At 44.1% G+C, this 72,089-nt stretch overlaps 1 protein-coding gene across 1 annotated transcript; it reads right to left on the bottom strand.

Annotated features, from left to right (window-relative positions):
• Window positions 1–18,762: 18,762 nt before the first annotated feature.
• Window positions 18,763–69,405, bottom strand: LOC311225251 (nardilysin-like). Its single transcript, XM_084310467.1, is given in 34 exon segments — window positions 18,763–19,024; window positions 23,295–23,384; window positions 23,860–23,976; window positions 24,445–24,535; window positions 25,127–25,210; window positions 26,899–26,951; window positions 27,258–27,305; window positions 28,450–28,569; window positions 28,571–28,589; window positions 28,755–28,786; window positions 30,532–30,641; window positions 30,644–30,693; window positions 30,874–31,001; window positions 31,535–31,685; window positions 32,770–32,821; window positions 32,977–33,096; window positions 36,900–36,983; window positions 39,020–39,143; window positions 39,998–40,102; window positions 43,312–43,366; window positions 43,480–43,538; window positions 46,011–46,131; window positions 46,710–46,787; window positions 46,963–47,032; window positions 47,241–47,314; window positions 49,883–49,940; window positions 51,802–51,924; window positions 52,540–52,635; window positions 54,603–54,676; window positions 57,752–57,905; window positions 60,924–61,005; window positions 61,688–61,940; window positions 68,382–68,600; window positions 68,784–69,405. Coding segments are annotated over 33 exon segments (3,303 nt in total). The 5' UTR covers window positions 68,594–68,600; window positions 68,784–69,405; the 3' UTR covers window positions 18,763–18,808.
• Between the last annotated feature and the right edge of the window lie 2,684 nt (window positions 69,406–72,089).

Raw genomic sequence — 72,089 nt, 5'->3', positions numbered from 1 at the left:
CACGTTTTGTTTTATTAGTCGCATAAGTACATGTATACATTACAGTGAAATGCTTGGTTCTGTATGAGCCCCTGGGAATGTGCTCCATACACATTGTTCTAGTGTTATGGTCTTCATTCACTGGGGTGGGAAGAGGAGCCCTCCATTCAATGCAATGTTAAAACCTTGCTATGAAGAAACACAGCCGAGAAACAACTATTGTAATGACTGTAATGACCCGTGATTACACTCAGATAGATTGTTTTCAGTGGCTATAATTTCCATGCTTTGCTCATTGACATATGATTTTGTCATCCGCTCCTTGGCACGCGTTCATACTGAACTAAGACAACACTCCAGGGTTATTCAAACAGATGAATCGTGTGCTTACAAAATGTATTTTCACTTGTCATTTAATGTTTTTATTTATCATTTAGATACTTAAATTTATGTTTTTGAATTAGATTCTCAACAGTCATGACATGCGCAGTTCTCTGGAGCACATCTTCATTCCCACACCATGCCTTTTCCATTTAACCCTTTCACTACCACACTACAACGGGTTAACCTTTCACTACCACACTACAAAGGGTTAACCTTTCACTACCACACTACAAAGGGTTAACCTTTCACTACCACACTACAACGGGGTTAACCTTTCACTACCACACTACAAAGGGTTAACCTTTCTATACCACACTAGAACAGGTTAACCTTTCACTACCACACCACAAAGGGTTAACATTTCACTACCACACTACAAAGGGTTAACCTTTCACTATCACACTACAAAGGGTTAACCTTTCAATACCACATTACAAAGGGTTAACCTTTCACTACCACACTACAAAGGGTTAACGCTACCACACTACAGAAGATTAACCTTTCATTACCACACTACAGGCGGTTAACAGTCTGTAGTGTGGCAGTGAAAGGGTTAAGATGAGTCCAGATTCATTTAGCGTATTCTTCACTGTGTTCACTCAAGTCAAGTCAAGAGTTTTATTTGTCACGGCATACAAGTATACAATGAAATGCGGGGGGTCTTGCCCGCAACGATTGTGCATAATACAATAAGAATAATATAATAAGAATCCAATAGAACGACATTGTGCAATAATACAAGTAATCAAAGTAGGGCATATCGGTATATGTACATTCGTTTTTACAGAGCATGGTAGGACATGCTAGGTCCTGTGATAGTGCAATACACTGTTAGCTACGGATGAGGCACTGGGTCTTTATGTACACTGCTATACAATGCTATATTATACAATCTCAAGTTATACTATACTATTCTTAAAGTGACCTTTCCTTTTGTAAAGTGACCATAAGTGTGAGCGTGTGCAGCATGAGTGTGTATGTGCTCATGTTAAAGTGGCTGCTAGTGTGTGAGCGTGTACAGTGTGTGTTGTGTGTGTGCTCATGTGTGCTTGTGTGTGGAGAGTTCAGTGTTCAAGGCTCTGATGGCCTGGGGCAGGGGTCAGCAACCTTTACCATCAAAAGAGCCACTTTTCCCCCGTCCCACAAAATAAAATGCTCAGGGAGCCGCACAACCTATATACACTAACACAGTGTATAACGTTTTATATATCCCCAAGCATACCCCACATTTAGCATAAAACGCCTGACAATTGCATACCCAAAGTAATTTGCAATTTATTATACTTTATACTTATAGCACACAGTTTGTTGCATTAATGGGATTATAAAGCAACAAAAAGAAAATGTTTGACTTTTTAATTGCTGTTTTTACCTGTTATAACAAAGGAAAACCTCATACTCTTGATGAGAGAAAATAAGAGAAGAGAGAAGAGAAGAGAAGAGAAGAGAAGAAAAGAGAAGAAGAGAAGAGAAGTGAAGAGAAAAAAAGAAAAGAGAAGAAGAGAAGAGAAGAGAAGAGAAGAGAAGAGAAGAGAAGAGAAGAGAAGGAGAAGAGAATAGAAGAGAAGAGAAAAGAGAGAATAAGAGAAGAAAAGAGAAGAGAAGGAGGAAATAGAAGAAAAGAGAAGAGAGAATAGAGAAGAAAAGAGAAGAGAAGAGAGAATAAGAGAAGAAAACAAAAAAGAAGAGAAGAGAAGAAAAGAGAAGAGGAGAGAAGAAGAGAGAAGAGAAGAAAAGAGAAGAGAAAAGAAGAGAAGAGAAGAAAAGAAAAGAAAAGAAAAGAAGAAAGGAGAAGAGAAGAGAAGAGAAGAGAAGAGAAGAGAAGAGAAGAGAAGAGAAGAGAAGAGAAGAGAGGCTGGCACGTATAGAAGGGAAAGCGAGAAAGAGAGAAAGAGAGGAGGGTGTATGGAAGGAGAGAGAGAGGGTGGCAGAACCTGAGTGGATCCCTCATATATCCATTCTTAAATAATGACATGAATATTTCGGTGAGGTGGGTGGCCTCTACCCCTTTAATTTAAATGTTCTAACCAAGAAGCTGTTACTGTAATACAATTGCAGTAGTAATACCTGATTCCATAGGAGACAATAAGATTGGGAGATGACAGGAGAATAAAAAAGAGAAGAGAAGAAGGAAAGAGAAGAGAAGATGAGAGAAAATAAGAGAAGAGAGAAGAGAAGAGAAGAGAAGAGAAGAGAAGAGAAGAGAAGAAAAGAGAAGAAGAGAAGAGAAGTGAAGAGAAAAAAAGAAAAGAGAAGAAGAGAAGAGAAGAGAAGAGAAGAGAAGAGGAGAGAAGAGAAGAGAAGAGAAGAGAAGAGAAGAGAAGAGAAGAGAAGAGAAGAGAAGAGAAGAGAAGAGAAGAGAAGAGAAGGAGAAGAGAATAGAAGAGAAGAGAAAAGAGAGAATAAGAGAAGAAAAGAGAAGAGAAGGAGGAAATAGAAGAAAAGAGAAGAGAGAATAGAGAAGAAAAGAGAAGAGAAGAGAGAATAAGAGAAGAAAACAAAAAAGAAGAGAAGAGAAGAAAAGAGAAGAGGAGAGAAGAAGAGAGAAGAGAAGAAAAGAGAAGAGAAAAGAAGAGAAGAGAAGAAAAGAAAAGAAAAGAAAAGAAAAGAAAAGAAAAGAAAAGAAGAAAGGAGAAGAGAAGAGAAGAGAAGAGAAGTGAAGAGAAGAGAGGCTGGCACGTATAGAAGGGAAAGCGAGAAAGAGAGAAAGAGAGGAGGGTGTATGGAAGGAGAGAGAGAGGGTGGCAGAACCTGAGTGGATCCCTCATATATCCATTCTTAAATAATGACATGAATATTTCGGTGAGGTGGCCTCTACCTTTGCGCTGGGAATCATGGTGAGCCTGCAATTTTAAAGCCCGGGGGCTTCAATTATTCAAATATCATTCCTTCTTACAATATTTTTCCATCACAGGGCAATTTAGCCAGGTAGTAAAGCTGCGACTCTGAAAGCACTCACCCCGGCGTGTGAGGGGAGGTACACGGCCACATCTGGGACAAAGACGCTGGCCGAGGAGGACTGTACACATCGACAAGCAGGAGGAGAGCCAAGGGGGCGAAGTGAGGGCTATACATTCACATGTGGGGAATTCAAACCTACCTTCCCCTGTAAGACTGACAATGCATTACGCAACTCTCTTGATTCCCCGTAGATACCTGTTAACTCCTGTAGCTATGCCGGTATGCGAATAGGAATTCTGTGCTTTGAAATGTGTTTCTTTCTCTCTCTCTCTCTGTCTCATTCAATTCACTTCCGTTCCATTCAGTTCAATTCAATTAAATTCAATTCAATTAACTTCCATTTCATTCCATTCAGTTCAATTCACTTCACTTCACTTCACTTCCATTCCATTCAGTTCAATTCAGTTAAATTCAGTGTCCTAATTGGCATGAAGAATGACAATGAGATTGCTGCCAAAGTGGAGGTGGATAATGATAGAATTCTGCGTAAAGTAATTTCGCATCAAATTAGAATGTAATGATCAGGTCTCTCTCTCTCTCTCTCTCTCTCTCTCTCTCTGTGTGTGGTGCTGTTTACAACAACACGGTTTCCCTCCTGGGAGTTGATCAAGTGTGTCTAAGTGTGTCTGACTCTTAACCACCTAACTTGCACGGACTGCAACATATAACATATGATGTACAGTATATATCATGCCAGTTTGGGTATCTTGTGTATATACTGCACCTATATAATTATACTGTTTACTTTACTTTACACATAGTATTCATATTCTAATTCTTTATTGCCCATATTTATTGTGACGTATAATAGAACTGGGCATACAGATCCTCATCTGCACCTTTGATTACACCATTTACCTTCTCATATTCTATTCAGAGTTAATTATATTGTTTACACTGTTTATTTGATTTGATTCTCATATTCTTTTATATATTCAGATCTCATTTTATTGCCTATATTTATGTCTTTCTACTATTCTACTATTACCCTGCCCATACCTGTACCTCCCCTCCCCCCTCCTCCTCTTTGAACTGCTGCGGTCAATACCGGAGTCTCATGGCCAGTACAGAGAGACTCAGAAGGAGCTTCTATCCCCAGGCCATCAGGATGCTCAAATGTATCAGTACTAAATACCTATATGTCCCTATGCCATAAATGTCATGTATGTTGTGTATGTCATAAATGTCTATATGAATTGAAAATGGGGGACCCTGATGTAAACAAGACAAACGTCTTTCTCAGGTCTGCATCCCCTTAACAATTGTGTGTATTGAGCCGTACTGTATTGTACCCATTCTGCAATCTGTTAAATAAAGTTTTCATTAATTAATTCATTCATTCATTCATTCATTCATGCTCAACGACAATAACACTATCTAACAACCATCAAATGCACTCACAGCACACACATCCACACGTACACACTCACTTTAAATAAACAACTCACTGTAGCACCCATTTTACTCACTTTAGACACTTTAACACACTTTATATTTATTGGTAAAGAGATTTGCACATACCTCATTCATACCTCATTGCAACTTACCCTAAGTTGTACCCCATCCCATTTCTACATTGTAGCCTACTGTATACTGTATGGTATTGAAACTCAGTTACTTTGTTTTCTACTCTGTATTGTTGATGAACACTTTTGTTTACACTTTGTTTACATACTTCTGACTTTCTATTTTATACTTTATCTATTTTTTATTTTTATCTAGCACACTCTCGGGAGCAAAACGGAAAAAAGCATTTCATATAAAAGTATTCTGAATTTTTGTATGACAACTAATAAAGAAACTTGAAACTTGAAACTCCATGCTGCTATGACACCCAAATGTCCCCAAGGGGATCAATAAAGGAATATCTTATCTTATCTTAAGTTCTGTGTTATCTCCTCGAGTGGATCTATTTGTTTTATATTGTTCTGAATGATGACCACATGGTGTTCATAATCGCTGCACTGACAAGGGTTAAACACTTCTTCATTCTAAATCTTTTTCCTGTGAAAAAGCCGCTAATATTTAGTCAATTAGTCTATAATGATATTATTGAGAACGAGTGCTCTATCATTAGTAAGTATGTACGTTTAAATGTACATTTAGAATGGATTGGATTTCATAATTGAACATAATATCCCAAGGGATATTAGACGGCAACTCCCACACATTATTTGATTCATGAGAATTATGTGTGTGAGCAAATTCACAAACTTCCAAATAACATGGAAAAAAATAAAACAGTCAAAGAACATATCGCTGCTGTCGGGACAAAACCTCATAACTCCAAAAACCCAACTTTTCAGCAGATGAAAAAAACTAACACAGATTTGAGGGTGAATAGAGTTAGGAGGTTTAGACAGATGATCGGTTTAATGCTTTCCCATTGTTTAAACTTTGTAAAACCCACACACACATATGGAGGATGATCTACGGAGTTGATTTATATAATAAAAAAAATTTCAAAAAATGGAGTTATGAGGTTTTGTCCCGACAGCAGCGATATTCAAGATTCAAGATTCAAGAGATTTATTTGTCACATACATACACAAGACATATAGTGAAATGAAGGTGGCCATGCCCGCCTTGATTGTTCAAAAATACAAATAATAATAGAATAAAATAGAATGGATAATAAAATAGACATGATAAAAAGTATTAAGATAAAATACAATACAATGCTAAGCTTCCGAATGAAAAGGTAATGAGTCCTATATACACTACTATACAATGGGCATACTATACATTACACAGTTATACTATATATAACTATCCTATACTAGCTATACCAACTATACTATACAAAAAACGGTCTCTCTGTTCTTGCTGCATGTATGCGGAGGCGCTTGCCTGACCGCAGCAGCTTGAACAGGCTATTGTTGGGGTGGTGGGGGTCCTTTATTATTCTGCAGGCTCTGGATTTGCACCTCCTATTGTATAAGTCCTGCAGGGGTGGTAGTGCAATACCTGTAGTACACTCTGCTGAGCGGACCACTCTCTGTAGAGCCTTCCTGTCCTGGGCAGTGCAGTGCAGTTTCCAAACCAGGCAGTGATGTTCCCAGTCAGGATGCTCTCTACAGCCCCGGAGTAGAAGGCGTGGAGTATCTTCCCCGATACTCTGTACTTCCTTAATTGTCTCAGGTGATAGAGGCGCTGCTTTGCCTTTTTTACCACAGTGTCTGTGTGTGTTGTCCATGTCTATTATTCATTCATTAATTATTTTCAAAACCTGCAGTGAGGAGGAAACCTGAGCTGCAGATCAGAGATCAGATCATCCTCCACATATCCTAATATTTACATAATGATTCATCTGAACTGGACTGGTAATAGACAGATAGACAGACACACACACAGAGCTGTTATTATTAAAACCTCTTAAGCTGCATGTGGGCATATGCTAGATGTGGATCTAGTGGCTCGGTGTGCATATTTTGTAATACAATATACTGTATATACTGTATCGAATTGAAGGCTTATTTGTTGCCTGTCGTTAGCGACAAAATCCGTTCAGCGGTTCTCGAGTTACATGCCGGTATTTGAGGCTTGTGCAAAGTACACGGTATTGCGCAAAATACCACTCCCGACTCTTGGGGCTCTAGTTCTGTCAATCATTTGACGATCTCGAAAATTATTGTGGATGGTTGTAGCCAATGTGTGTGGCTTTCCAATGATACCCCACGTGGGGATGTATGAATCTAAAAAACTAAAAAAAACTAACGAGGAAAAACAGGAAGAGAAAAACAGCCGAATGAATTGAAGTCTATGAGAGAACTGAGTTTTTCTTTTGTACACAGTTTACCAAAATCACTCCTAATCACTCATTTCTGAATGGATCTTTGATCTACTTTTTCTCCCCATTTTTCTATTTTTCTCCCGTCCCCAATTTCATATTGTCCAATTCTACCCTCCCCTGTCTCAAACGCTGTTAGGCCATGCCTCCCACAAGCCGGCTGCAATGTGGACGAAGCCTTGCATCACGTGTCCCCTCCGGTACTCGAGGAGGCAGCCGTCGCATCTTTTCACCTGCACAGCGCGATCTCTCAGTGGCGAGGAGTAACGCGTGGGAGGGACACGCCGCCCTCGTCGCTTCCTGATTCTACTGCGCAGGCGCACCAACCGACCTGTAGGAGTCGCTGTCCACACCGTCCGATCCCCACCCACCAGCTTCCCACCGCCTAATACTGCCAATTGTATTAGTATGAACGACCAGCCAAGCTGGTAGCAACGCCGAGAGCTGGGCTCGAACCCAGCATCTCCTGCATTGGTGGCGAGCGCCTTGCCCACTGTGCCACCTAGCCGCCGCTTTCTGAGTGGATCTTTATGATTTTTGGACATGTACTACATAAGGCTTCAGGCCTTGGGGTCCGTCTGGATTTGTAAGCCATACCACCTTCTGGGGAAATACTACCTCTGGACTACTAACTACTACAGAAAAACTTGAGTAACACGTTTTTCTACAACTCAAGTTCAGACCTATGCTACTCTATTTCATTAGCACTAAAAGTGAATTTTATTTCTGGAATCAGAAACTTCAGAATGTCATCTTTTAAAAGAGACCAGGCTCATGCATGTGCTATAAGTATAAAGTATGTTGTTTTGGTTTGAAAAAAAGTAGGGATGCACCGAAATTTTGGCCACCCAAGTTTTCGGCCGAAAATGGCAAAAAATTGCCTTTCGGCTTTTGGTCGAAAGAGTTTTTTCACCGAAAATATATCACCGAAACAGAAACAACCTGTAACCTAACGCGTGTTGTTGTGATGATGTCGTGCTATCGGGAGTCGCACTGTTTCTATGTAAACTATGCGCGCAACGCGTCCAATAAATGCGTCTTTAACATGCTTTTATATCCTTATTTACTATATGCCCGTCGCGGTTAATCACTGAGTGATCTAATATGCATATTATTCAGAGCGAGAGGGGGGGGGGATTGTGTTTCTCACATTGACGCTGTCTGTCTGTCGCGCGTCTACTGTGCCAAAGTCAAGAGAGCGCATTCATCTGGGGACTAGAAATGTGCGCTCAGTAGAGCACAGATGTCCGCTGCGGCAGCCAGAGAAAAGATGGAATTAATGTACTGTATGCATTCAGAAGTGCTGAATAAATGTTTTTTTTTAATAGTGATTATTTATTATTTAAGTTAAGTTTAGCCATAATCATATATTTTTCCATAATCATAATGTTCCACAACATTGGTAAAAAAAATTCTATTCTATGAATCATTTTTGGCCTTTCGGCATTCGGTTTTCGGCCAACTGTTTTCTATTTTCGGTATCGGTTTTGGCCAAGAATTTCCCATTCGGTGCATCCCTAAAAAAAGGTATGCAGTCCTCAAAAACTAAAACTAAAATGGCCAATTTTGGGGGCGCAGGTTAACCGGTTAATGTTGTGTAAAGGTGTCCTATTCTCCCATGTGGATTGGGCCGCAAGGTGGTATAACGTTAGAATCAAGCATTAATTAATTAATTCACACACACACACACACACACACACACACACACACACACACACACACACACACACACACACACACACACACACACACACACACACACACACACACACACACACACACACACACACACACACACACACACACTACATATTTAATTGAAACCACCCATCAAATCACATTTGCACGTTGGACTCAAATAACACCTTGCTTTCAGAACACCAGGCATCTTCTCCACCACACTGTCTGGCTACCTATTACAACAGAGATAGGACAAGATCACACTGTCTGGCTACCTATTACAACAGAGATATAACAAGATCACACTGTCTGGCTACCTATTACAACAGAGATAGGACAAGATCACACTGTCTGGCTACCTATTACAACAGAGATATAACAAGATCACACTGTCTGGCTACCTATTATTATAACAGAGAAAGAACTAAATCACACTATCTGGCTACCTATTACAGCAGAGAGAGAACAAAATCACACTGTCTGGCTACCTATTACAACAGAGAGAGAACAAAATCACACTGTCTGGCTACCTATTACAACAGAGAAAGAACAAAATCACACTGTCTGGCTACCTATTACAACAGAGAAAGAACAAAACACACACGGTCTGGCTACCTATTACAACAGAGATATAACAAAACACATACTGTCTGGCTACCTATTACAACAGAGATAGGACAAGATCACACTGTCTGGCTACCTATTACAACAGCGAGAGAACAAAACACATACTGTCTGGCTACCTATTACAACAGAGATATAACAAAACACATACTGTCTGGCTACCTATTACAACAGAGATATAACAAAACACATACTGTCTGGCTACCTATTACAACAGAGATATAACAAAACACATACTGTCTGGCTACCTATTACAACAGCGAGAGGAGAGGACACCATCAGGGAAACTGCATGGCTACCTATTACAGCAGAGAGAGAGGACACAATCAGGGAAACTGCATGGCTACCTATTACAGCAGAGAGAGAGGACACAATCAGGGAAACTGCATGGCTACCTATTACAGCAGAGAGAGAGGACACAATCAGGGAAACTGCATGGCTACCTATTACAGCAGAGAGAGAGGACACAATCAGGGAAACTGCATGGCTACCTATTACAGCAGAGAGAGAGGACACAATCAGGGAAACTGCATGGCTACCTATTACAGCAGAGAGAGAGGACACAATCAGGGAAACTGCATGGCTACCTATTACAGCAGAGAGAGAGGACACAATCATGGAAACTGCATGGCTACCTATTACAGCAGAGAGAGAGGACACAATCAGGGAAACTGCATGGCTACCTATTACAGCAGAGAGAGAGGACACAATCAAGGAAACTGCATGGCTACCTATTACAGCAGAGAGAGAGGACACAATCATGGAAACTGCATGGCTACCTATTACAGCAGAGAGAGAGGACACAATCAGGGAAACTGCATGGCTACCTATTACAGCAGAGAGAGAGGACACCATCAGGGAAACTGCATGGCTACCTATTACAGCAGAGAGAGAGGACACAATCAGGGAAACTGCATGGCTACCTATTACAGCAGAGAGAGGAGAGGACACCATCAGGGAAACTGTCTGGCTACCTATTACAGCAGAGATATAACAAGATCATACTGTCTGGCTACCTATTACAGCAGAGATATAACAAGATCATACTGTCTGGCTACCTATTACAGCAGAGAGAGGAGAGGACACCATCATGGAAACTGCATGGCTACCTATTACAGCAGAGAGAGAGGACACAATCAGGGAAACTGCATGGCTACCTATTACAGCAGAGAGAGGAGAGGACACCATCATGGAAACTGCATGGCTACCTATTACAGCAGAGAGAGAGGACACAATCAGGGAAACTGCATGGCTACCTATTACAGCAGAGAGAGAGGACACAATCATGGAAACTGCATGGCTACCTATTACAGCAGAGAGAGAGGACACAATCAGGGAAACTGCATGGCTACCTATTACAGCAGAGAGAGAGGACACAATCAGGGAAACTGCATGGCTACCTATTACAGCAGAGAGAGGAGAGGACACCATCAGGGAAACTGTCTGGCTACCTATTACAGCAGAGATATAACAAGATCATACTGTCTGGCTACCTATTACAGCAGAGATATAACAAGATCATACTGTCTGGCTACCTATTACAGCAGAGATATAACAAGATCATACTGTCTGGCTACCTATTACAGCAGAGATATAACAAGATCATACTGTCTGGCTACCTATTACAGCAGAGAGAGGACACAATCAAAGAAACTGCACTCAAAACTTAATGAAACCTCTGCTGCAGTTACAACAGGTAAGATTATATAAATGACTCAAAATGCCATATTTAGGCACCGAGCTGCTGTAGTGGTCTTCCCCACACACACACACACGCACACGCACACGCACACACACACACACACAGGTATCATCACTCCAAGACAGAAGGGAAGACACACACAAACACAAGCACTCAGTTGTGTGTGTGTGTGTGTGTGTGTGTGTGTGTGTGTGTGTGTGTTTGTGGGACTATAACTCACAAAATGCACGTAAGCACGCAGGCATCAGTGAGCACACACATACACACACACACACACACACACACACACACACATACATACACACACACACACTCACACACTCAAGCACATGCATGTAGTACATGCACGCAAACGCACACACCTGTAGAAATCACCATCTGGGGGACAGCATCCTGGTATCCCGGAGTGGACAGCACTGCAAAGCCCCCTGGGAAGGGAGTCATGACATGAATTATTTCTGTGTCAGAAGATGCTCACAGGTTCTATACATCATGATGTCACGTCACACCTACGATACAAAATGAGCTGTTTGTTTTGATTGTCGGGAAGGGCACATGGGGTCAGGGGACGCCATCATTTATCAGTCAGTGGGTCAGTTATATAGTTAGTCAGCCAGTCAGTCAGGTATATAGTTGGTCAGCCAGTTATATTAGTCAACTAGACAGTCAGTCTAGTGACTGTTAGACAGTCAGTCAATTATACACTATACTGACTAAGACAATTATACACTATAAGCACTCAACTGCTCTCTCACTCAAGTGTGTGTAAGGAAGAGAGAGAGGGGTCATTAATTAGGCTGATGTATGATATAGTCAAAGTACACTCATTGAAAATAACGTACTTGTGTTTTTTTTTTTTTATATCCACTTGCAGATAAGAGTACATTTAATCAAAAAGGACAGTTTCTCATTTCCTCTCATGGCAAACAGCGAACATATGTGAACCATTTAATACAACTCCCTCGAGCTCATTTTCTCTCAATTACAGCGCTAAACTGATCTGGATAAGTGACAGAAGGACACTTAAAAGCTTGTAATCCTGCAGTTGATTGAAAATGATAAAAAGCCCCTTAAAACCTTACCTCTAGCTTGAAGAAGCCGCCCGTATCTCAGCAGCCTGTTTCAGAAACCGTCCTAAAAAAATTAATCTTCCTCAATCACCATCACTGGTTAATAGCGGCCAGTATACGACACCGTGGTGGGTTAAAGCCCACTAAAAGCGCCACAGCGTATAGTCCAGTGCTTTGCTTCGTTAGTAGAACAATCTCTTTTCATTAACGGCACCCTCTGTGCAGCTGTCGGTTATCCCCTCTCTCTCTCTCTTGTCCCCGTTCACTTACTCGGAAGTAGTGCCAACAAAGGCCTAAGGGATTGCATGGCATATTCTTCCTCTCTGAAGCAGAAATACATGCATCGTCCCGGTGCTGACAGTGACTGGCATCATGGCTTTGTCCTCCTTATGGTGCGTCTCTCCCGGGAATTGAGCTGCCGCTGCTGCTGCTGTTCCCGAGGGGGGAGACAAGACAACAGTGTGGGATGTGATCTCACCTGCAGGTGGGTGGTGGGTGGGGGGGGGGGGTTAAAACCCGACATGAGAGAGTTAAACCGGCGGTGGCATAACGTCACCCAGTATGATCTCTAGAGTGTATGTGAGACCCCCCCCCCCCACACACACGCTATTTAACCTGTCAAGGCAAAGGTACTACTTAGAACTCTTAAGTTATTAAAACATTGTTCGTAAGCCAACTAGAGGAGAAATCGAATTAAAAGAAGTCAGGATGGAATAAGTTTTGGTAGCTTGATTAGAGATCGCGGGGGAAAGTCGCTGTCCGCGGTGCTGAAGTTTAGACTGGCGTCGCCGGGGGGGCGTCATTATAGCCGCAGAGCAGCAGCAGACCCATCATGTTTACTTTGATGAAATAGGATCATAGAGGCGTTTTATTTCAGGGGAGACCGAGAGAGATGCTACAGTAGGAGGAGATGTGCTTTGAATTTAATGCGGGCTTCAATTTCGATGCTCGAGCACGCTCCCCTTCTTCCTGATGATGAGCTATAACCATCTCTTGTCAGCGTGAACAAGGTCCATCTTGACCCCGCGATGCCCAACATGAAAGTCGCCTTTTAGCCTGGTTAAGGTGGGTTAAGTATAATCTTGATCCGGGGGAAAGGGCTCATCTTTCTATAACTCTCTCACTCGCAGTGCGGGGATCGGCTAGATTACTGCTCAAATTGAATTCGACACTTTATATACAGTGGCTTATTAAACGATATACACTCCACTGCGCTGCTTAATTTAAAACCAGCACAACTCTGCACGCATGCACTGAACGCACGTACACACACACGCACGAACCCATGCACTAAAGGTAGCACTAAAACCACAAGCATTATGTCCATCCACTCTCTTTAACACTCCCTCCCCTCTCTCTCTCACACACACACAGCATCAAGTTCATTATTGTCTTGGCAGGGATCCTCAGATGAAATTAGAACAACGGGAATGCACTACTACTACACACACACACACACTTGCATTTGATCCAAAACCATGCAGTCTAATGCTCATTGCTCTCTGATGCATGGGCGAGCTTGCCTGCATGAATTTGTGATATGCCTCTTTGTTGCTCCGTACACTCGCTCCAGGAGGGTGAATGAGACGAACAGCGTTGACACAACATATCTAAGTCGTCCTCCCGGGGACAGTGCTATGAGGTAGGTTACCATGAATACTTATCTGCTGGTAAGAGCTGCGACTCCATGTCTCCAGCGACACACTGCTGCTGAGTGCAGAGACGGGCACACTGGCACAGGACTCATCATTTGATGCTGCCATGCTGGACCGCACATCATGTACAACACCACAGGCAGTGGGGTCATTGGTTCAGAATGGGCTGGTCAGTGGTCACAGTAGGGAACAATCACCCCTTATTAACATGTCTTAAAATGCTGTAATCTATGCACACACCCCTGAATAGAAATCAAGGGGTAGGCCTATACTTAAAACACTGCAGACCCCTTAAACATGCCTTCATTTCAGACAGGGGTTAAACACCATAACCCTTTCACTGCCACACGACAGAAGGTTAGCCTTTTAGTATCACACAACCGACGGCGATGCTCCATCATCAGCTCCGCGGAGTGACGCTAAAGATGGAGCATCGCCGTCGGTTGTGTGATAGTAAAGGGCTAACCTTCTGTATTGTCACAGTGAAAGGGTTAACCGGCTGTCGTGTGGCAGTGAAAGGGATAATCAGTTAGGGTAAGTTGAGTTTTCATTTAGGGGTTTTGCCCCATATGACACTAGCTGACGCCCTTAATTTGACTTAGTCCGTGCCCAATTCTACTTCATTCCTATATACAGTATTGTTTTTCTTAATTCTCATGTAATAATAAGGTCCTTTAAGGTGTAACATTAAGGGACTCTGTTCCCTAGTGCCAATGGACATATCTCAAGCCCTGCCCTCTTTTCTTGACCCTCCAAGTCCCTCAAGCAAGACTTATGATTGGAGTATTAAGAAAACAGGGCGCAGCTCGAGATAAGGCAAATTGCCGTTTTCCCTTCAAGTGTCCTTAAATTCTATGGTTATTTCCGTTTAAAACTGCCTTCCCCTTTATCTCTTCTCAGGTCTGGTTGGGTTGGCAGGCTAATGGTTAGAGAAGCAGGCTTTTTGTTTTTTACGGTTCAAATCCTGGGCCAGACTATTGGACATTAAAAGGTGAAATTGTGATTCAATGCACTAAATCCCCAACTGCTCCAGTAGTGCTACAGAGTGGCGAAGGTTGTGGTTGTATTTGGCAGCTCCAAGGCGTGTGTGTGTGTGCATGTGCGTACGTGAAGCAGGGCAGCGCTGAAAAAGATGATGTACTCAGCCAATACTCCCCGGATAAAGGTTAAAAAATAAATCGATATCTACGCTTTGGTACAGTAGTTGTACGTTTAAACTATAGAACAATAAACTGAACAGGGAGCAGAACTTGGACAAGAGAGCGTTCATGTTTTATCTTGTTGAATGGACAGTAGGCCACCTCCACCTGGAAACATACTGTAATCCACTGACTAGAAGAGTTCAAGAATGTCTGCACTGTGACTAGAAGAGTTCAAGAATGTCTGCACTGTGACTAGAAGAGTTCAAGAATGTCTGCACTGTGACTAGAAGAGTTCAAGAATGTCTGCACTGTGACTAGAAGAGCTCAAGAATGTCTGCACTGTTAGTGGTGCCTTGCTATAGGGCCCCTCAGGCAGCAAACACAACTTTAAAGGAACACTGCAACTTTTTTGGGAAATTAGCCATCTACCCTGGAGTTAGACATGGCTACTAGTCACATTGGTTTTATTGACGGAAGTTACAACGGGGCTTTTGAGGCGATGCGTGAAATCACTGTGCCCAGGCAGCAGTGGTTCGGCAAAAAAAAATTTCAGAGTATGTATCTGCTTAGAAAACGAAAATGTCTCATTCAAATGTTTTGGAGTTGTATTTGGAGTGTATTTCGTGACTGTTGGGAACTAGGCTACATGGAGGAACCTATACTTCCAGTGAATGACGCTAAGCTATAGGCTAACGGTGCGGCTGTTCCCTAAGCCTACTGCATGCACAGAGAAGAAAGGGGTATGTATCTGCTTGTCTAACTCCAGGGTAGATGGCAAATAAGCTAATTTCCCCAAAAGTTGGCGTGTTCCTTTAAAAGATGTATACTGGGGGCGCACACTCCTGCCATTGCTGCTGACCAAGGCCCTGGCATCAGAGCTGGAGTCGGTGCCCGGGCACTGGACTATGGCTGCCCACCGCTCCTACAGTAGATAGGATGGGTTAAACGCAGAGGACAAATTCCTGGTGTAAGTACCTACTTGTGCAAATAAAGAGATTCTAATTGCAATAGTAACACGTGCCGCTGTAGCAGCTGTAGGCCTTCCCCCCGTGGGTATTTGTCAGGTCTGTTACCGCGCTCTGCTGCGCTGTGAACCGCTTTGGTTTTTTTAATTACATTCAATAGTGTGTGTCACCACCCCCCCAAGCCCAGTTTAATACCACCTCAAAACAACGTGTGCAAGCATTCACACAAGCGTGGATTTTCTTTCCCCTCACTCTCCGTCACACACACACACACACACGCATACACGTCTCAGGGGATGTTACGAGCAGCCAGCCATGCCAGAGAAGCACAAGTCAGTGTTTGTGTGTGTGTTGTTGTACGTTACGTGCATGAATGTGTGTGTGATGCACAAATGTCACATAATTCAGCACGTGTAGTATGTCGTGGGAAAAAGGAGCCACCATGTGGCTGAAGGAACACACGCATGTAACGCTGCACCCCCCCCCCCCCCCCAGCACGCCAACACCTGGGAGACGACTGTGACTGGGTCACTGCGCTCTCACTCCTAATTTACCCATATCAAGCCCCGCCCTCGTTTCTCCATCCTCCAATCACAACTGTCGCTTCCCTCTTGACAAATAAAGAAACAGTTTGTGTGATTGAACCAAACCTCAGGCTTGGTGCGATAATATACCGTTGGCTGCAATTTGAGAACAGCATTGATAGTATTAGTAATTGTATGCAATAGATTTATTTCTCTATACATGCAATTATACTACTTTGAACTAACTTCATTCCCAAGGGGTCTTAGGTTGGTCAAGCTCCCCTAAACAAACCCAACAACTGCATTTAAGAGCCACACCGGTGCGCTTCCCACAGTTAACACGGTGCATTGACTTTGTCACTCCTTGGTTTTATTTCTTTGCACACTTTCACATCACGACATGACTTGTGTTACACAGCTAGCGACAACAGTGCACAGCAGCGTTTGGTTTGGGGGAAAACAAAATCAAGTCCAGTCCAATCCTTTGGAGTCCCACTCAGAAAGCCTCGGCGGAGGGGCGGGGGGCACAGTAGTCTCACATTACATGATGGCATCAGAAACAGGTTCCAGCTACACACACACTGGCATGATAAAAGCATAAAAGTTATTAATTGGAATACATCCTAATTTCAACTGGGGGTTTAAAAAAAAAAAGGCCCCCCCACCCCATCTCTCTCACTGTTTAAAGATTCAATACAATGAAACTCGTGTTTTTATTATATCGCATCGCTTTATAATATATATATATATTTTTGTATACATAAGGTATGTTTATGTAAGATTAGTTACCCAAAATATTAGAACTGTTCTAGTTGTGAAAATGATGCCTAAAGCCCGTTGATCTCTATTCCCCTGGATATCTGAATCAAACCATTTCAGACATCCAATCTGATTCCCTGAAGAGATTGCATAACCTACGCGGTTACCTTGATTGGCCCATCAGTCAGTCTGTCAGTTGTCAGTAGCTGTAAATTATATCAGCTAGTTAGTCCACAAACAAAGTAATGAAACTATAGTTTGCCACAATTCAGTGGTTCAAAAACATCCACAGTAACTTTGACAATTGGCACGGTTAGCCAATGTAACCAATGAGACAGGGATCATGAATTTGTTTACATTTGAAAGCTTCATGTTTTATGATACTAGCTTGACATCTCCTTTCAATGAAGAGAGCCACGCCCCCTCAATATACTGAGAGTTGACTGTGCTCAGAGAGGGTGCACTAAGCCACGCCCCCTCAATATACTGAGAGTTGACTGCTCAGAGAGGGTGCACTAAGCCACGCCCCCCCAATATACTGAGTTGACTGTGCTCAGAGAGGGTGCACTAAGCCACGCCCCCTCAATATACTGAGAGTTGACTGCTCAGAGAGGGTGCACTAAGCCACGCCCCCTCAATATACTGAGAGTTGACTGCTCAGAGAGGGTGCACTAAGCCACGCCCCCTCAATATACTGAGTTGACTGTGCTCAGAGAGGGTGCACTAAGCCACGCCCCCTCAATATACTGAGTTGACTGTGCTCATAGAGGGTGCACTAAGCCACGCCCCCTCAATATACTGAGTTGACTGTGCTCCGAGAGGGTGCACTAAGCCACGCCCCCTCAATATACTGAGTTGACTGTGCTCAGAGAGGGTGCACTAAGCCACGCCCCCTCAATATACTGAGAGTTGACTGTGCTCCGAGAGGGAGCACTAAGCCACGCCCCCTCAATATACTGAGTTGACTGTGCTCAGAGAGGGAGCACTAAGCCACGCCCCCTCAATATACTGAGAGTTGACTGTGCTCCGAGAGGGAGCACTAAGCCACGCCCCCTCAATATACTGAGTTGACTGTGCTCAGAGAGGGAGCACTAAGCCACGCCCCCTCAATATACTGAGAGTTGACTGTGCTCAGAGAGGGTGCACTAAGCCACGCCCCCTCAATATACTGAGAGTTGACTGTGCTCCGAGAGGGAGCACTAAACAAATGGGACAAATGTGAAGCTGAAAGAATTACACTCCTGACATTAACATTCCACAACGAGCTTCTTCTGACCGAGTTAACGCCATTGTACCGGCTTTCTTTAATAAACATCACTCATCTAAAAGTAAACCCTTTGAAATAAAATACCCCGTCCTCTCCGTTTAGTGCACACGGTATAGATAAGATCTTGGGAAGAAGGGAGGATCGAGGGGCCAAAATGGAACCGAGCCAGAGAGGGACCATTACACCTCTCCTTCATCCGCTCCCATGCAGCACTGCTCAAGGATAATGACCCCCCCCCCCCCCCCGCCAATGTGTGAAGGCACAGGCCCTCCGCCCCCGTCTCTCAGTCCCGAGTACTGCAGGAGGCTATTTGAGGACCTTGTGGTAGGGGAAGAGGAGCAGGCTTTGGGTGAATGCGGGAATGTCCATGATGGTGGTGGTGGCGTCGGCCATCTTGGGCGAGGCAGAGAGGAAGGTCAGTCTGGACACCTCGCCGTAGGAGGAGGCGCACGTGTTGCCTTCTCCCTCCGCCGGCTCCTCGCCGGCGTCCTCGTCGTTCTCCTCCCGGCCGAACCCGACCACCTGAGTGTTGGGAGACGGGACAATTTACCAAGACGCTCCGGGACTACCCTCCACTAAGACATCTTTAAACCCGACTCACGGCCTAGCAAGCGTGTGCGTGTGTCCGTTCTGTGTGCACCACAAATCATTCATTCATTCACAATCACCTTGTTTCTACGCAACAAGGAAGCCGTTGCTTGCCAATTTCAAAATTAGCCGTCGAATTATTCAAATTACTATTTCATGAAAAACATCAAGACCCTTGTTCAACGTCTTTACAAATAGCTGTTCCAAGGATAATGACCTAGCTAAGCAGTTTCAAGCTGATATGTGCATGACAATCATTTTAGAATAATTAACAAATGATGTTCATCTTATTAATCTTTTAAGAGTGTGTAATTACAAGTGGCGGTACAGTTAATTAGCCCCGCCAGCCTCCACTGAAACTGATTTTTTTTGTTGATAAGACTAAGGTCATGTCTACACATATCAGGATATTTAGCAAAACGGATATTTTCAGGCTCCGTTTAAAAAAATCTCCTGGGTTCAAAGTAGTGGTAGGAGATACCGAGGTTACAGCTAAGGAGGAAGTCACGTACCTAGGATGTGTTTTTGACAACACCTTATCAGGGGTGAGCATGGCACAAAAGGTGGTCTCAAAGATCAACCAGAGAATAACATTTCTCGGCAGAGTGTCCACCTATATTAACAGGTCAGCCTTAGAAGTCCTGGCAGGGGCCCTGATTCAATGTCATTATGACTATGCATGCTCCTCCTGGTACACTGGCATCACAGTAGCACTGAAAGGTAGGCTACAGACAGCTCAGAACAAATGAGCTAGACTGATTTTAAAACTCCATCCCAGGACTCACCTTTCACAGACATATTTTAACAGCCTCAAGTGGCTCAGGGTTGAGGAGAGGGTCTCTCAATTAAAACTTAGCATGGTACATTTACATTTAGCTGACGCTTTTATCCAAAGCGACTTACAAGTTTTGTACGACAAGTCATCAGGAAGGGCACAAATCTATCAGCTGAGTAACAATGTTCATCAAAGTGTTGAGTGCTACAGTGTAGGTTAGTTAGCGTTAGATTTTTATAAAAAAAAAAAAAAAAAAAAAAAAATCAGATAATGTTGAAGAAGTGCGTCGCATGGTACACAACAAGATACTCGGGAATACTGTCCCTCAGTACCTTAGTGGATATTTTAACAGGGTTAGGGATGTACACGGACACGCCACCAGGGGGAGCCCTACAGACCTCGTCCCAGTAAGATGTAACGGAGTAATAGGCCAAAACTCATTCCTGTATTCAGCAGCAGTACTATGGAATAGCCTACCAAAATAAAGAGGTGGATCATGAGTAGCAGAAGCTGAGAGTAGTTAACAAAGGGATTCTATTATGTGTCCTTCCTTTTGTTCTTTTATTGTTTATAAAATGGAATATTACTGTATGTATGAATGAATGAATGAATGAATTTATTCACACACACACGATATATTACATGTACATATCTTCATGTGAAACAACGACACAATTGTGTGCATGTGCCAGGTCTCCCAAGAAGCTATTTAAAGCTTTTGGAGGGAGCCTGAACACAGATATAGACAAAAAATAAACAACAAAAACAAAAACAAAACATACAACGTGGGTAGACTTACACACCTACCTACTAACTGACATACAACATTGATACATAAATACAGAAAATGTATATACCTAAGTTATGATTCTATTTAGAGATATGATTTAAGCAGTTCCTCTTTCAGTGATTTTTTTTGAATGTTTTGAAGGATTTAGACCGTTTCAGACTCTCGTCAAGCTCGTTCCAGATCTGTGGGCCCCTGCATGCTATAAGATGCCTATTTCTTGTGTTGTGGATGTGCAGTGGACGGCAGACTGGGACAAGCTCAGACAGTCTGTGATTCATGTTGTTGACAACTTGATACATAATTGATGCGTTTTGGTGTATGTTAAACTCAGCGAGCCTCAGGAGACCAAAGTGATAGAACAAAGGGCGTGAGGGCGCTTTATACCCGGACCATGACACTACTCGTAGTATTTTCTTTTGTAAGCTTTCAAGTTTCTTGAGATGGCTGGGGTAAGTGTTGCACCATATGACGTTACAATAGTTGATGAGGGGTTCATACAAGGTTTTATATAGAGTGAGAAGGGCAGGCAAGGGAAGAAAATGACTTATTTTACAGAATAAGCCAACATATTTGGACAGTTTAGTTTGTAGATATTTTATGTGGCATTTGGAATTTAGTGACTCATCGATATGCATGTATTAATAGTATTGCATAGTTGAACAATTTGATTGTAAGTTGTGTGCAATATGTCGAATGACCTACTGAACTGGTGTTGTCATTCCATACCCCACTGCTGGTCTGCCATTTCAGCACCAGGCGCTGTCCACCGACGTTATTACCTTCATGTTAAGCAACATTGCACCTGCTGCCTATACCCTTTATTCACTCTCAACATGGATAAAACAAGGTATAATAAGGATTCTTTAGGTGGTGGTAGTTTCTCTGTTTGGACATTATAGCTGAAATATATAGCCTAACTATAGTCTGATATATATTAGAAAAATAGAAAAGTAATATTCTCCAAACAATCTGACAGGCCAGATATTATTGCTGGTGGGGCAATTATGGCCCGCAGGCTGCCTATTTCCACAGAACAACAGTCTGAGCATGCGTAGTGAGCTGTGACGTCATCGTTTATCTAGACTATGCGTTTAACGTGGCTACACGGATCCACTGAAACGGACATTTTGAATTTTGAAAAACCGTCACTTTAAAATGCGTTTTCGAAAATCTCCGTTTAAGTTTCCGAAAATGCCATTTACGTGTGGATGAAAGGCCCAAACGTGGAAGAAAATGTGCGTTTTGCTGAATATCCGGATTCGTGTGGACATGACCTAAGATTCCCGGTTGTGAGATTTTACAGGAAGTCCCGCCTCCTTTCCCTCAGTGCATGCGTGTGTGTGTCCCACACACAGGAAGTCCCGCCTCCTCGCCCTCAAGCCCAATCATCACCTCTGTGGCATCTGCGGCGCATAGTAAAATTTCAAATTTTCTGTGGTTCTACAGTACACGGGCCGTTTCCGCAAAAGTAAAAATTAGGCTTCAGTTGATTAATCAGCTAGTTGATTTAATCAACAAATCTGTAAAATTGTGTTTCCCACAGGCAATCGTGCAGTTGGACCTCTTCAAATCTAGTGCTTAACGGAGATTTGCTTATAATTTTTGGGGGGGGGGGGAAATAATTACCAACTGACTTCAGCCAGTTAATACACTCCAAACCAATTAGCTGGACGCGTACTGTATGACATCTGGTGCACTTATATACAGTATAGCGGGTAAGGGGAACCTGGGGGCTAATGGCACCCTGGCACGCCTGACTACACCTTCCACCCCGTCACTCCCATTAGGCGTTGTGGGATTCCAATTGGCAGGATGTCATGGGGGGGGGTCTCAGTATCCATGTACGTTTCTTCAAAGGGATTTCCTAGCTCCCCCAGGCTGCCAGTTCTGTGCTTTCGGTAAATAGAGATTTAACTAATTTAAAATGGATTTGCACGTGTTATTCCTCGTTCCTCACCCCCGCAGGGTCTCATACATACAGTGGTGTAGAGGAGGTTGAACATGTGGCTTCACTGAATAAACCCTCCAGTGTTATTCCGTGGTAATTATGTTGATGGTTGAGTATATTTGCTTTAGGGCTGGGCGTGGGGCTATATATACAGTATAACGAATGTGAAGGTACACTGTCATGGATTCATTCGAAAGGTATGGATTTTCACTATACCGTCATCCATGATATATAGATATTGTAAAGATTATATACATACTGTAGATTATAAAGTTAACAAAAAAAGATTCCTTGCAGCAGTAATAAAAAGTTAAATAAATTAGACCATTTTGAATGAAATAGGACCATGATAAATTGTATTACATGATATTTTGTGCATATCGCCCCTCCCTAGCTGGACTAACTATGAGACGACAGCCTTATAGGGCTGAGCCCAAACGTTCGAACGTTCGGACCTTCGTTCGTTGTTTCGAATTCTAAATTAACATTCAAAGTTTTTCTTTTTATGGGTCTATTCATTCCGTTTAAACCAATGGGGTTTTTCTTCACAGTTGCAGATAAAGATTAGGCTACACTAATATTATAGTATTAAAACTGATGAGTTATATTCATTAATGAAAGTTGATTTAATAAATACAGTGACAATGTCTTTCCACACCCTTCCCTCATAACGTAAGGTTCAAATACATACATGAACGCTGAGTTTGCGGCAGTTCTGTCCTCTGTGTTCCAGGAACCAGGCGAGCAGCTCAGCTCTAGTCATCAGCTTCAGAGCCTCGATCTGAACACACAGGGAGGTAAAGAAGGACATTGAAATAGATTTAAAAGCATGATCTCCGACCACTGTGTGTGGACTTGTAACTGTCTTAGCTGATTTTGTTATGGATTATTCTAATTCATTGTGCCTATATGTATGAAATTGCTGATAAACTGTGTCTTGTTTTGTAAGCTTGTCGTTGCTGTAAATGAGAGTCACCTCAGTGTCTTACGAGTTGAAATAGAGGTTTGAAGTGAAATTAAGTGTGTGTACACTGTATGTGTGTGCAAGTGTGTATGGTATAAAAGGTCCAAATGTCCCCAGAAGAATAGAAAACCTTAAAAAGGGGACCAGAACCAATTAAGTATTTCTGTCTCGTTAAGGTTAAGGGTTAGGAAATGGATGTAGGGTATGTACGCCGATAGAATGTCCTCACAAGCATAACAGCCGGTGTGTGTGTGTGTGTGTGTGTGTGTGTGTGTGTGTGTGTTGTCCTCACCTCTCTGTTCAGCCTGTCGAAGACGTACTGCTGGGTAACAACCTCGGCCCAGTTCCTGTCCACCTCCTCTCCAAGGTGAGTGTCCTCACACTCCTTCAGCTTCACCAGAGCAGTCACCTGGAGCACGCACACACACGCACACACACACACGAAATATGAGGACATTACATACTCACATTCTGTAATTAACCCTAACCGTAGAAGGGGCTGCTCACCCGTTCACCCCCTCTTACCCGGGAGTGCCATCTATATCCATCCAGATAGTTTCTGTGTGATTTGCCTAGTTTTGGAGGTATCTGCCAATAGTGATGTCTGCCATCACCCCAAGGTGAATGGCACTCTGTTTTGTGGCACTCAAAGTCTCTTTCCAGATATCAAGACCCGGTTACTCAAAATAATAATCCACAGACCTGGTTGTGAGCTGTTCCATGTAGGAACTATTTTCTACCAAAGTACAACCACCATTATAATAATGTCCTCATTTCGTCCCCAAATGTCCTGATTTTGTGACGTGTCTTCGAAAATGTGTCCTGATTTTTCAAAAAAAAAAAAAAAAAAAAAAAAAAAAAAAAAAAAAAAACACACCTGTGTATTGAAGGCGTCCTCAGTGAGAGCGTTTAGCATTACTCCAAAGGAAGCCAAGAACTCCTCAATCTTACACTCCACCAACTCAGTACTGAGAGAGAGAAAGATATACACATATAGAGAAATAATTATATATAGAGGAGAGAAAGAAATATATATATATATATATATAGAGAGAGGAGAGGGGAATAGAAAGAAATATTTATATATATAGAGTGAGAGTGAGAGAGAAAGATATATAGAGAGAGAGAAAGAAATATATATAGAGGAGAGAAAGAAATATATATATAGAGAGAGAGAGGAGGGGAATAGAAAGAAATATTTATATATATATATTGAGAGTGAGAGAAAGAAAGATATATAGAGAGAGAAAGAAAGATTTATATGTGTATATATATATAGAGAGAGAGAGAGAGAGCAAGAAAATAAATATATTTATATATATATAGAGAGAGAAAGAGAGAAAGAAAGAGAGAAGGGAGAGAAGATGAATGGAGATAAGAGGGCAGATTTAATATAAAAATATGTAATATATAATATATTTGATTTCTTCTGGTAATCCATCAGCTCCCTCTCACATTTGCCAGAGCAGTAAGATGAATTGTAGCCTGGGTCTAGGTGAGCAGATAGCAGACAGATAAATTGAGGGAGAATTCTTGTGATATCAGGGATGTGGACTCACTTGAACTTGGTGGCCTGCGTCTCCACGGTGACAGAGAAGCCCAGCACACCAGAGGTGTTCCTGCAGGTGGGATAGACATGGTACCTGGGGGGGGGGGGAAGAGAGAGAGAGAGAGAGAGAGAGGAGAGAGAGAGAGAGAGAGAGAGAGAGAGAGAGAGGAGACAGAGAGAGAGACAGAGAGAGAGAGAGAGAGAGAGAGAGAGAGAGGAGACAGAGAGAGAGACAGAGACAGAGAGAGAGAGAGACAGAATGCATGTTTTAACAAGAGATACAGAAAGACAAAGGTTTAGAGAGAGACAAAGAGACAGGCAGAATTAATACGTTTTAACGAGAGAGAGATACAGACAGACAAAAAAAGTTTAGAGAGAGACAGGCAGACAGAGAGACAGAATTAATAGGTTTTAACGAGAGAGAGAGAGAGAGAGAGAGAGAGAGATACAGACAGACAAAGGTTTAGACAGACAGACACAGAGACCGAGACAGAGAGGGACCGGACACATCTCTCAGTGAGAGGCTGATCAACTAATCACCAGTAGATAAAGAATCAAGAAACCACATATAACGTTATCTTGAAATGAGGAGATGATCATGTAAAACAGCTGCATCTGACTTTTGCTTTAATCACAGTAAGTTCAATAGTCGCGTTATTGTATGCATGAAAACAGAGCGTTTGAGAGATAGAACAAGGTTTAAAGAGAGAGAGAGAGAGAGAGAGAGAGAGAGAGAGAGAGAGAGAGAGAGAGAGAGAGAGAGAGAGAGAGAAAGAGAGAGAGTGAGAGAGAGAGAGACAGAGAAACAGACATGGGTGGTCCTAGAGGCAAAGTGAGATGACTAATGTTTTCAAAGTTCTGTCTCAATCAGACAAGTGTACGAGTTATGGCGTTTCAGAGTTATGTAATGGCAGCTACCGTCTATCTGGCCGACAAATGTAATATTTGGCAGAATGCACGGGCACACTAAGATCCATCATTGTGCCACATTTAATGTCTCCTATTATCGACCATGTCACGGCAAACAATATTTTTTTGAATATCCTTTATAACTAGGGCTGTCAAAATTAATGCTTTAACTTTGGAGATTAATTTAAATGATTTAAAGCATTAAAATAAATTAATCTAGATTAATCTATGGAGTGAAAAATCTTCAACATTCTGAACTTTCAGCAGTATATTTGCTTGTTCTTTTTTTTGCATCGACTCATGCACCTTTTTGAAAATCATCCGACATGAAGATGGAACACATTTTTGTTGTTAATATGATTTATATTACTGGTAGTTCATACAAGACATTATCGTCCTCTAAGCCAATCTGCACTTAACATTGGCCTGGGTTGTTTTTATTTCTGTTAGCGCCGCGGATATAAGAAAGAGGTCTTTAAAGCTGAGTCAATGTTGATGGTTTTGTTGAACATTTGTATTTCACAGGAGAGAAACTGTATTCAAAGAAAGCTATAAAATAGTCTTTGAATCTAAATATACTCTGTATTCAAAGAAAGCTATTAAAATAGTCTTTGAATCTAAATATACTTTCTTTGTGTTCATTTTACATTAATTCCATGATTTTACTCAAGTAAATATCTGTTACAAGCTTCGGTTTTTAAATAAAAATAAAATGCTATTTTTAATCTAGATTCATCTAGATTAATTACAGCAAATTGTGAGATTAATTAGTAAACAAATTTAAATCTATTGACAGCACTATTTATAACGTATACTAGTTTCTGGTCACGGCTCGGTGGAGAAGGAGAGACGCCAACAGAGACAGACGGTTACCCCAGGGTCTCTTTGGTCCGGAGGAAATCAAAGCATGGCTCCTCCATGTGCATCTGAGAGACAACAACAACAACAACAACAACAACAACAACTCAGTCAGGCTGGAGGGGAAATCAATGACACTGAATATAAATGAACATACCTAGACTGCTTTATCCGATTTCTGTCTTTATTTATTTATTTCCTTTATTTAGCACATTTTCGTTTGCTTAGTTTTTGGCGAATACATATAAAAATACTACTTTATAATCATTTTTACATCGATGAAAAGAGGCATTGACATAACAATATCTACTGTATGTACATCTGAAGTATATGTCTGAAGGACAAACGGTGAGGATGAGGAAGAGCATATTCACCACCAGCAGCTCCATCAGCGTGTGCTCCCGCAGGTTCTTAGGGCCAGACTAGAGAGAGAGGGAGAGAGAGAGAGAGAGAGAGAGAGAGAGAGAGAGAAGAAACGGAGAGAGAAACAGAGAGAGACAGAGAGAGAAACAGAGAGACAGAGAGACGGAGAGAGAAACAGAGAGAGACAGACAGACAGAGAGAGAAACAGAGAGAGAGAGACAGAGAGAGAGACAGACAGACAGACAGAGAGAGAAACAGAGAGAGAGACAGACAGAGAGAGAGAAAGACGACCCAAAGAGAGTGCCGTTAGATAAGTGGATGTCAAATGACTTTGCAAAGATTTCATTGTCCTCTCTTCTGAGAAGTCTGATAATGGAAAAAGTGTGTTTGTGGGTGTGTGTGTGTGTGTGTGTGTGTGTGTGTGTGTGTGTGTGTGTGTGTGCGCTTGCTAATATAATTTGTTCATATCCCCGTGTCATCAGAGCATGGCAATAATAGGACCATTTACATTTAGTCATTTAGCTGACGTTTTTATCCAAAGCGACTTACAGTTCTGTACGACAAGTCAGCAGGAAGAAAAGGTACAACTCTTTCAGCTGAGTAACGGTGCTGAAACGTGGGTGCTGCAGTGATGAGTGCATAGATATAAGACGTATTAGTATAGTAGGAGGAGTGCATGGTAGTATAGGGCAGTAAGATGGTTATAAACAATTTTAATAAATCCCCCAGGTTTCAGGATCGGGTGGGGGGGCTTGGAGGTGGGGGGGCTTGGAGGTGGGGGTCTTGGAGGTGGGTGCTTGGAGGTGGGTGCCTTGAAGGTGGGGGTACAGTATATACCTGGTAGTAAACGGTCTTGAAGGTGGGGGTAAAGTATATACCTGGTAGTAAACGGTCTTGAAGGTGGGGGTAAAGTATATACCTGGTAGTAAACGGTCTTGAAGGTGGGGGTACAGTATATACCTGGTAGTAAACGGTCTTGAAGGTGGGGGTAAAGTATATACCTGGCAGTAAACGGTCTTGAAGGTGGGGTAAAGTATATACCTGGTAGTAAACGGTCTTGAAGGTGGGGGTAAAGTATATACCTGGTAGTAAACGGTCTTGAAGGTGGGGGTACAGTATATACCTGGCAGTAAACGGTCTTGAAGGTGGGGGTACAGTATACCTGGCAGTAAACGGTCTTGAAGGTGGGGGTACAGTATATACCTGGTAGTAAACGGGTGACTTCTGAGTTGGCGTCTCCTTTTTGAGTGATTTGACTTTACAGAGGTGCTGTTTCAGGGGCAACTCCACCACTCTGAACATCACCGGCACCTCTGCTGGCAGCCTTGGAGAACTGCAGCTTACTGGGAGGGGAGAGGGGAGAGGAGATAAATGGGGCAGAAGAACAACGGGTAGGAATGGTGGTAATTGGTTTACACACAGATCCCATCACAGTTGATTGCAAATCAATGGTGGTTGTTGTCCAGAAGGAACAGTGAGTGGTAGAAGAATAGCAGCGGTATACTTACTCTGTGACATACTGCAGGAACTGCACTGCCTCCTGTGGACAGCACATAGGACAGGACAATTAAGAGACAATTAAGAGATTGAGATCGCTGCTGTGTGTGTGTGGAGAGAGAGAGATGGATGGGAAATAGAATAATCTCTCTCTCTCTCTCTCTACACTCAGTGCTGGTGAATCTCGCTCTCTCTCTCTCCCTCTTCACAGTGCTGGTGAAGGTCTCTCTCTCTCTCTCTCTCTCTCTCCTCTCTCTCTCTCTCTCTCTCTCTCTTCACAGTGCTGTGTGAAGGTCTCTCTCTCTCTCGCTCTACTCACATTGCTGGCGTCTCTCTCTCTGCTGAGTGCTGGTGAAGGTCTCTCTCTCTTCACAGTGCTGGTGAAGGTCTCTCTCTCTCTCTACTCAGTGCTGGTGATGTCCTCTCCCTCTCTCTCACAGTGCTGGTCTCTCTCTCTCTACTCACAGTGCTCGTGTCTCAGTGTCTCTCTCCCTCTACTCACAGTGCTGGTCTCTCTCTTCTCTAGTGCTGGTGTGTCTCTCTCTCTCTACAGTGCTGGTCTCTCTCTCTCTTCACAGTGCTGGTCTCTCTCTCTACTCACAGTGCTGGTCTCTCTCTACTCACAGTGCTGGTCTCTCTCTACTCAGTGCTGGTGAAGGTATCTCTCTCTTTCTACAGTGCTGGTCTCTCTCTCTTCACAGTGCTGGTATCTCTCTCTCTCCACAGTGCTGGCGAAGGTCTCTCTCTCTTCACAGTGCTCTCTCTCTCTCTCTTCACAGTGCTCTCTCTCTCTCTCTCCACAGTGCTGGTCTCTCTCTTCACAGTGCCTGGTGTCTCTCTCTCTACTCACAGTGCTGGTCTCTCTCTACAGTGCTGGTGTCTCAGTGTGTCTCTCTCTATCTCTCTCTTCACAGTGCCTGGTGTCTCTCTCTCTCTCTACTCACAGTGCTGGTCTCTCTCTCCCTCTCTCTCTACAGTGCTGGTGTCTCAGTGTGTCTCTCTCTATCTCTCTCTTCACAGTGCTGGTGTCTCTCCCTCTCTCCACACAGTGCTGGTCTCTCTCTCTCTCTCTCTTCACAGTGCCTGGTGTCTCCCTCTCCCTCTACTCACAGTGCTGGTCTCTCTCTCTTTCTCTCTCCACAGTGCCTGGTGTCTGTCTCTCTCTCTCTACTCACAGTGCTGGTCTCTCTCTTCACAGTGCTGGTCTCTCTCTCTCTCTCTCTCTTCACAGTGCTCTCTCTCTCTCTCCACAGTGCTGGTCTCTCTCTCTCCACAGTGCCTGGTGTCTCTCTCTCTCTCTACTCACAGTGCTGGTCTCTCTCTCTTCACAGTGCTGGTCTCTCTCTTCACAGTGCTTCTCTCTCTCTCTCTCTCTCTCTCTCTCTCTCTCTCTCTCTCTCTACAGTGCCTGGTCTCTCTCTCTCTCTACAGTGCTGGTGTCTCTCTCTCTCTCTCTCTCTCTCTCTCTCTCTCCACAGTGCTCTCTCTCTCTCTCCACAGTGCTGGTCTCTCTCTCTCTCCACAGTGCCTGGTGTCTCTCTCTCTCTCTACTCACAGTGCTGGTCTCTCTCTTCACAGTGCTGGTCTCTCTCTTCACAGTGCTGGTCTCTCTCTCTCTCTCTCTCTCTCTCTCTCTCTCTCTCTCTCTCTCTCTCTCTCTCTCTCTACAGTGCCTGGTCTCTCTCTCTCTCTACAGTGCTGGTCTCTCTCTCTCTCTCCACAGTGCTGGTCTCTCTCTCTCTCTCTCTCTCTCTCCACAGTGCCTGGTGTCTCTCTCCCTCTACTCACCGTGCTGGTGAAGTTGCCCTGCACCATTCCCTCAGCGTAGAGTTGGGCCTTGAAGCTGCTGCTGAACTCCATCAGCTCCTCCACGGTCAGCCCTGCCGTCAGAGCTGGTACTTCTCCACCATGGACCAGCGGGCGTGCTCCAGGATCAGCAGACGCACGTCCCTGAGGGGGGGAGGGAAAGATGGGGTGAGTGAAAAGAAAGAGAATGAGGAAGAGAGAAACGGTCAAAAGAGAAAGAGCATGTGAATTTGGTCACGCAGGACCAAAACACACACACACACACACACACACACACACACACACACACACACACACACACACACCAACAACAACGTGACTCACTTGCCCAGTTTTTCTGGTCTGATGAGGATATTGAAGTAGGTCTTCTTCAGCTGCTCTGTGAACATACTGAAGACGCCGGGAGAGGCCGAGAAGTCAGCCAGGTGGTCGATGATCAGGTGGAGTAGCAACTACATCACACACACAGATAGAAATAGAGAGGGGGGGGGGGGGGGGGGGGGGGAGGGGGGTCAACATCATCTGCATCATCATATACACCAGCGGTTCCCAAACTTTTTTGGCCGTGCACCCCGTCACCTCCCGACCTAGCTGACGCACCCCCCAATGGGTTTCTGTTAGACATTTTTTTTGCTGGTCTCCGTGCACAGATTTTATTTTTAATTTGATCTCTTCCCACGGCGACGCATGTACTCTGCCAGCATGTTTAATATCCATAATACTAAAGGTTTGACTAAGATTTTTATGAAATTTTATTGTAAAAAAACAAAAAACATTACTTTTTTTTTACCACCATTAGCCTTTTCATGTCACGCACCACCTAGAGGGCGCTCGCGCACCACAAGGGGTGCGCGCACCACAGTTTGGGAACCACTGATATACACCAATACCTCGTCTCGTATGTATTTGTGAGACTACTATGCGTGTGACCGCATGTCAGTATCTGTATCTCGATGTGTCCCCGCGGCCGGAGCGCGTCACTCACGGGCAGCTTGTGGTTGAACCCATTGACCTTGAGGACCAGGCCGTGCTCCCCGGCCACCAGCTTGTACTCCAGCTGGGCCACGTCCGCCTCGTAGGCCTGCTCCGCCAGGTTGTGGCCCAGGATGTTCACCAGCAGGTCGAACAGCACCACGCTGGGAGGGGGGAGGGAGGGAGGGGGAGAGGGGAGGGGGAGAGGGGAGCGGGAGAGGGCAGAGGGGTAGGGAGGGAGGGGAGGAGGGAGGGGAGAGGGCAGAGGGAGAGGGGTAGGGAGAGGGCAGAGGGGTAGGGAGGGAGGGGAGGAGGGAGGGGAGAGGGCAGAGGGAGAGGGGTAGGGAGAGGGCAGAGGGGTAGGGAGGGAGGGGAGGAGGTGGGGAGGGAGGGGAGCGGGGTAGGGAGGGAGGGGAGCGGGGAGGGAGAGGAGAGGAGGTGGGGAGGGAGGGGAGCGGGAGAGGGGTAGGGAGAGGGCAGAGGGAGAGGGGTAGGGAGGGAGGGAGGGGAGCGGGAGAGGGGTAGGGAGGGAGGGGAGCGGGAGAGGGGTAGGGAGAGGGCAGAGGGAGAGGGGTAGGGAGGGAGGGAGGGGAGCGGGAGAGGGGTAGGGAGAGGGCAGAGGGAGAGGGGTAGGGAGAGGGCAGAGGGAGAGGGGTAGGGAGAGGGGTAGGGAGGGAGGGGAGCGGGAGAGGGGTAGGGAGAGGGCAGAGGGAGAGGGGTAGGGAGGGGAGCGGGAGAGGGGTAGGGAGGGAGGGGAGCGGGAGAGGGGTAGGGAGAGGGGTAGGGAGAGGGGTAGGGAGGGAGGAGAGCGGGGTAGGGAGAGGGCAGAGGGAGAGGGGTAGGGAGGGAGGGGAGCGGGAGGGAGGGGAGCGGGAGGGAGGGGAGCGGGAGAGGGGTAGGGAGAGGGCAGAGGGAGAGGGGTAGGGAGGGAGGGGAGCGGGAGAGAGGGGAGCGGGAGAGGGAGAGGGGAGGAGGTGGGGGTAGTGGTGTTATAGGAGGTCGGTTTGGGAGAGTTGGGAGACAGTGGTGTTAGGGAGTTGGTTTGGCACAGTGATTGGATGGGAGGGGGAGGAGAGGGAGCAGGGGGAGGAGAGGGAGCAGGGGGAGGAGAGAGACAGGGGGAAGGGGGAAAAAAGAAAGATGAAAACAGACTTTTGGCAAAAGATTAAGTGATCTTTCAGTGTCTTGTCAGGATGAGTTCCCATCTGAAAGCCAGTCACGGACTTCATCTCTAGGCGATGAACTTACTTCTTGGCAGACTGCTGTATGACGGAGGAGAGGAGGTGGAAGCGGACATCAGCTGCTCAGGAGGAGAGAGAGAGAGAGAGAGGAGAGAACAGCGGTCAACCGAGGACATCCAGCTCTTATGATTTACTTGTGTCATTTGCAAATGTTAAAAACACACAGACAAAAGAAGAAGAAGGAGAAAAAAAGCACCCCAGGACAAGACAATACCTTTAGGGATTTTAAACTTCGTATCCTTCTTGTACCAGAGGCAGCCTTTGTCGCTGTTTGCTATCCTGACCGGGACCTCTGTGTCGGGACAGTCAGATGGCTGCAGGGTGAATTTGGTGGCTGGATAAAGAAAACACACACACGAGAAGAAAATTAACCTCGTCACACTTCTGGTTATACTAGCTATACCAGGTATCCACATCATGTACGGCTGACCTAGATATTCCTTCTTCATATGCAGTGGGCCTACACATCACCGGTGTTTCTTAATAACTATTTATCGGAACCAAACGAGTCCGACGTATCACGCAAGTCTGTTTCTGGTGCGTCTAAACATGGCGAAAGAAGTTGTTTTCTATATAAGAACACGTCCCCGGTTAGGCTTTTGCCGCGGTAGTCTGATTCCTGTGTTACTCGGTATTCAGGCTCCACCAAATAAGTGACTTGCCCACCAGTGTATGCTTCTTTTTTTTCTTTTCTAAACCCATTTAGGCCCACATTCATATAACATTTTATTTTTTTAATACTGTAAACTATGGATTAGTCGGTCGCAGTCAACCAGCACCTGCTAACGGGTCTGACCCTTTAGCTCAGCTGGTTAGAGCGGCTGCCTGTGGATCCTATGGTCGCAGGTTAAAATCTCTCGTTGCGTCTCTACTTTTCGTAGCTCCATTTCTGCAGACCCCTCTCCGATTGGTTGAGCCCATTTCTGCAGACCCCTCTCTGATTGGCCGAGCGCGCGCATGCGCATGAGCCGCGACAAGCTCCTCTAGCTTCGAAACTCCGTTAAGCTCCAGAGAGAGAGGCTGAAAACCCACAGTTCTTGGCCGACGGATGGGAGCCGAATCCCGGATCCGAGTTTTCTGATGAATACCCTAAAACATGGAGGTCGCGAACGCAATTTATACGCATGGAAGTATTGATTACGCCATAACGATAACTTATAACTTATAACATAACTTATCTTCTTGATAGGATAACATTACATCCGCCTTTTACCGCGTGACGAGCTAAACCAATCAGAGAGGGGCTTCGCTCAACCAATCAGAGAGGGGTCTGCAGAAATGGAGCTCAACCAATCAGAGAGGGGTCTGCAGAAATGGAGCTCAACCAATCAGAGAGGGGTCTGCAGAAATGGAGCTACGAAAAGTAGAGACGCCTCTCGGTTACATTGGTGACAGCGGTGGGATCTCACTGCCCTGTGAACCTGTATCCAGGTTCACGTAGCAACGGGGGTGGGATCTCAGTGCCTTAACCCCTGGGATAGTGCGCGCGGGGATGAAAGAACGTGCAAGGACACACTTTCTCGGGGGGAGGACGTATGTAAACTATGGATTAGTTGGTCGCAGTAAACCAGCACCTGCTAACAGGTCTGACCCACAACAGCTCAGCTGGTTAGTGCGGCTGCCTGTGGATCCTATGGTCACAGGTTCAAATCTCTCAGATACTAAATGTGTTATCAAGTGCGTAAGACAAGACAACATTATAGACTGAACGTGTCTGCGTGGACAGCAGCTATTATTAGGTTTCACTTTCACTTAGTTTTTACTTTGCGTGAAGGAGAGAAAGGAGGCTCGATGAAGGATTTGGAAATATTTCGGATTAAACCCCACAGCAGCGAAAGCTCGACTGGAGAGGAGCTCAGAGGACAAAGTCCAGACCAGCAACACATTGATCCGTCCCGTCAATGAACGGATAAAAAAAGTGACGGAAAGTATTATTGTCCCTTGGTTTATTTTTTTAATTAGAACCCTGTCTGGCCACCAAATGGATACTAATCACTGAAAACTATTTAAAAACAGATGTAGACGGACAGACACCGTGGAGCAATCAAGCCACATAACGTTAAAGATCAGAGTAAGCACTCTACAGACATCCGAGGTAATACCGGTGTTGTCATGAGGTTATTATTAGTCATGGGGAAATTCCACATCACCGCGGAAACCCTAGTCCCCAGGCAGGTGAGACTATTGGTTTTCACAAATGTGTGTCCCGCGCTGACAAGGACTAGAGTCCCTGAGACAGACTCATAGGATATGCAGCGGTTTAGGCCCAGTGTTCAGCTGTAGAAGATCAGCCCCACCTGAAGCCTTGTTAGCCTAATATCTCCCCTGGGTTCCACTTTTGGCTGTACCCATACAAAAAAGGGATTATAAGAAACATATAGTTTCTGCCTTCAGATATCACTACTTTTCTCGTTTCATCCATGTTTTTCTTATTATACGACAAGACTTTAAAGTCCTTGTACTAAGTGACCTATGTGAAAACCCGCCCTCTTTTCTCCCTCCTCCAATCACAACCGTCACTTCCCACAAAGTCCCAAGGGAATCGACAGCTGTGATTAGAGGATCAAGAAAAGAGGGCGGGTTTTCAGATAATAAAATGTATGCATGCCGACCTGCCATACTCTCTAAAAGATGGACTGCATGTATATAACAGCCTTTATCCAAAGCGCTTTACAGCTTATGCCTCACATTCACCCACAGGGTTCCCACAGACATTGCAAAATTCAAGGACTTTCAAGTACTTTACTAAGCAACATTTTTCATTTTAAAAGGGGCATTTAAAGATACAATTCACTTTTAAATGCAGTTTTTTATAGAAAGAATATATAGGATATAGGATCCAATATGTATATGGCTTAAAAGTAAAACCAATTTCCAACAATTAGTTACAATAAATAAATAAAAAGTCTTGATTCTGAACTATTTCATCATGGATGAACAAAACTTTCAATGCGAATGGTTGATTTGAATTTCAAGGACTTTTTAAGCACCTTGTTAAAAGAAATTCTGTTTAAGGAATTCTAGGCCTGGACTTTAAAAAAAAAATCAAGCAATTTAAGTACTTCAAGGACCTTGTGCAAACCCTGCACCCATTCAGGGTTTGCACAAGGCTGCGGTTAGACTGAGTTTCGTTTTCAGATGAGTTTCGCTTTTCCAGGTCGCAACGTAGCCAGTAGGCGAGTCACACTTTCGTTTTGTCACCTGAGCACAGTGATGTAGTACACTGCCAAAGCAGTAGGTGGCAATAGGTAGCGAACATGAAGGCAATTTTTTTTTTTTTTTTTTTTTTTAACTTTATTTTTTAGCGTTTATCGCTTTCCTGGTCAAGCATGACCGACAGTTGCAGGGTGAAACGGGAGAGAGAGCAGGGGGAGACATTCGGCAAATGACGGCGAGTCAGGGAATCGAACTCGGAGTCAACCAGATCCGTGACGCAGCACGGAGTCCCGCGCGAGCGCGGTAACATGGTGTGCTACTGGAGCACCCATGAAGGCAATTTTCAACCAATCAGAACTTGAATGTGCCAATACACTTCCTGCAAAGAAAATGTCAACAAGGCGGCTCAATACAAACAATTGTTAAGGGAATGCAGACTGTTGTAGCTTGGACTGGGGTCCTTATAACAATAACTTGACAACACATGGTAGCTGCAAGCTATTTGAGACAGCTCTGTTGTCACCGGAAGGGCACGCAGATGGTATCTACTGCGCATGGGCGTTGAGCAACAACGGCTCCGCGGAGATTACACGACACGTTGTTGGCGAGTTTTGGCGAGGAAAACACCTTTTCAGCGTTCCCGCAGGGCAACGCGTTTTCCTGCCAAAACGTCATTTCTATCTAATAGGGACAGCAAACGTATTCAAGAACATATTCAAACGAGCACAAAAACAGTGTGTGTAACAAGGGCCTCACATGCTCACACACCGACGGCGGAGGCGACCATGCTGCCGGGAGGAGCCGGAAAACAAACCGGGAACCATCCGATTACCAGACAACCGCTCTACCTCCTGAGCCACCGTCGCCCCCGGCAGTTTTACTTTTAATTAAAAATGTTTTGGTAGACCATATAAACATCTTGTACGACTAAGTATACATAATTCCCACACAGATTTGAACCCAGTCGTGTTGCCTACTCACCGATATACTTGTTGTGGGCAGGAAGATGCAGCTCGTTATTGGGCTCGGAGTCCGTCCACCGCGCGCTCCACTCCTCCTCAACGTCTGTGTGGAAGCAGGAGGACTATCAATAACTACAATCTGGCGTTTCCACTCAAAATAAAATGTTAGCGTGTAATTCTGTTTCATGGGCTTTGAGTTAGGGAGCTCCCTAAGTAAACAAAATGCAACGAAGGTGAAGAATCCAGAATACATGTTAATATAACAAGATTTTAAAATGTGGCCAATGTGACGAAAGGTTTTTGCAGGATTCCAAACTAAACGTTCCATTTCAGCGGCATCCCTCTTTAATGGGGGCGGGCGGGGCGGTTTTGGAGCGTCCTCGTGTGCTGGTTTAAATGTCGGGAGTGTTTGAGAAAGAGTTCTGAAGGAAACACTAGCCATCTCTACCCCTGTGGGATGGACCATTTCCGTTAGGAGAGGACAACGCTTGCTACATGTGTTCACTGAGCGTCGAGGGCAAAGCGCGTTATTACGGCAGAGCTTTGATTCCGTGCCCAAACCCGGGGCCCTGCGGCTGTAATGTTTCTAAATCCCCCCGGGCTCAAATCGGGTCGGGTTTGTAAAAAAAAATTAAAAAAGATAATACAAACGCTGACTCATAGTGTACGCCAGGGTTTCCGTTATCCAGTAATTAATTCCCGAGTGGGCCAGACTGGCCAACGTAGCCTGCTCGAGTGGGCCAGCAGAGAGAGGGTTCTCTCTCGCTCTCTCTCTCTCCGTTTCATCAGCCATAACGTTGACCCGTCACGTCACCCGTGTTGTCGAGTCGTCGTTAAGCGCCGCTGTGTACAGACTGTGGGGACCGTGGGGTTTGGCGCTGTCCCTGGTGCTGAACCTGTCCCTGGTGCTGAACCGGACAGCGAGCGGAGAGGCAACTGAAGAGTCTCATTTGTCTCTCCTTCACTTACACACAAACAAAGACTGAAAGGGACATAATATCTTCAGAGGGCCTCTCCATTTGTTATAACTCCACTCAACAACACTGGCAACAGTCCCAGTCTTCCATCAACAACATTATTATTATGGCTGAGCTTGTCTGACACTCAGGGACGTGTTATGCACACGAGTCTATTGACTGGACTTATTTTATTTGGAATATAATGTATAAGCAAAAGTAGCCTATTTTTCCAATAGAAAATATTATAAATCAACATGCCTTGATAATGTCATTATTTTTTTTATAGCCTATCAGTTGTTTTGTCTGGGACATTGAACTCTTCCAGGACAGGTGGACTGGCACCAATGGAGATGGGCTTGGCCAGCAGGCACTCACTACAACAGCACCAGAATGGCAGCCTCACTGTGTGACCTTTTAAACATTTTAAATAATGATATAATAATAATAATGATATTTAAAGGGGAACTATTTTACTATTTCTTTCACTATTTGGGTACTTTTACACAATTCCTGTGAGTCTATGGAACACCTCTGTAATATATATATATTTTTTATTCATTGTTTTGTATTTCTAATCAAGTCCTCAAAAACAGCATTTTTCTACCTCAAGATTTCGAGCTGTTTTGAGCCTGGGCTCCTAAACCACTGCGCCGGGCCTGCTGAGCGTCGTGTTCGCCTGAACATTAACATGCAGCAGTGACTATATGACATCACATATAGGCACATTTTCAAACGACTCAGTTCAGTGAGGGTGAATATTGTGAGAGGAGAATTGGAAGAATGCACCAATATGAGAATTTTGAGACATAGATCATATTAATATAAGTTCACATAGCTAGGAAACAATGCTAAACACTCAAAAAGGCCATTTATAAGATAGTTCCCCTTTAATAGTGGAAATTTGTTTTTTTTCTAAATCGGGCTCAGGCTCAAAGCTGCTGCCGTGGATCGGGCTTGGACAGAACCTACATGGGTTCATGTCGGATCAAGCCTGATCAAAGCTCTATATTAGGGTACATTATCATCAAACACAGACAAAACACACACACAAACATCTACACACACCATTCTCACATCACACCCTTGTTTTGTCGTTCTGTTGTATTTTTAAGTCACATTGGGCCTGGTGAGAGATGGCACAGACACACAGACACACAAACACACACACACACACACTCACCTTCCACGCTGTAGTGCGTGCCGAACCACTTCTCTCGGAGGGAACAGTGGCCCTCGTGTTCTGGCGACAGCAGCATCAGATTGGCTTTCTCTGGGGTCAGGAGGGAAACGGCTGCACTGATCACCTACACACACACACACACACACACACACACACACACACACACACACATACATATAGAGAAGCACGCACACACAAACACAGAAAAGAAAAGGTTAACACACAACTCTTTGTGAATGACTGTGGTTACACACCTGTGTGACATAACCTCTTGATGTCTTTACAAAGACAGTGGAGGTGAAGATGGGAAAAGATTCTCCAGAATATCAATGATGAGCAAAAACACCCGAATATACCTAAAAACCCTTACTATCCATAAGCATATATGAATAGGTATAGATACAGTATGCATATTGAAAGATTTATTTTTACGTGGACAGATACAACAACAGTGACATATTACAGTACAAGCCACTGCCCGTCATGTTGTATCACAGTATTTTAGCTAACGTTAGCTACTTTTCAACACTCGCCCTTGAAGCAGGCTGGAACATACGGTCTACATGGGGGGGGGTTAGGTGTCCAATGCTCAGGGGCACGTCGGGGCAGTACCGGGGTACTGGGGATCAAACCAGCAACCCTTCGATTATCAGGCGGCCTCGCTCACTGACCGCGCCGACGTAACTCTATCTATATTACACACATAGTATAGAGTAGACTAATCTATCATTTACCTAAGTATGGTTAGAGTTTAGTTAAAAAGGTAGCTACTGTCATGCACTCTACCTAATATATATATATATATATATATATATATATATATATATATATATATACACTAACATACACTCAACACTATAGCACTCAAGTCTGAACACTTTGATGAACATTGTTACTCAGCTGATAGAGTTGTACAGAACTTGTAAGTCGCTTTGGATAAAAGCGTCGGCTAAATGACAACAATGTAAATGTACTGACCTCGGGTTTGAACTCAAACATGAGCTGATCTCCTGTCAGGAGGTCTTCTTTAGGGAACAGCTGCATGTTCTCACAGATGTCCTCCACATACTCTATAGGGTCAGTCTGATAGGGACAGAACACACACACACACATGCGCACACGCACACAGGTCATTTAGGATTTAGAAAGGTTGCCGTGTTATGCAGTGTAGTCAGGAATGTATGTCATACATAGCGCTGAGAAACATGTACACGTTCCCCCAGGGGGCCGAGTGTGTGGGGGGTCAGCTATTTGCTGCGTCCCCTGTGCTGAGTAGGCTGGAGTCCAGCGTCTTATTCAAGGACACTGTGGAGGAATCCCTTTGTAGTCGGTCCTAACAATAGCCCGGATCTCACACCTAGAGAGACAATGTCCCCATGACCTCCATCCTTCTCCATCCCGGATCCCCTTCTCCTCCACCTCTGTGTTCTCTCCCAGCTGGCCAGGATGAGAGCACTGCTCTTATAGCCAAAGCTCAACCTACATGATTGTACTTTGTACCGTGTGTTGTTTTCACTATTAAACCTACATGGATCATGCAGATCCGGTTCCCACGACGACAGCACATTGGCTGCCGTGTGGGATTGAACCTGTGACCTTCTGGTTACAGGACGGTCTCTATATTAACCACCAGGCCACCCTGCCTCCTCCCCTACAGAGGTTGTGCACACGTTAACATAAGGTAGCGCAGGCGTACAGTAATGTCACGTAACACAGCATAATGTAACATCTAAGGCTGTCAAAGTTAACGCGTTATCGCCCGATTCTATTAACGCCACTATTTTTTTTAACTCACGATTAACTTTTAAGAAATTTATTTTTATTTTTTTTAAACTTTTTTTAAATTTTTTTTCTAGCCTTCACTCAAGTGTTTTTTTTAAATTATTATTATCCCCCCCCCCCTCCTTTTTCCGATTTTTCTCCCATCCCACTGTTTAGTCGTTATGCCAATTCCCAACCCCCTTCCTGGTTGTTGCGCACCCCCCACTACTGTTGGTCCGGGAGGCCGGAGACTGTCACATGCTTTCCTCCGACGCATGTGCAGCCAGCCGGCAGCCAGCCTGGCAGCGCAGATTCTCACTGGGAGAGTGTAACGTGTGGAAGGTCACACTACCTCCCTCCAGATCCTACCCTCACTGTGCAGGCGCCCCGACCGAACTGTAGGAGTCACTGTCCACAACGCCCAGGACCCACCCATCAGCTTTCCCACCCCTAATACTGCCAATTGTGTTAGTATGAACGACCAGCCAAGCTGATAGCAACGCCGAGAGCTGGATTAGAACCCAGCGTCTCCAGCGTTGATGGCGAGCGCCTTGCCCACTACACCACCTAGCCGCCCCACTCAGGTGTATTGTTGATGCTCTCATTGATACTATGTTTGTTTCTGAAGTGTGTGTGTGAGAGATATATAGAGAGAGATGGGGGTGAGAGAGATGAGGAAGGGGCAAGAGAGAAAGAGAGCTGGGAGAGTGTGTGAGAGAGAGAGGGGGGGGGGGTGATTACTCAGCCCTTGTGTGGGTGAATGTAACAAGTTCCTAACGTTTTCTTTCCCCTATTATTTCATGCACACTTTCTTTTCAGTTATTTTGTGCATCACTCTGTTTTGAATTTGATGCAAATTTGCGATGCATGAGGGTCATCCTTTTGTGTTAAATGGCTGCATAAAGCAAGCATTTGTTGACTCGCATGTTGATGAGAGTATAAAAATTTGGAACTTGAAAAAGATCTGTTTAAGGTAAAAAATAAAAATAAAATAGGATGGACAATCATGTGATTAATAGAGTTAAAGGGGAACTATTTTACTATTTCTTTCACTATTTGGGCACTTTTACACAATTCCTGTGAGTCTATGGAACACCTCTGTAATATATATATTTTTTTTATTCATTGTTTTGTATTTCTAATCAAGTCCTCAAAAACAGCATTTTTCTACCTCAAGATCTCGAGCCGTTTTGAGCCTGGGCTCCAGCCACTGTGTGCAGCTCATCCTGCACCTCTCCATTATCATGCAGCGGTGTCTTTCTGACATCACAAATCATCACATTTTCAAATGACTCAGTTCAGTGAGGGTGAATATTGTGAGAGGAGAATTGGAAGAATGCGCCAATATGAGAATTTTGAGACATAGATCATATTAATATAAGTTCACATAGCTAGGAAACAATGCTAAACACTCAAAAAGGCCATTTATAAGATAGTTCCCCTTTAAATATTTTAATCGATTGACAGCACTAAACATAACACATTACTTATAACTGTTCTTACAGCAAGCATGTTGAAAAACTAGTATTCTAAGCAACCAACCAGCACTGATTTATCTTAGATGGTAGGATGAGGATGTGTGGGTATATGTTAGGATGAGGATCTGTGGGTATATGTTAGGATGAGGATGTGTGGGTATATGTTAGGATGAGGACCTGTGGGTATATGTTAGGATGAGGACCTGTGGGTATATGTTAGGATGAGGATGTGTGGGTATATGTTAGGATGAGGATGTGTGGGTATATGTTAGGATGAGGACCTGTGGGTATATGTTAGGATGAGGATGTGTGGGTATATGTTAGGATGAGGACCTGTGGGTATATGTTAGGATGAGGACCTGTGGGTATATGTTAGGATGAGGATGTGTGGGTATATGGTAGGATGAAGAACTGTGGGTATATGTTAGGATGAGGATGTGTGGTATATGTTAGGATGAGGACCTGTGGGTATATGTTAGGATGAGGATGTGTGGGTATATGTTAGGATGAGGATGTGTGGGTATATGTTAGGATGAGGATCGGTGGGTATATGTTAGGATGAGGATCGGTGGGTATATGTTAGGATGAGGATCGGTGGGTATATGTTAGGATGAGGATGTGTGGGTATATGTTAGGATGAAGAACTGTGGGTATATGTTAGGATGAGGATCGGTGGGTATATGTTAGGATGAGGATCGGTGGGTATATGTTAGGATGAGGATCGGTGGGTATATGTTAGGATGAGGATGTGTGGGTATATGTTAGGATGAGGATGTGTGGATATATGTTAGGATGAGGATGTGTGGGTATATGTTAGGATGAGGATGTGTGGGTATATGTTAGGATGAGGACCTGTGGGTATATGGTAGGATGAGGATGTGTGGGTACCTTTTATGACTTGTTGTATTTTGTATTCTTTGCACTTTTACTGTATATATTATAACTGTATGACTGTATTGTACCTATTAGTTTACAGCTGATTAATGTACATGCACGCTGTCCTTTTCATAAACTCACTGAATAAACTAAACACCACGACTGCAAGGATCTTACCTGCTCCTGATAGTGGAACTCGTTGGCCTCGATCTTCTGTATCTCCTCGTAGATTCTAGACGGGGATTCAGAAGCGATTCAGTAATAAGAACGATTGTGTCTGTGTGAGTGTGTGTGTGTGCGTGCGTGCGTGTGTGTGCGTGTGCGTGTGTGTGTGTGTGTGTTTACCTTTGTTGTGGGCCAAGGGTCTGGAGCATCTTGAGGTACTGGAAGACCAGATGAGCCACCTGTAGAGGGAGACAGAGACTCAGGGTTTAGGCTCTCTCACAGTAAAGGAGGGCGGGCAGGAGAGCGAGAGAGAGAGGGGGAGAGAGCGAGAGAGAGATAAAGAGAGCAAGAGAGAGAGCGAGATAAAGAGAGCAAGAGAGAGAGCGAGAGAGATAGAGCGAGAGAGAGAGAAAGAGCAGGGGAGCGAGCAAGAGATGGAGAACGAGAGAGAAAGAGAGCGAGAGAAAGAGCAAGCGAGAGCGAGAGTGAGCGAAAAAGAGAGAGAGAGAGCGAGAGAGTGAGCGAAAAAGAGAGAGGACCTACAGTAAGGCACACAGAGATCATTCCCCTAAACATTGCCACTTGATGTGGAATCATTTGACCAGATATTATTCACGGAAGCAGAGTCTTTGATTAAGGATAAAGTTTACTGACCTAGATTCAGGGCTGTACACTGCAACGAGATTATCGCAAATAGCCCCTTAAATTGGCCCGTGCGAGTGGTAAATAATATTTGGGGGCAACCTTGCGAGTAGTGATTTCAACCCTTCATTCGCATTTCACTCCTAAATTAATAAAAAATTTGTAAAACATTAGCCTACAACCAGGGCTGTACAGTGAGACATAATGTCACGCCGGTGCTATGAAAAAATCTGTCGGCAATGAATGAATTTACCGTGTGGGAAAAAAAGATTTGCATGTGAAGTGAATCTGGGTCACACTATATACTTGGTAGTTGTAGTCTATCGTGCGATTAAATACCATGTCCCGCCTGCGTAGAGTCCATACATCCAACACCAAATCCCATAATTCCTAGCGAACAATCGAAACTGAATGTGAACTTCCTTTCAATAAGTTTAAGCCGCTAATTTTGCTCTGCAAGAACAACGGAGTGGATATCAGTCCATCTTATGACGACCACGTAAGAAGGTGGAGAGATGATAAGAGAACATAGCCGATTAAATTAAGTCGGACCTGGCAGTGATGATTGACGGGGACACGGACACTTCTAACGTTCAGGTCAGCCATGCATTAGGTGAGTCGCCCACTATTAGGACGTGAAATACTGTCTACTTAAATTTCCCTCCGGGGATCAATAAAGTATCAACCTATCTATCTAATAATGAGACAATATGCAAATAAGATAATACTAATAATTGTCACGGTTCCACGTATGAAAGTGGCTAGCAACTTACTGCTGGTAAAATCACTGTTTATTTCTCGTTTTGCATAGTATTACATTCCTCTTCTATAAACAATCAAAGTCCTACCGTAAGAGCCTCATACGGGTCAATTAAACCTTTTTGATTAGAGTCTTTCCTTCGAGCTAAGTTGAACTGATCATTTCAGTGTCAAAAGCGCAAACTTAAACAAGGTTGCGTCGCAACACGGTTTTCAAAATAAAGGTCACATATACACATACCGTAGTAGGCCTCTCAATTCTTATAAAGAAAAGTCCCGGATATACATAAACATTAATTGGCATAGATCTCTATAAACGGCCCAACACATTGATCACTTTAGGCACACACTGAAACCAGTAACATCACAAATATGAAGCGGGTAATTACCCATAAAAATAATAAACCTTTCATGGGGTTATTTACAATAATAATAATTCATTTTATTTATAAAGCACTTTTCATTGTGAAACAAAGGTATGCAGAGTTTCTTGTCCTCCTGATTAATGCAATGGTGTGTGTGTGTTGTGGTGATCTCATTCAAGGAGCACTACACAAGCGCGCACACACACACACACAGTTTGTTGTTTTTGTTCTATTAGTGATTTACACACTTTCTCAGTTGGTTCATTATAAAAGATACAAACCTGAAAACAAACGCACTTAAATGTTAAATAAAAGGACCACAGTAATGAGGCAGGAACATATTTTTTTTGCACTATAATGGTAAAATTGTTATTTAAAAATGTGCCCCCCTAAAAAATATTCTGTGCCCCTAAATTTCTCATTTAGGGGCAAGTGTGCCCCTAGTGAAAAAGCTTAGCGTACAGCCCTGTAGATTACAACAATTACAGTTTTCTTTTTATCGACTACCAAATAACCATTTGCCAAAAAGGGTCCCGATATGGAAGAGCACAGATACTTTTTTCTTGGAAACGGGTCTTAATTAAAAGGTGACATGCATTATAAATGGCTTTTTCAGTGTCTAGCATTGTATTATAGTAATAGTAGTTAGTATCAATGTGTCTGTGTCTCTATTAAATACCATATTGGCGGATTGCTCTCATTCAGCTCAGACCATTTCCTGGTCGGAAAAATCAGGTCATTCTGATTTGACTCGCATGGTGACGTCACGTGGCGAGGATGGAGCGGATAGTGATCCGATTGGCTCTGTGGTTGTAGCGCAAGCGAACGAGAGAGAGAGAAACAGTTATAGCCCTGCAAACAAGGTGAGCGACTCCCACCGTTTACAGCGGTGGCTACTACAGGATGAGGCTAATCCGTGGCGTCCAATGAGTTAAGGGTGTCTACCTGGTAGAAGTTCTTGAAGCCGTCGTCCGTCAGGGTGATGGATATGGAGAAGATGGAGTAGGTGGTGTTCTGGTCAAAGCCTGTCTCACTGTTCCCTCCGGACAGAGCCAGGGCCCAGCACCTATACACACACACACACACACACACACACACACACACACACCAGAGGAAAGAGCTTTTAAAACACACACACAAAACAACAACAAAGCAGGTGACTTTAAAACTCAAGCTGGTGAGTCTATGTCACTTTTATTTTTTTATTTTATTTTATGCTTAAAAAGGTCAAACGTCAAACCAGCTACAAACCAGTCCCTACAACACTGGAACATTAGTTTTTTTGTGTACCAGTACACAGTGGCCTCAATGGCACTTTTGTTTTTTTTGAGGGGGGAGGGTGCACTCAATATAATTTTTGTAAACATTCCAAAAACACCAGCAATTTTTTTTTTAAAGCAGCACTCTATAGCGCCCAGGTGGCCCAGGTTACGAAGCTGACACGGCAGGACAACCAAGTGACTACGGGGTTATCTGATTATCTGCACTGTAGGCTGATGGAGAGCCATCAGATTCACCACCCGTAAGGGGACCAGAGAGAACGGGCCACTCTGCACTCAAAGCGAGGGACCCGTTCAACCGATTCAACTGAGGACCGGCTGAAAAGAGAGTCAGTGGAGAAGGTAAACCACTGCAGACACTCACTTCTTCCTGAGCAGCGACAGGATGCTGCCTGTTCCCTCATGTCCGATCAGCCAGGAGATGTAGTGGAGAGGCTTCACTCTGGACGAGAGACGGGTCGAGAGAGGGAGGGGGAGAGAGAGAGAGAGAGAGAGAGAGAGAGAGAGAGAGACAACGACACACACTCAACATGAGAATGGCCTCGATTTACGGATCCATTACAACAGGTCTATTATGTCTGTGATTCATGGAGCACTCGTGTGCATAGCTAGAGTACCTGTAGTACTTCTCCTGAGGGGGCAGGGCCCAGGTGATGGTCAAAGCATGAACCTTCCTCACTGGTACCACTGGGAACACACACACACACTCAAATTAGTGGACATCATTGTCTGCATCAAACAATCACGCCAAATTGCAACAAGCTGTGCAGTCTGTATATAATATCTCACAGACAGACAGAGACAGACAGACAGACAGACAGACAGACAGACAGACAGACAGACAGACAGACAGACAGACAGACAGACAGACAGACAGACAGAGACAGACAGATACCTCTGTACAGCTTGTTGAAGGCCGGGGTGTCGAAGGGATCAGGCATTTCAGAGAAGTCTGGTTTGGGCTCGGCGCTGTAACCATGGAAACAAAGCATCACTACAAGCGACCAATCCCAGTCGATGATGACATGTTAATAATAGAACACATACGGTGACTAATGAGCCAATGGAGGCGGAGTGTGGAAGGAAAACAGTGGTCGGGACTAGTACACTATAATGTTACGAATCAGGCTCTGCAAATACAGGTGTGTACCATCCCCGTGCACTGTACATGTGAGGTTGTCATCGTAGCATGTAATAGTAATAATAATAAAATGCTACTTATATAGCGCTTTTCTAGAACTCAAAGGGCACTTAGTTTACACTAAGGGCGGTGGTAAAACAGACAAGCATAACACAGACACACAAGAATAGATTGGGGGGGGGGTTAACTGAAGGCAGTGGAGAAGAGATGGTCTCGAGACAGGATTGGAAAACTACGAGGGACTCTAGGTCTCTAGTGTCTTCCAGAGCCTGGGAGCTGCCCTGGAGATGGCTGTGTCCACAAAACATGGACGGCTGGACTTGGGAAGACAGTGAGGTGGAGCTGGGGGGGGGGGTCAGGGAGATATGGAGGGCCAGTTGGTGAATGTTCTGTCTGTCTGTCTGTCTGTCTGTCTGTCTGTCTGTCTGTCTATCCGTCTATCCGTCTATCCGTCTGTCCGTCTATCCGTCTGTCTGTCTGTCTTTCTGTCTCTCTGTACGTACCGGTATGTATGTATGTATGTATGTATTAGGGCTGGGCGATATGGCAAAAAATCATATCGCGATAACGATATGATAATGTTATCATATCACTCGATATCGATAATTATCTAAATTGCTATAAGTAAAAAAAAAAATTATAATATTTGTCGTTGCCGCCATCGTTAGTGTTACATCCCCTCACACTCCAGTTCTCAGGCTGCAGCTGGTTTGAAAGCGAAAGTAAACCGGCTTCTCTGCTGGCTGTGGCTCCAGGGGAGTTGAACAGTTCTGGCTCTGCTAGTTTCTTTTCTATCTTTTGGCGCTTTTTTGGTGGACAAACCACCACACATGTGCACTGTGACTCGTGACTGGAGACTAGCTCTGCTAGCACACATAGCCTACTGTGTACAGACGGTTTCAAACTGTATTTTAAATTAGAAAGCAAACAAAATAAATGGACAAGAGAAAAAGAAATCTCAATTTGGTCAGTATTGTCATTTGGACAAGCAAAGCCATTACTTTAAGTTGCAGGCAAGAAAGACACGTCTGTCCACTGTCTCTGGTTTTAAAACTGCCCTGTTGCAGGTCACAAAAAAAGACGGTTTTCCATTTTTTTCTTTTCTTTCGATATCGATTATTAAAATATATCGCGATATTTATCGTTATCGTTATATCGCCCAGCCCTAGTATGTATGTATGTATGTATGTATGTATGTATGTATGTATGTATGTATGTACCGTCTGTCTGCATGCATGCATGTCTGTCTGTCTGTCTGTCTGTCTGTCTGTCTGTCTGTCTGTCTGTCTGTCTGTCTGTCTGTCTGTCTGTCTGTCTGTCTGTCTGTCTGTCTGTCTGTCTGTCTGTCTGTCTGTCTGTCTGTCTGTATGCATGTATGTATGTATGTATGTATGTATGTATGTATGTCGTACTGTGTACCTTCATACCTCTTTGATGTGTCCTCGCACCACTGCCATCAAGATAAATTCCTGTACGTCAGTAGTATTCAGCAAGTAAAGTGTTTCTGATTTTGATTCTGATAAGGCATTGATACAAAAAAAAAAAGCTAAAGATGACAAACAAAATAAGAGAGAGAAGTCTGTGTAAACGGAACAGATGAGAAGAGAGAGCGACAGAGGGATGTCTGTAAACAGAACAGATGAAAAGAGAGAGCGACAGAGGGATGTCTGTGTAAACAGAACAGATGAAAAGAGAGAGCGACAGAGGGATGTCTGTGTAAACAGAACAGATGAAAAGAGAGAGAGAGAGAGAGAGAGGGATGTCTGTAAACAGAACAGATGAAGAGAGAGAGAGAGAGAGAGAGCGACAGAGGGATGTCTAAACAGAACAGATGAAGAGAGAGAGCGACAGAGGGATGTCTGTAAACAGAACAGATGAAGAGAGAGAGAGACAGAGGGATGTCTGTGTAAACAGAACAGATGAAGAGAGAGAGAGAGAGCGACAGAGGGATGTCTGTAAACAGAACAGATGAAGAGAGAGAGAGACAGAGGGATGTCTGTAAACAGAACAGATGAAGAGAGAGAGAGAGAGCGACAGAGGGATGTCTGTAAACAGAACAGAGGAAGAGAGAGAGAGACAGGGGGATGTCTAAACAGAACAGATGAAGAGAGAGAGAGAGCGACAGGGGGATGTCTGTGTAAACAGAACAGATGAAGAGAGAGAGAGAGCGACAGGGGGATGTCTGTAAACAGAACAGATGAAGAGAGAGAGAGAGAGCGACAGAGGGATGTCTGTGTAAACAGAACAGATGAAGAGAGAGAGAGAGAGCGACAGGGGGATGTCTGTAAACAGAACAGATGAAGAGAGAGAGAGAGAGAGAGAGAGAGAGAGAGAGAGAGAGAGAGAGAGAGAGAGAGAGAGAGAGAGCGACAGAGGGATGTCCTCCTCTTACTCACTTGTTGGGCACCTTGGTGAATATCTCTCTCACCCACTCCTCCAGGGTGTCCAGCTTTTCTGAAGGAGAAGAAGACAAGAGGAAGTGAAGTCAGTATGGATGGCAGGTCCATGTGTCCGATTTACCCTGAGTAAATACTGTTGGGTCCTGTACACCAGTGACTCCTGACGCCTCACATTCACCCATTCACTCACACATTCACACACTGATGGGCGGAGGTGACCATGCGAGGTGCCAACCTGCTCATCGGGAGCAGTTAGGGGTTAAGTGTCTTGCTCAAGGACACTACGACACGCTGCCCGGGAGGAGCTGCGAATTGAACCCGGGAACCTTGCGATTACCAGGCGACCGCTCTACCTCCTGAGCCACTGGCGACCCCCTGGCGACAGGCTATACTTGAGGTATAGCTCCAAGGGGAGTGGTCCCCGGCAAACGAGGAACAGTTTAATTTTGCTATGATTTTCATTCATCATACCTCAGCATAATAATAAGAATGAAAATGTTTTTGTTTGTATAATAATATCCCCGGTGGGAGGACTTTCAGTGTGGAGTTTTGCGTGTTCTCTCCCCGTGTCTGCGTGGGTTTCCTCCCACACCGTAAAGACACGCGTGTAAAGCAGGGACTAACTCTGGCACATTAACATTGAAAGCAAAAACATCGTGTACATGGTCCCTAGGTAAAACAAATAAATAAACGTTTACTCCCCCACCACTAGTGTCTCTGCGAAAAAACAGTTAACGGCGCCTTTCTGAAATGCCATCTAATGACAGAATTCTTCTCGGGCGGCAATTAGCGCAGATAAGGGTGCGTGGCCTCAAGCGGGTGGGAAAACACGCCGTCCAGACGACGGCAACCGATAATCGCTAAAAAAAAGGCGTCGGAGACCGACAGCCTGGAGGCCGCCGGGGTCGTCTGCGGGGGCGGAGCCAGCTCTTCTGTCCCCGACGGCCAATTTAAAAACACGTTGAACCGGCGTCGGCAGTTGGTTTCGCTCTGGGCAACGTACCCACGGGGTGTATCATCGTGTATAATCGTGGGCAGTCTGAAAGGTGTTTACCGTTATATAATGTGTGTCTAATCCCTCGATGGCAGAACCTCTGCTGTATATTCTCTTCAGACCTACGAGGAGGAACACTTCCCTCTCCGTCACCTTCACAGGTTTGGGAGGTTTTCTTTGATCGGATTATTAAGCCATAATCACGCCCCCTTAGGCAAATAGAAGAACGATGAAAATCCTACCTACGGCCTTCTCTTTTTTCCCCCCGCCCGCCGGTGCTTAAAAGCCCATACAGAGCAATGAAACATTTCTTTCAACACAAATCGATTCCCCACAGACGTGCTTTTTCATCGCCGTTTACACGGCTTATGATCTCTCCGCTGGAAAGGTAATCAATGGTTACATGGCACGTTTCACACCGGCGTGCCGGAGAATAAGTGAAACACCGCGGCGTGGAGATGATGGGACATTGTGCTTCCCTCGATCATTACCATAACGTTTGTACCGACGGTACAATACTTGGGCTGAGCCTTTTACAGACTCCCAGGCTCCACAAAACCTTTTGTAATAACTCATTTTGTACTTTCTTTGACGGCTCGTCATCTTTACACCGAAAACCGACGGGAGCATCAAAAGTACCTGGTATAATTTCCCCCCGCTATAAAGCGTCCCCGTCTAAAGAAAGCTTAGACGTCTTTTTCTTTGATCCCCTCGCAGTCTTATAAATGTGGTGCGGAAGGGACGTTTTTGAAGCTTAATTACTTCAAGAAATCCTATAGTGACGGTTAATCCTTATTTGATTAACTATGACCTATGGCGAGTAATCAAGCCGAGTGCGGTTTTTTCGCGAGCGTATCCGGCATTGACTGAGATTCCTTTGTTATTAAAACAAATGAACAAAGCTGCGCTAAATTGCTCTGACCTTTGGACTGCACTGCCAGGGTCATGTAGTGGGCAGAGTAGTGTCTCTTCCAGAAGGCACGGAGCCGCTTGTAAACATTGATCTTCTTCTGCCTCGGTTCGTGCTTCAGCGTCTGGGCGTTACCTGGGCGACACAAGACCACAATAATGACAATAAAATCGCAATCATTTAAAAGGAACAGGCCAACATTTTGGGAAATTAGCCTACAGTCTTCTCCAGAGAGAGACAAGAAGATAAGATACCAGTTTCCTCTCTGTGCGTTCAGTAGAAAGCTATCTGGCTGCATGTTAGCCTAGCTTAGCACAATGAATGGAAGCGGACATGTACGGGTAGCCTTCGGGAGAGGTGTTCGTTGGACAATGCGTAGGCTACCGTACATGTCCGCTTCCATTCATTGTGCTAAGCTAGGCTAACGTGCAGCCAGATATCTTTCTACTGAACGCACAGAGAGGAAACTGGTATCTATCTTCTTGTCTCTCTCTGGAGAAGACGGTAAGCTAATTTCCCCAAATGCTGGCGTGTTCCTTTAAGACCGGCCAAAAAGACAGAAGGGGGGGGGGGGGGGGGACTAAACCGTTTCACAGAAGAGGAAGAAACTCTGTTCCAATCTCTAAGTTGTTCCGATTTGTTCCCGCTGAACACAAGCACCCCAGGGGGGAGCGGGTGGGGGGGGAGAGGGGAGGGGGGGTATGTGTAATATATTGTCCCACAGTGGCTGCGTCTCCCAAACCGACTCACCCCAGCAGAACTTGCCCATAGGGTGTCCCGGCTTCGCAAGGCTGCCAAACAGCATCTCCTTCCTGTGGGAGTCCGATGGCTTCGCCAGCTGGTACTCTGGGGGAGAGAGAGAGAAGATGTAAAGCGAGGAGCCAAGCGAGAGCTGGCTGTGGGAGGAACGCAGAGACGATGGCAGTGCCAAGAGAGAGAGAGGCGGGCGCTACTTATGGACGATCGAAGGTTCTTGAGGAGAATAGAGGTTGGCCCAGATCCATTTCATGGTACATTTTATAGCCCTCTTGATTTACTTCAGGGTTCCCCGCTGGTGTTACTGGTAATCATTCATAGCTATGCTATAAGGATCTTTATTCACATCATCTCCGTGGGTGAAACCTACCTATTGTCAGTACATTCAAGGGTACCGACCGGATTACATCGGTACGACAGAGTACCGATTCATGCTACAAATCTGGGTACCTTTACATGTTTAGTATAAGAGTGTAATATGCTAGACCAGTGGTTCCCAAAGTCGGGGTCGCGACCCAAAGGTGGGCCGCGAGCAGCCACGGGTGGGCCGCGAGATGAATTAAAAAAAATAAAATAAAATATATATATATATATATATATTTTGTTTATTTTTTATTTTTTTATTTTTTATTTTTTTATTTAAAAAATTTTTGTCAGGCCACTGAACTTAGAAGCAGGCCAGGACAGTGTTTCTAGTTGTATTCTAAAATTCTATTCTATTGTATTCTAAAATGTGACTATATGGTTTTATATTAACTTAATAAATAAACAAAAACGTAAAATCTACTTATTTCAACGAACATTTCAAACTAAATAACAGATTATGCACATAAAACGCTGAAAACAACCGAAGCAACAATAGTATTTTAATGAGGCTATTATTATTATCATTATTATTTTGCAACAAGTTAGCCCTCTCATAAATAGCACATATAAATGAATAACTAACTTGAACTAACTTAATAGGATTGAAGTGATATTTGGCTTAAAAAATCGGTCGCCTGGCAAAAAAAAAAAGAAAAAAAAGCCAGACGATGTGCATTGGGCCGCGGCTCTCTGACGCCTTATTTTCTGGGTTCCGGCCTGAAAAGTTTGGGAACCCCTGTTCTAGACAAGAGGGAGCCTTTTACACAAATATATATATATATATTACTGTCCCGTCTCTTGGGTCTTCGAAAAGACCAGACGAGGTCAGAGGAGTTGATCATATTCACTGAGGATGGCCAGATAATGTTGAAATTTTAAAACATAATACACGATCATGCGATTTATTTTGTGCGGTGTGTGACAAACAATAAATAACAAAATGTTCTAAATAAATAACAATGTTGAAATTGAGAAGTTTGGACATATTTTCTTTTACGACTGAAATTAATGTTTTTGTTATTACAGAGAGAGAGAGTTAAGTACCAAAAAAAGGTACCGTTGGGTACCGATACCAAATTCCAGGAACTGGTACAGGTACTGGTATCGGTTCAAATGTGAACGGTACCCAACCCTAGTGAAACCTCTACCTGGTTTCCAACCACAACAAGGCCTCGTGCTTGGCAGCATGAAAGGTAGCATCACTACCGATCAAAGCAAAATCAAACGTGCACTCTATTGTATAGCAAATAAGCGATACAAACTTCATTGTTGTCTTCCTTTGATTGTCTGTAGAGAGGACTGACGGGCACAGGGGCACTGACATTACCCCCGGCAAACCCCCGATCAATACGTAGTAGTATTGCAATACTTTGCGTGGCGATACTGTTTATATAAGGAAGTTGCATTGTTCATTTCAATATCTGTAATAGTACAGTAGTCCACACACACACACATGTGCATTCAGTTAAGTTGGAATATGACTGTAATACAAACAGTTCAGTTTGTCAGGTACATGCAACACAGATTACAGTGTTTACATCCGTCTGCTTGAGAAAAGACCATGTTCTGCAATAAAAATTATTGAAGTGAGATGAACAGACTGAACTTTATTTTATTAGATAAAACATGTTGACAAAGTCAACCCCCCCCCCCCCCCCCCCCCCACCCCCTCATACCCAGCCTCGACTCACCGCTGTCAACAGCCTCCACCTCCCTGTCAATGGCATCTCTTATCATCAGGGGGCAAATGAAGAACTGAGCCCACCTGTGGGGCACAGCAGCACAGAGAGGTCATAATCAGGGAGCGCACGCCCGAGAGAGACGGCCAGGACAGAGGCCGGAACAAGGACGAAGGAAGCAGCAATCACATTTGGACAGGCGCAGCACACATACATACAACGGCAGATTACTCACTGACTCGACCTGGACAAACTCAATACACTGTATATATATCTCTAAGTGACCCGACCTCTCCCTCTCCCCGGTCCCCACGGAGACTGTTGATCTGTGTGTTGAGCTGCGCGAGGCTTAGCGGACTCTTTCATTCGATCGAAGGCCAGGCTTTTATGCTACAGAACACTTCATAGGATTGTGGCCTCCGAGGTCCACAGATGGCAGATGGTCAAACAAACAAGCAAAGAACCATCAGCGGTTGCTAGATGGGATTATATAGTGCTGTGAACTAGGGCCGTCACTAGGGGTGTGAACTAGGGCCGTCACTAGGGGTGTGAACTAGGGCCGTCACTAGGGGTGTGAACTAGGGCCGTCACTAGGGGTGCAACGATTCGACCCCACAACGATTCGATTAGATTACGAATACGATTCATCAGGCAACGATTCAATGCATCATGAAATATCTTCATTTGATTCGATACATTTTCTATCAGTTAATTCCCCCAAAAAACATTTATACACAAATGTGGCTGGGGGAACTGATTCACTCAGCATGAATGGACTATACGTCAATAAAAAATCGACATTAAAATACATTTAAATAAAAAGCAAAAAATGTATATAATCGATTCTTACATTTTCAAATCGATGCAGTTGAATAGTCACCTTAGGATCGATGCATTGTTACACCCCTAGCTGTCACTAACAATGATTGTTAACGATTAATCAGTTGATTATTTTATCGATTAGTCGATTAATCTAAACCATTAATTTACCAGAAAAATCAACAATTGATTATATTTGCAATTGAATATGTCAAAATGTTTAATGAGTATCCTCATGCTTTTTAGCTTTAGATATAAAAAACTTGGGCGGCTAGGTGGTGTAGTGGGCAAGGCACTCGCCACCAGTGTGGAGACGCTAGGATTCGCGTGTTCGAATCCAGCTCTCCACATTGTTTTCAGTTTAGCTGGTCGTCCGCAGTAATACACATTGGCCGTATTACGGGGAGGGAAAACTGAAGGGTGGGGATCGAACGTTGTGAACAAGCGACTCCTACAAGTCGGTTGGTGCGCCTGCGCAGTAGAATCAGGAAGTGTCGGGGGCAGCGTGAGCCTCCCACGCGTTACTCCTCGACACTGAGAGATCGAGCTGCGCAGGTGAAAAGATGCGACTGCTGTTACCTCAAGTACCGGAGGGGACTTGTGCTATGTATGACTTAGTCCACATTGCAGCCGGCTTGTGGGAGGCAAGAAACAGCGTTCGTGACAGGGGAGGGTTGAATTGGATGATACGAAATTGGGATGGGAGAAAATATAGAAAAATGGGAGAAAAAAGTGGATAAAAAAAAACTTTTTTTACCGGCCATAAATAGCTTTTTAGTATATTTCCATGCATTATTATATGTATTGTGGGTTATCTCTCCACTCCACGCTATGGTAGTGCTTGTGCCAGCACAGGAGATATGATTAAAATGTATTTTTTATATATAGGCTATATACATGCATGGTAGGCAGGGACTACAGATGAAAACTAACTCTGGCACATTTACATTGATGTGGAAACTGGAGATGTTGATTAATGTCCCTGGGTAAAAAATAAACTTAAAACTTAAAATTTAAATCAATATCTTCCTTTTGAATAAAAATAGGCTCAGGAATCAGGATTGTTAAAGCTAATTAGCCTAATCCATGTCAAAAAGTGTAGCCTATAGTAAATGTATACACACATGAGGGAGAATAGCTTATAGCAGACTCAATGTTTTTACAATATTTTTGCTAATGAAGTGAAATATTTATTATCATCAACTATCAAGTTCGTTTTTATAGTGTAACTCTTGGCTAGGGTTGGGCATCGTTTGGATTTGAACGATTCCGATTCCGATTCTCCATATCGATTCCTGTTCTAAACGATTCTCGATTCCGATTCTTTGAGGTGCAGGTCAAAACAGGTCACAGCTTATTTCGCAGGAGATTTTTTTTAATTTATTTTTTTAAATGTTAATTTTTTTCATACTATTCACATTTTCAGTTGACTTGATACAGTTTAATTTGGTTGCTGTACTGTAACTAGGGTATTAATTAACAAAGTAAAAAAAAAAAAAGTGTAGTAACCGGTTCCTATTAGAACGGGTTTTCGGTGCCCAACCCTACTTTTGGCTACTTCATTGATCATCATCATTGAACGTACAGAGAGAAAGAGAGAGGGAGAGAGAGCCGCCCCCCCTTTCCTCACTATTAGAACTCCATGAAACCAATTTCTCCTGTGCCTGTGAGCTAGCTTAGCTTAGTTAGCAGCTGAGCTAACATTAGTTTAGTTAGGTTCTAGTTAGGTTAGTTAGGTTTTAGTTAAGTTTTTAACCACGACGGGCATATAGGAATGGCGAGGATATAAAGCATGTTACAACGTATTTATTGGACCCGTTGCTCGCGGAGTTTACATAGAAACAGCGCGACCCGCAAGAGGAGTCATCACAGGCTGAAGAGCTGCCATAGCTTCTAAAGGCACATACAATTAACAATACGACGCGTCGATCATGAATATGCAAATCGAATAAATGTAATCGTCGACAACGTCGACTAGGGCAACGAATCGTGACAGCCCTACTGTGAGCGCATCTCGGTGCGCAGGTGGCTGGTTCACTTCCATACCTTTAAACTACGGCAAAGAAAGAAACATCTCAGTCCGGAGTTTAATTCAGATGGGTTTAAATAGATTACACTATTTCTGTTCTTGAAGTCATATTTTTACTGTGGAGTTTTAACACAGAGGTGAAACGGGCACTTCAGTACCAAACATTACAGTCGACCAAATATGGCAGCGAGGTGAATACGGTGAATCGAACCCATAATCATGCGGCAGGTATTTCGGACCCCTCTGGCCTTCACCCCCTTGCAGGTCACGGTGAGTGGGCTTGTTCATCTCTAGATGCCCCGGCGGTCCTCACCTGTCCAGAGCCTCTCTGAAGCGCTTCCTCTGAACGTCAAACTGGAAGATGGTCCTCTCACAGTCCGTGGAGGCGTTGTCACTCCCACCGTGCTTCTTCAGGAACGCATCGAAACCGTTCTCTGATGGGTACTTCTCACTGCCCATGAACACCACTGAGGAGAGGAGAGGAGAGGGGAAGAGGAGAAGAGAAGAGGAGAAGAGAAGAGGAGAAGAGAAGAGGAGGAGAGGGGAGGGGAAGAGAGAGGAGAAGAGAAGAGGGGAAGAGAAGAGGATGGAAGAGAAGAGGAGGAGAGGGGAGGGGAAGAGAGAAGAGATGAGGGGAAGAGAAGAGGATGGATGAGAAGATAGAAGAGAAGAGGAGGAGAGGGGAGGGGAAGAGAGAAGAGAAGAGAAGAGGGGAAGAGGAGAGAAGAGAGAAGAGAGAAGAGGAGAAGAGAATAGAAGGAGAGGGGAGGAGAAGAGAGAAGAGGAGATAATAGAAGAGAGAAGAGGGGAAGAGGAGAGAATAGATGAAGAGGAGAGAATAGAAGAGGAGAAGAGAAGAGGATAGAATATAAGAGGAGAAAGGGAAAGAAGAGGGGAAGAGGAGAGAATAGAAGATGAGAAGAGAAGAGAAGAGGGGAAGAGAAGAGGAGATAAGAGGAGAGAATAGAAGGAGAGGGGAGGAGAAGAGAGAAGAGAAGAGAGGAGATAATAGAAGAGAGAAGAGGGGAAGAGAAGAGGAGAGAAGAGGAGAGAATAGACGAAGAGGAGAGAATAGACGAAGAGGAGAGGATAGAAGAGGAGAAGAGGGGAAGAGAAGAGGATATAATATAAGAGGAGAAAAGAGGGGAAGAGAAGAGGAGAGAATAGAAGATGAGAAGAGAGAAGACAAGAGGAGGAGAGGGGAGGGGAAGAGAGAAGGTTTCATCCTTAAAAGGGGAACACCACCCAAATTAAGAATTCATGTTATCTCCATGGCCTAGGAAAGTTCAATCAATATTTGTGAACATGAGCCACTCTCTCACAGCCAGAAACCAGACACCTGTGATGTCAACAGATATAAGGTAGGACCCATGATACGATAATATTATCACAATACTAGTTACAATATTGTAATATCACAGTATTGTGATACTGTGCTACTCTCTCCCAAAGCCAGAAAGAAACCAGAGAAGTGAGACTCCAACCTGTGATGTCAACAGATATAAAGTATTGGTGGGAATCACCAGAGGCCCCAAGTTACAATATTGTAATATCACAGCGTTGTGATATATATTGCAATGTATTACCTTTTTTGGAACTGCAACTGTATGTCCCCAACGGAAAACGTTGTTAACGTCTGCAATAGAAATATATATACACATACCGTATTGTGCTAAAAATCTGTCTTATCTGTATTATATTCGTGGTCTAGACTTGTAAATGTCATCATTATACATTCACAACAACAGATCGTGCCAAACGAGTGCTCCCCAAGTGAGTCTCTCTCTCTCTCTCTCTCTCTCTCACACATACACACAGCCCGCAGTGACAGGTGCAAAAAAACCACACACGCTGGCACGCATACACAGCGACAGGTGCCTGGAGAGATGGAGAGACACAGCGACCGGTTCAAACAAAGTTAAAGTCGGGCAAGTTAACAAACAACAGAGGAGGAGGAGTTACGATGCCAATTTTTTGATCATGGTGATCAACGAAGCAGAGTCATCAAACAACTGTCGAGCAGCCGAGAAATATGATGTTACAGAGTGTCATGTTAGAAGACGGCGGGCCCAAAAAGACCGCCTTAGAGATGTGTTTTATTATCATTGTTTTCCAATCAAATTAATTTCTTCATAAAAAAACAAGATTTGGTCTTCAAAAAGTATTTTTCCAAAAATGAGTCTTGAAAAAAGAGGGGTCGTTTTATAATTAGCATCGTCTTATATTCGGACACATATGATAATCTGGTTTAAGTTATCAAATAAGATAAGGTTTTTCAGTCTGTTCACTAGGGCTGACCTTCGGAAAAAAAAGATTGGAATTCGAAGCTTCGGGGCCGAGATTCGATTTTAATTCGAAGCTTCGAAATTAAAATGTCTTTTTATTAGTTTTTCTTTTCTTTTTTTATTTAATTAGAAAAAAATTATGTTGTGGGACTTGTACAGCACTGTGTTCAACTTTGTCACTGCTGTAAAGTTTAAACCTTTTTAAATCTTAGACAAACTAAACACTTTGCTTTCATGAAATATTATAAGCCGTCATTTGAGGCTTTATAAAAGCAGCACAATGAACACAAATCTGTCAGTGCCGAGTCCGACCTCATCTTAAATAACAAACAGCATTGCTTGTTGTAGTTAACAAAGAGAGGCAGAGTTGATTTTGCAAAAAAATAAAAAATTCATATATATTTAAAACAAAATTACATAATCGAATTTTATTTTCATATTCGAATCCCATGCCCATCGAACGAAGCTTTGAAGTATTTAAGACAGCCCTACTGTTCACCTTCCAATCATTTTTATTGCAGTAAAAGCAAAAAGAAAGACATATATATATATATATATATATTTATTTATTTATTTATTTAATATCGTTCTGGAGCTGCTAAACGGACAATAACTGGGAGACTGATTTTGTGGACCCACAGAATGTTTGTTTTATTTATTTTTTATACCCAAATTAGTTTTATTCTATGGTAGTGTTCCTCAGTTCTGAAACAGGAAATGTACCCATATACTCATTCCTCTGGGTACCGTCAGTGTCATCTCTATACCATCTCTCCCAATTCATTGTCAACGGAGCAGCTTCAGACTTTATACCCGATGACGTCACACATGTGAGTTTTAGAATCATATACTGTATTTGGTGCGCCATAGACCATTCTGACATTGACCGTAGTTCCCCTTTAATGCCATTAACAATTTAGGAAACACATCGTTATCCATATGCAGTGCTCAATATTTAAAATATGCAGCTGTAATACACCTTCCAGAATTTCATGATTTTGCAAGCAATGGTCTTCAGATATCTTAAAACTCACATGATTATTCCATCTCACTTTCACACCAATAATCATATAAACTTTTTTGGACCATCTCATTTCACGACTAAACTCTTTATATATACACAACAAAGGGACAAGAGAACAAGAGGGTGCACAAGGAGGTGTCGCTGAATGATGAGGTCACATCAAGGTTCAGACTCACTGTGTTCCAGGAAGTGGGCGAGGCCAGGGAGGTCACCGGGGTCACTGAAGCTGCCCACACCGACACACAACGCTGCTGCAGACTGATACACAAGACGGAATATAAAGACATGTTAAACAACATGCTTGTATGGACTCTGGGGAGTATTCCACAAAGCAGGATTAGCAAGTTAGGAAATATACTTGGGGAAACATACGTATTTGCCATATTTCCCTGAGTCGGATCAGAAGATTAATATAAATTTCATCTTTGTGTGTCAGTTTTGGAGTTGAAATTAGCTAGGCTAGCTGCTCCCTACTGCTTCCAGTCATTGTGCTGAGCTAGGCTAGCTGCTCCCTACTGCTTCCAGTCCCTGTGCTAAGCTAGGTTAGGTTAGGTTTACTTTATATGATCAAGGGGGACAGCGTACATTAATAAAACATTTTACAGATGTAAATGCACCCAATTTTAGCCAAAAGGCTAATTTCCAAAAGGCTAAGCTAGGCTAGCTGCTCCCTACACCTTCCAGTCCTTGTGCTAAGCTAGGCTAGCATGCACCCTGGACCTCTCTCTGAGGCTACTGGACACACGGAGATAGGCTAGCTTATCCATATACGGAGACAGATGAAATTGGAATCCATCTTCGACTCTGGAGATGACGGTAAGCTAATTTCCCATAATGTCGGCGTGTTCCTTTAAACAGGTCACACATACAGACCCTGGTTTCCATTCACAGAGGGCAGAATTAGAACGGACCTGTATATTCTGAGGCGTCTCACAAATACCTGTTTTTCGCAATTCCCTTTCTTCCTCTTCCCTTCGTCCTCATCATCATCCTCAAAGTCGCTGTCCTTCTCTTCCTCGTCTGCCTCAGAGTCGTCGTCCGTTCCCTCCCCGGAGTCGCCTTCCTCCATCTCTTCCTCCCCTTCCTCTCCCTCCTCGCCCTCCTCTCCGTCAGAGTCCCCGTCTGCGGCGGCTGCCGGCCCGCTGTAGTCTGAGATGAGCAGCGCACGGAGGCCGTTCTCCAGCACCACATACCTGTGGGTTTGGAACATACCTGTCAACCCTCCCGTTTTTCCCGGGATTCTCCCGTATTTCAACCTTCTCTCCGGCCGTCCTCCCGTTAAAATATTTTCCCGTATTTTTCCAGTTTTTTTTTATTTATACAAAATGGCTGCAACAGTACCTACAATTAAATTAATGAATGAAGTAAATAAGAGGTCAAAGAGAACTTAGTGTAAATATTCCTTAATTTGTGTCAACGTTATAAAAATCCTATTGTATTCAACAAATTAATTATGATACACCACAATGTGCCCTTTCTATCTATTCTAAATCTATGGCCTTGCGATTCCACGGCTGTGCAGTGCCGACAGGAGCAGGCGTTCCATCTCCTCTACAGAAACACTGACACTTCCATTCATTTAATGCAGGGATGTACACAGCATTTCACTTTCAACCAGGTATCTGATTAATTTAATGTAGCAATTAGTAGTTCACCCAGTCCTTGGGTACATACAGGTTTTGACCAGCAGATGTCAGCGACGAGGCAGCTCAGCAGAGAGCAGCTGTCAACAAACATCCTAACAGAAAATATATACATACGAGGGGGAAGAGACTACATTGGGAGGGGGGGGGGGGGGGGCGGGGCGAAATCTCCCGTTTTTTCAAATCCCAATGTTGACAGCTATGGTTTGGAATCGTAGGCGAGACGGTGAGATGATATGAAGCATGATGATGATATGATTTATCTGAAGGAATCTCGGAACATTCAATTGCTATATTACATATTAAGATTAGGGATTTATTTTTCATATCCTGAGACACGCATACATGTAGGCATTTCAGCAGAGGGGTCAGAGTGCAGAGTAAGCAGTGTGACACTGCTCTCACCACCAGGCAACCCATTATGTTTTACTGTTTTTTTTTTTACAAATTGCAATGTCACATTGTTTGCAAATGTTCTTCCAGGCTATTTTGCTTATGCTTGGTGGTTAGTTTCTCCAGCCCTAAAATAGGTCTTAACCAAGGTGCACCAATGAAAACAATTAACTGTTAAAGCCTTATAGGGGTTTGTTTTTGGAACAAGATTAGGACTTCATTTCATTGCATATCGCTCTGACACTCACACACAGGCCCGGACTGGCCATCGGGAGCACCGGGAGTCTTCTGATGATAAAAAGAATAAAAATATAATTATATAATACTTTTTTTTCTTTCTTTTTTTTGCAGTCAGGCCACATAACTTAGAAGCAGGCCAGGCCAGTGTTTCTAGTTGCAGCGACGCGATAGTTAGATAACCTAAGTGGGGAACAACCAGGGGATCACTGTGACAATCAATCAATCAATCTAATTGAATTGTATAGCACATTTAGACATGACACCTGTCAACCAAAGTGCTTCACAGTAAGTCGCATAGCAAAAAGTAAATAAAAGTGCTCCTAAAGTATAAAAAACTGACAGAGTACAGAGAGTAAACAGACTGATAATTTTTACAATAATTTGTGATGTCATCACAAACACTGGCATTTAAAGGGTACAATTTCACAAATTCCTGCACCAGAATGCAGGAAATTAAGGTGGGGGAACCCCCCCCCCCCCCCGCTTAAAAAGTGGCCTGACTGGGACTATATTTCGCACTATATTTCCCGGCCTGAATTATCTCCCCAGTCCGGCCCTGCTCACACACTTACATGTGTACGCTCTTCACCAGCAGGGTCGGAGGTCGCAGCACAGGGTGGTGGTTTGTGTCACCGCTGGTCTGGAGCACGTAGGGGTTTAGCGTCTTGCTCAAGGACAGTTTCACTGGGTCAGACACACATCCCAGCTGTTGCAGAAGTTAAATAACCTTGGGCTTGTGGACCAGGCTCTCTGGCCACTACAGCCATGTCCTTGTTTTACAGGTTTCGAAAAACAAACTGCAAAGTCATACGATTGTTTGGCAAATGCCCTTCTGGGGCTGTTTTGTTTACGCTCGTGTGTTTCGTTAGTCTAATATGTCTATACTGCTATGCAAATTGCTAGACAGACAATACCACTTATCCTTTGCCGCCAGAGGTGTGGCCCGCCCGCTGACTGTCTAAAAGTGTCCGCTATAAATGACTAAATGTAAAATGTTAATTTCTCCAAGGCAAATGTGCACATAGGAGCCCTAGAGGAGGAGGCCGTGACCAAGATGTACCATTTAAAACAACCAGTGCGGGGGGCGCCCCAGTGGCGAACCACATAACGCGCCGAGTCGCGGCACAGCCGACCCGGGTTCGATTCCCGGACCCGTCGTTAGTTGCTGAATGTCTTCCCCCCCACTCTGTCTCCCGTTCCTCCACTCTCTCTCTCTCTACTGGACTGCCCAGTAGTAAAAAAAAAACGATAAACACTAAAAAAAAAATCTTAAAAAAAAAAAACAGTGCGGTGCCCGTTCGGAACAGGCCGATTGCTTGGCTCCCGGCGGTGCCGTTAGCAGCGCTGTCAGGGGACGACGTGCATGTTTGTTCGGAGCGAGGAAGTGCTGTTTGCAGCGCTCTCGAGAACCGCGGTATGGCTGCTTGCAGGGTTCTCGACTGACCTGCCCTGCACTCAACACTGTACTCCCTTGGGGCCTCAGCAATAGTGTGACGTTGATGGAACTATCAGCCAGCAGTTTGATCCCCCCCCCCCCCCCCCCACACCACAAATAGGTAAAGCACACACACACACACAGCTCTTTGTTCGCCGTTCCCATCCCCCTAGGCAAAACAACCCTTTCCCTTAAGTTGCATGCCAAAAACATTTACATTTAGTCATTTAGCTGACGCTTTTATCCAAAGCGACTTACAAGTTCTGTACGACAAGCCATCAGGAAGAGCACAACTCTATCAGCTGAGTAACAATGTTCATCAAAGTGTTGAGTGCTACAGTGTAGGTTAGTTTATTAGGACAAGTGCATGACAGTATGGTTAGTTAGGGTTAGATTATTATTATTATTTTTTTATTCAGATAATGGTTGAAGAAGTGCGTCTTTAGTCGACGGCGAAAGATTGGACGTGTTTCGGCTGTCCTAACTGGGGTGGGTAGTTCATTCCACCATTGTGGGGCAAGGACTGAGAATAGGCGGCTTCTCTTTGATGACCCTCCGGGAGCTCGGATAGGAGTAGATCTGAGGCGGCCAGAAGATGCAGAGCATAGGGGTCTTGAGGGTGTGTAGTTAGAGACCATTGACCGGAGGTAGGCGGGAGCGGTTCCCTTTGCCGCACGGTATGCCAGGTCGAGGGCCTTGAAGCGGATTTGTGCAGCAATGGGGAGCCAGTGCAGGTCCCTAAGAAGTGGGGTGACATGGGCCGACTTCGGTAGGTTTGAGATCAGCGTTCTGAATGAGTTGAAGAGGCTTAGTGGCAGTGGCCGGGAGGCCAGCGAGCAGTGCGTTGCAGTAGTCGAGGCGGGACTGGCCAAATTCGACACCTCGCTCCCCCCTTGGGTCCTGACTCCTGAGCAATACAACCGCCAAGTGTGAAGTCGATCAGATGACCGGTTCTCGAGATAATGCGTTTGTTATTATAATAGCGCCACCATCTGGTTAAACGCCACCAAATTCGACACTGCCCTCCCCTGGGTCCGCAGCGATAGACCCCGCTGAGCGCGAAGTGGATCGGGCGAGCGGTGCTCGAGATATGCGCGGCTGCACTAATTAGGGCTGTTCCCACTTAGTCTATTAATTGGTCGAACAATATTTTGTTGGTTGATTATTCGTTTGTCCCCATACTGATGGGTTATTTACTAAAGAATTATAAGCAACTCTCTGGTAAGCACTAGATTCAAGGAGGTCCCTCTGCATTGACCTGTCTCAAACCCTGCCCCTTTTCTTGATCCTCCAATCACAACTGTCGCTTACCTCGGACAAACTTGGTTTGTCCGAGGTAAGCGACAGTTGTGATTGGAGGATCAAGAAAAGAGGGCAGGGTTTGAGATAGGTCTATTATTTTACAGATGTCGATTTTGGCTAAATCAACTAATCGATTAACCGACAAAGTCCAATGACTATTAGTCGACTAAGAGTTTCTTGTATCTCGGACAGCCATACACAATTAATGTGTTTATAGTCAAGGAAGGCTAATAATTTCCAACACCAGTAGTTTGAGATCTAAGTACATTTGAATATGGCACATTGCCATTTAAAGATATAAAAACTGATATCAGCTGCATGAATTTCATGATGAGGATTTTCCAAGACCTTTTAAACCAGGGGTCTCAAACTCGCGGCCCGCGGGCCAATTGCGGCCCGAGGGATGATATTTTGCGGCCCCCTACTTGACGTCAACGTTTAGTGTTAATTAGGGATGGGTATCGTTAGGATTTTATCGATACTACTACTCTTATCGATACTGCTTAACGGTTCGGTACTTTATCGATACTCTTATCGGTTCTTTTTGGTTCTTTTTTTGCAAGAAAAAAAGACAATTAATTAAGAACAGAATCAACATTGCTTTATTATTTATAAATACAACTTTATAAATAAGTATTATAAATAAATATAATTTCTTCAGCAACAGCAGCAGCAATGTTCTTTTATATAACTTTATAAATAAATATAAATGAATATAATTTCTTCAGCAACAGCAGCAACAATGTTTTAAATGTGTCTGACTCTGAATTATAGACTTTTTATAATAAACAACAAATGCAAAAGGCTAACAGAACTGTGACACTCGTTCACCCTATCCTCTGTCATCCTTCCTCTAGCTGCTAGGGTGAAAGGACTTTGGGTGGTGGAGGGAGGTAGAGGGAAGGATGTGTGGTGGCCCTGGGCTCACTGGCCTGGGACACATTGGTGGCTGACGCCTCAGCTTGACGATCTATAAAAAGTTTAGATTGTAGTATTTGTAGCTAAACAATTATTTTGTTTATTAGCCTATTTGTAATAATTCGTTATTAGCCTAGGAAACTCCGTATCTTGGCTTACCGGCGGCAGTGGACGTGGATGCAGATGGAACACTGCGCGCAAGGCAGTCGAATACGCGCATTTCTGCACACTAATATCATGTTTTGCCAACAGATGTTTTGATAAATTGCTCGTATTGCCACCCTTACTGGCAAATGTTTTGTTGCACTTGTGGCAACGTGCGTTGTATATCCATACTTTCTTTAGAACGCTTCGCTCTATCCGCCATCACGAGTCACGGTGCATGCAGACTCAGAGCTGTCTGTGTCTGTGTGCAGCGCGCTTCAGCACGGAGAACTTTCATTAAGGAGTACCCGTATGTAGCACTACTAGCGAGCGACTCGCGAGGAGTGTGTGTAATAATGACTCGCTGTGGCTCGCTTCTCGTGCAGAGACAGAGAGAGGATAGATCGTTTGCAACTTTTAAATAATAATAATAATAATAATAATAATAATAATAATAATAATTTCTCTAGAGTATCGATAGCAGTACCGAGGACGTCGGAGCTTATAAATACTCCGGTATTTTCTAATATAGTACCGGTTCCCGTTTAAAACCGGGGTCCGGGGGGCATCCCTAGTGTTAATGCGGCCGGCGCGCAACTGTTTGCCGAGTCGTTGCGCGAGAGTTGGAAGTTTTATTTATTTTATCACTTGTAGGCTACCATAGCGCAGGCTCATGACAGCAACGTTATGTTAGTGACTTGGTTGAAACGTGATTCCGGAGTGATATCAAGTAAAGTGGAAGGCAAATATATCCTCGCTATCTCCTCTGACTGCGAGCAGTGCTCTGCATGTCCGGCTGCACTGCCACTGTCTGTCTGTGTACGAGTCTGGTCCAATCACATTCAGCATCCCGTCAGCGTTTTCCCCCCTCACCCACAGTCTGCGAATCATCATAAATGTAGCTACTAGCCTAGTTTCGCCAGCAGGCAGCCAGCAGAAAAATATGGTATTTTCAAAGAAAAGTCAACTGCAATTCAAAGGTGAATGGACTGAAAAATATGCGTTCATCCCGAGTCCGAGCACCAAACCAATGTGACTATATGCCAAGAAACGGTAGCTCTTGTGGAGGGTGGCAATTTGAAAATAATGTATGACTGAGTGATGGAGACCATGTTTGAAGGCAAACAAAAGCAAATCCCCCTCAGATCGCACAGCAACCAGAATAACTGAAATACTGACTGGTGATTTGATTAAACAGCTTTGTGATAGAATAAAAAAAAAATGCACAGTGCATTTCCATAGCTGTGGATGAGTCCACTGACACCACTGAGAAGCCTATGTTCTGAAGAACCATTCATGTTCTGAAGAACTGTTCATGTTCTGAAATGTTATTGCTAAAGATTGAGAAGATTGGATCAGTTGTACTTTTTTTTTTAATACTTGAAACCCTTTTTTTGTGTAATATTTGATGCGGCCCAGCCTCACCCAGACTCTACCTCCAGCGGCCCCCAGGTAAATTGAGTTTGAGACCCCTGTTTTAAACACTAACTGCAGAGAATACACGTTATACACAGTGTGTGGGTCTGTTCTGTGGGCTTTGGAGTGGCTGTGTTTATTACCTGTACTGTTTGGGATCACTGGGTGACTTCACGATCTCTCTGTCCCCAACATTGTCCTCTCCTCCTCCACGACCACCACCTCCTCCATCAACGGCTTCCTGCGCCTCTTCCCTGGACAACATCTCCTCCTCCGGGGCCCCTCCTTCGACCGAGCCCGCAGCAGAACCAGATGCTGCCGAGGCGGCGTCTCTGGACTTGTTGGTCTGCGGCATGATCCTCCTGATTGATTGATTGAAAACTTTATTAACAGATTGCAGAATGGGTACAATACAGTACGGCTCAATACATACAATTGTTAAGGGGATGCAGACCAGAGAAAGACTTTCGTCTAGTTTACATCAGGGTCCCCCATTTTCAATTCATCATAACATATGACACACACGACATACAGATAGACAGTACCTCAGCACAGATGACAGTTTAGCAGCACTGCAACGGTAAACAGGAGGACAAGTCGCCGGTGATTTACTACAACTACTACCCAACAACAGCAGGGGGGCGAGACACCGCGTCCGCCTGATAAACAGAGCTATGATGACGAAGCTACCTGGACTGGAGAGAAGCTCAACTTGAGGAGTGGCTAATGGAACAACACGATGACTCTCTCTCTATAGGATACACGCCGATGATCGGTTTGATCATGAGTTTGCACAGCAGCCAGCGGGGCCACAATGACAGACCAGTCTAGGCAGCGACGGGCCGACACAATGCGTCTATTCATACATTCAGGGGATGTCTGGTGGTTTCGCCCCATTCAGCCGCGTGTTGTCAGCTAAAATCTACTGTCCCCAACAACCAACATACTACCCCGAGCTGGGGCTCTGATCGCTACTACTATGGCAACTAGGTATCATCAACCACAGCGAGATAAGACTATAAGATCGAGATAAAGTGACGACAAATCTAATGATTACAACAAATGCAGCCTATTTCACAGAGAAAAATCAGAGTGGTCTGAATAGCCTACGTTTTGCTAGATGCCACAATTCATTGTCATCAACATTTCAGAATATACTCATGACAGCGATTACTCTTTGGGGTGTTTAGGTATCTCAAGGACATGGAAACTGAGTTTTAACAGCGCAAAAGTTTATAGTTCCTTGAATATAACGGCAACGCATCCATACCTTCCTTCTTGACACCAGGGGGCCTCTCTACAGATGGTAGGACGACTGTGTGGCAAGAACGAGTGCTGTGATTGGCTGAGTGGTTGTACACATTTCAACATAAGAGGCTCTGGTTGGCTCTGTGAGTTGGGGAGCGACTCCCTCAGGGGCGTGGTTTGTGTATTGGCTGACACGTGCGAATGAAAAACGACTGACTGTCGAGTCTGTCGACCATAGATATATATAGAACACTAGATAGCTTACCCGCGCTGCCGGCCGGCCGAGAGCGACGTCACTGAACCGCCGCCATCTTACCCCAGTCAGCCTTGAGTGAGAGTGAGTGAGCTGCACAGACAAAAATACTCATAACTCGCTGAAATATTGACGGATTTACAAACGGTTTGGTGTATTACAAGCATTATTAACGTGGCTATGATTCAAGCGGTTTGTAAAAAAAACATCTTTAAAAAATATTTTTTTTATAAGTATGCAGCATCACAACTACATCTTTGATGTTTATAGCAAACCAACCCGTTTGTAAATCCGTCAATATTTCAGCGAGTTATGAGTATTTTTGTCTGTGCAGCTCACTCACTCTCACTCAAGGCTGACTGGGGCAAGATGGCGGCGGTTCAGTGACGCTGGTGACTCCTCCTTAAGCTATCTAGTGTTCTATAGATATCTATGCTGTCGACTGCTACCACTTCCGTGTTACATGGAGTCCGTGAGGGGAAGGGGGAACAACGGACGCGTGGGGATACAATTAATTATTGTTGATATTGTTTTGATTGATTGATTGAAAAGTGTATTAACAGATTGCAGAATGGGTACAGTACAGTACAGCTAAATACATACAATTGTTAAGGGGATGCAGACCAGAGAAAGACTTTCGTCTTGTTTACATCAGGGTCCCCCATTTTCAATTAATCATAACATGACATACATGACATACAGATACAGTACTGCTACATCTATACATTTATGACATATCAGATTTGCAAATACAGTACTGTTTGTGATACAAAAGTGTCCAGAAAAGGAGTGTATATACATTTGGCGTAGAAACTGTACATTGTTGACGTAAGTTGTTGTAGCTAGCCTTACCTACAACAACCACTTACGCCAAGGCTCGAATCAACATTTAATTCATTTTATACAACGGCATGCAAATTTCTCGATTCTGATTGGCTGAAACAGTCATTTTACACGTCTTTATTGGCAACAATCCACGCTGCTGGCCCAGGACCCGCCCACAACCGACCCACATCACATCACTCCGCCGGATCACAAGAAGGTGGCCAATAATATTTACAAATGGATATGTTAATGGCGACTAAACGACTAAATATGAAGCGATTCTGTCAAGGGGAATGTGTTAGCCCTTTAAACAATGTTGGATGATGTAATTGATGGGTCTTGAGGCAATCTAGAACAAAAGAAAAATCGCGGTTTGATTGATAGATTAATTGATTGATTTAAATTTCTACTTCCTTCTTGCTACTGACTGCAGCGTTCTCTCTCACTGTCCGACGCTGGCGTACCCACAAACACACACACACACATACACACACACACACACACACACACACACACACACACATACACACACACACGCACACACACACTGTGACACACACACACACACACACACACGCACACACACACACACACACTCCTGTCTGCAACAGCGGGGGAGTCAGACTGAGAGAGAAGCAGCGCTGTTTTAAGTGAGCATGGTCTATTGAATTGATTGATTGGTTGATTGCTAATTTTATTACTGTACCCCTGGTTTCCAACTGGTTAAGTTTAGGCTAAAAGAAATAAATAAAAAAATAGGGCGAAGAAAACGTTTTTTTCCTATGCATTCCCTTAACAATTGTGTGTATTGAGCCGTACTGTATTGTACCCATTCTGCATCTGGTAATAAAATTTTCAATCAATCATTCCAATAATACACAGTTGGATGTGTTAGTTGGTTGGATGCACTTCAAGCTGCTTCCACATGAGGCAACTTCTCTCAATCATTCCAATAATACACAGTTGGATGTGTTAGTTTGGTTGGATGCACTTCAAGCTGCTTCCACATGGAGTTGTGGGAACTACTTTTTCTGGCGGATGGTTTTTTCAATAAATCTTCGATTAATGTGTGTTTATTGTATAGAAATAAGGTTGGATGAATCTGGCAGTTGTATAAAAGCTTTACACCACGTGCAGTCGTGATTTGTGACCAATAAACCATGCCTAGGGGGGTCTAACGACCCTCGGCTGCGCCTCGGGCCTAACAACCACCCCTAGGCATGGTTTATTGGTCACAAACCACTCCTGCGTGTGATGTAATGCTTAAGTATCCCCACGCGATCCAGATTCCACCCCCATCCGATCTCTCCCATGAGCTCAAAATACCGGAAGTGTTGCGGTGGTCTGATTTATCAACGTTTTGATTGATTGATTGATTGATTGATTGAACACTTTATTAACAGATTGCAGAATGGGTACAGTACAGCTCAATACATACAATTGTTAAGGGGATGCAGACCAGAGAAAGACTTTCGTCTTGTTTACATCAGGGTCCCCCATTTTCAATTCATCATTTGGAGGCAGA

This window comes from Notolepis coatsorum (genome assembly GCF_963971535.1).
Source record: "Notolepis coatsorum genome assembly, chromosome: 3".
NCBI classification, from domain to species: domain Eukaryota; kingdom Metazoa; phylum Chordata; class Actinopteri; order Aulopiformes; family Paralepididae; genus Notolepis; species Notolepis coatsorum.
The sequence above is the reverse complement of the archived record's forward strand: the minus strand, read 5'-3'. Positions and strand labels throughout refer to the sequence as shown.